The 72089-nt window shown below is 42.8% G+C and overlaps 2 protein-coding genes and 1 long non-coding RNA gene across 3 annotated transcripts; all 3 read right to left on the minus strand.

Moving 5' to 3' along the window:
- Positions 1-3744: 3744 nt before the first annotated feature.
- LOC101160880 (uncharacterized) lies at positions 3745-13329 on the minus strand. Its single transcript, XM_011481864.4, has 2 exons — positions 12409-13329; positions 3745-7610 (listed from the first exon to the last, which is right to left on the minus strand). Exons 1-2 carry the CDS (start codon positions 12551-12553, stop codon positions 6196-6198), a joined length of 1560 nt encoding a protein of 519 aa, XP_011480166.2. The 5' UTR covers positions 12554-13329; the 3' UTR covers positions 3745-6195.
- Positions 13330-23458: 10129 nt separating this feature from the next.
- On the minus strand, positions 23459-52314 carry LOC111946434 (NACHT, LRR and PYD domains-containing protein 12-like). The gene is made up of 12 exons (XM_023949676.2): positions 52257-52314; positions 48283-48423; positions 48159-48200; positions 47788-47904; positions 47605-47715; positions 45922-46532; positions 44052-45843; positions 35396-35569; positions 27398-27571; positions 26081-26254; positions 24873-25046; positions 23459-24746 (listed from the first exon to the last, which is right to left on the minus strand). The coding sequence occupies exons 6-12, from the start codon at positions 46043-46045 to the stop codon at positions 24725-24727; spliced, it is 2634 nt and encodes an 877-aa protein (XP_023805444.2). The 5' UTR covers positions 46046-46532; positions 47605-47715; positions 47788-47904; positions 48159-48200; positions 48283-48423; positions 52257-52314; the 3' UTR covers positions 23459-24724.
- A 4323-nt stretch (positions 52315-56637) lies between these two features.
- Positions 56638-57999, minus strand: LOC144988353 (uncharacterized). The gene is made up of 3 exons (XR_013652227.1): positions 57593-57999; positions 57388-57518; positions 56638-57214 (listed from the first exon to the last, which is right to left on the minus strand). It is a non-coding gene; the product is annotated as an uncharacterized LOC144988353 (long non-coding RNA).
- Positions 58000-72089: the final 14090 nt, after the last annotated feature.

Raw genomic sequence — 72089 nt, forward strand, 5'->3', positions numbered from 1 at the left:
ACGATACCACCATAGACGAAAATATTATGACGTCTGTTGTAAACAAACAGAGCCCCGTTATAGAGCGACATTGTCTTTTAAACATGCTTTTATTATTGTTATGTTTATTATTGAATGCATGTTTGCTTATAGTTTTTATAATCCCTGCGTCCAGTACTTTATTATTGGCAGATCGGACCCGGAAGCACAACACTTAGCCGTGCTAACAACATTTTCAGCCATAATGGCTGAACTAACACTGAAATAACAATGGATTGTGGCAAAATCTTTTTATAAAAATTACAAAGAATATTGTCAGACACAATTTATGAAGGAAAATAACTTTAGGTTACAAAAGGGAACGTGAAATTAAAATATGTAGAGCCAGAGCAGATCTCCACTCTACGTAGTTTGTCCAAGTGGGGTTGCCGTAGTGTGACGTTTCCTTCAGTCAATAGGACCCCGAACGGTTATTGTACCTACAGCGATCTAACAGCAGCACGAAAGTTACACCTACTTAATTTAATTAATTTGAATGAAAGTAAAATTACTGTCTGAAAACTACATGTTATTTTTAAGCTGACTTCACTAAAAAATGATTTATCTTAACTGAAGCAAATTATTATGTTAGATCAAAGTAAAAAAGTTTATCTTTCCAACATCCATATGTGGTCTTAACACCCTCTCGTGGTGGAAAAAGTATTATCTGAGCTTTTTCATGCACTAAATCATCTTCAAATGGACACGCCATGCTGCTTCACCTCTCTGAAAACAAACTAAGCTTCAACTAAACCTGCTCCAGACCAGGTTATGTTCAGAGCATGAGTTGCCATGGTAACTTGACCTACCCTAAAACATACCTCCATTTCTGGAACTGAAAGCTGAGGTTATCAACTTCCTTAGCTTCAAACTTACCGTGGTAACTAGCATAACGTGCTTTCTGGAATACCCCCCCAGTAGGTTCTTCATGGACAACATGTTGCTCTGCCGATGTGCCTTTGGGCCAACTTGATTGGGCTGTTTGGAAGAATAATGAGGATTGAAGGAATTTATTTTTTGTGGTCATCATTTCTCATAGGCTTTTATCTTATCTTTATTTCATTGAAGGTTTTCTTACAGGTTTACTGTGTGAGGTTCCCACACTTAGAATTTCAAAGGGGCTTCCTGAACATTGCATATGTAAAGAGGTTGTGATGCTGGAGCTGCAAACAGGATACATGAGAGCCTCCATCAGATCATGTTTCTGCTGTTTTTCAGAACTGCATCTTTTTGGAAAATATAATCTTTCGCTTTGAGATTACTTTCCTTGTTGCATGTTCAAAAAGGTCGAGAAGAAGAAAACCACGGGATTCGGCCGGATTAAATTTAACAAATTTATTCCCTAACAATATTTCTAAAAACAGAGTAAAACAAATAAAACAGATCATCTGGGTTCCCAAAGTTTCAGAGCTTACACAGCGCCGAATTACAAATGTCTTAACGTGTCAGCCTGTTGGGAACAACGAAAGTTCCTCCGTCCAGCTGTTTTATCATGTCGGTTTCAGCCTCCTCCTTCGTAAAACAGCATGGCGTCCAGACTCCTCCTCTGGACGCTCGGATTGGCTGGCAGGGAGCCTGCCTACCTCCGTCAGTCCATATTTGGAATTGCAGCATTTGGTTCTGGCTTCCTGCTTCAAATGTCCAGGGGGGTTATTTCACAGACGGACCTCTGTCCGACCACCAACTGTGTCCCCATGGGGGTCCAGCACAGCCGCCCGGATCCTTCTCCACAGGCAGTCAGTCCCAACTGTTTGTCCCTCTCATGAGAGTTGGCACCTTCAGGGTTTCCCATGATTAGAATTGAATCCTGGAGATAATTTAATTCTGGTCCATGGCTACGTTCACACTGCAGGCTGAAACGACCCAATTCCGAATTTTTTGCCCCTAAGCAGCCCAATTCCGATCTTTTCATGACAGTCTGAATGACACAGATCCGATCTTTTCAATTGCGACCCAGGCCCCGTGGGTTTGCCGTCCTGATTCCGAATTGTAGCCGTTCTTTTCAATTGCGACCGCCGTCTGACCGGCCAGGCGACTTGATTCCGAACTGTACGTCATCGACACGCAACAAACGTCATCATTTTGCGTTGAAGTAGGCGGGAACGAGAACGTAAACATTAACCATGGTGGACGATGCTGCTGAGATCAGTCAGTTGAAAGGAAGCGAGGTCACTGATTGGATTAATATTTGGGCTGATCGCTCTTTTCAGGCCAAACTCCAGGGCTCTTATCGCAACTGGGCGGTTTTTGAAAAAAATTCCAGATAAATGGCAGAGCGTGGTGTTGAACCTTTACCGCGATAACTTTTTTTTTCTTTCTCCCCTTTCCACCGTGCTCAGAAGCGCGGGGGACCCGAGGCGATCCTCCTCCTCCTCCCTGTTCTGATCCTTAGATTCTCCAGAACGGGTTAATAAAGAGTCCATAGCATTTATTCTGGGGGAAACCTTCTTTTATTACCGTCCTCCGTAACACACAACATGAATGCGCGCCCACACTGCCCCCCCACCTATTCTCTATCGCGGCACGCGCTTGCACACACGGGGGGGCGCGGCCCCAACACATACACATTCCTCTTCCACTACAGTGGGTACAGACGATCCCGACTCCAATGCCTTCTTAAAATGAGAAGATTGTAATTGTGCTGCTCCTTTGTGAAAATAAATTTAATATTACAAAAAGAGCTCCGCTTTTGACAAAACTGTTGTTGACATCCATTGTTAACGTTTGCTCCGCAAACAACGAGTGACGTCGTTCACCGTTGAGTATTCTTCTGGCTTTTGCGCATGCGGGTCTCGTTTGGGTCGTGTCACGGTCACACTGGAGATCACAAAAGTTCGAATTTACTTGGAAATGTGAACGGTCTAGCAAATAATTCGGATTTTTTGAAAAAATCCGAATTGAGCATTAAGCCCTGCAGTGTGAACGTAGCCCATGTCAGATCTCCGTGGAGAGATTTATTAATTATTAATTCATTTAAAACCTTAAAACACAGCTGGGACTTTAAGTAAACAAGTGTAGAATAACAAAATAAGACAAAATTATATAAACAGCACAAGTCCAAAAGGCAGTGAGAAGAAGAAAAATCCTATACTTAACTTTGATTCCAAGAGTGTGTTCATTTCTTTTTTATCCATCCCAGAAATGGTGGTTACATTTGTCTTGTGTTTGATTAAATAAAAGCAAAATAACGGCAGCAGGGGGGAAGAAAAAAAAACGGGGAAAAAAATCGGAAATCGAATTAAAAAAAATAAAATCGGAGATTTTATTTTTAGGCTATATCGCCCATTCCTGACTCGTGAAGTAATCATTTCAGTTTAAGTTTAGATATTCTGGTTAATCAGACCTGCAGATGGTGAAAATGATTAAATAAAAACTGGAATACTAGTTGTTCTAAATAGATAAATGTGACATTTTTCACAGATATTAAAATAGAAAATGCTTTAGTCTCCACTCTCCAAAAGTTTAAACAAGATTTAATTGTCCTTAAAAGTCATTTTATGCACACGCCTTTGAATAAATACGTGTTTCACAGTTAATGCAGTTCTTCATATTTAAAGTTCAAAGCAGATTTGGAATTAAAAGTAAAGAACATCAACTAATTTACCTCTGAACAAACCCGGGTACGTCACATACTCTGCTTTTTTGAACAGAGTTCAGCTTTGGGACCAGCAGAGAAGCAACAAACAGCAGAAACCCACACTGTGGGAAAGACTCCACACTTCTGACTGATGTTCACGTCCACTTTATTCTTCACAGATAAGATTGGAACAGAACAGAACTAAAAAGAACAGAGGAACAGTTCTAATGTCTACTAGAAAACATGAATCACAAGAACACCAGACAGAAATGATTCTTGCTTTTTACTATATTATGTGTGTACACAGTTCATATAGGTATGCCTTTTCTCTGGAATGGTATGAATTATAGGTATTAAATCACCATCATTTGAAACAGGAGATCAAAATCCCAAATTTTCCCAAATTGCCTTTTTACTACACTGTTAGGGTTACGAAATTATCATTTGCTTACACGTTATTATCACCATAATATGAATGTCTCAGTTCTACCAGTCTGCAGTAAGAACATAGACATGAAAAGTTCTGACTATACAAGATATGATGTTCCTGTACTGCCTGATTGAATGACCCACTTTTATGTTATCAACCCCGGCCTCCAATAATATAGACTGGATGCACTGTGAAGGCAGAACTCCTCTGTGACAGCTTTGCGCTGTGACAGACGGGCTTCTCCTTCTGCAGAAGTCTAACAAAAATTCTCCTCTCCTGTGTGGTTCTTTTATTTGTTAGGGAAAAGTCAAAACCCTGACATACAATCTGCTATATTTATAAAGATCACGGGTCAGCGACCTTGGACGTCAAGAATAAAAAAGGAGAGTAAATGAATACGACTACCAGCACTGTAAAAAACGATGATCATTTAATATGAATAGGCTAACAGATCATATTGTCTCTTAATAATAATAACTTACCCAGCACATGATGTAAAATTAATTAAAATACAACATTGTGCATTTTTATTTTCACAGATATTATTTGCAATGAGGACACCATTTGATATCTATGATTCTTTACTGCACTGTTTATCTAAGTTGTTACCTTAATGTGTATGTAATAACTAAGAAGATTTAATTTCAGTGTTGCAAAAAACGAAACATTAATAAATTATATTTTACATTGTTCTAAAATAAAGAGCTTTCATGTACAAAGTTTGTTGTTTGTCTTCCCCACCCTTGCTTTGACACAGAAAAGTTTTGTACAACCCAGCCCGAAGCAAATGTCAAGCTGCTAACAAAGTGGCTTCCTTGGAGACCTGTCCATGCCCCATACAGCGCATGACCCCAGACAAACTCAGAGAGGAAAAACAAACAGGCAGAGATCCAGAGCTTCCTTTTTGACATCAAGCCTGATTATTCAAGCACACAGAAACAGCCCAAACAGCATGGACGTCACTTCTGCTTCCAGCCCTCTCACTCAAGGTTTTCACACCAAGACTCCCCACTTCCCATGAGTCTTAGGGGCTGAAGGCGGGGCTAACCCCCAGGTCGCTACAGTATCAATAAGAATACAGATAAGAATACAGGATTGAAAAGCAGGAGATCGATAGGAGGAGTTTCATAGATAAAATCTTAACAATACCCATAAATGGTTACTTGACCTAACAAAGTTTAGACTGCAGTCAATACATTGTTTTAAATATTACTGAAATGTTCATTGATCACATAAAAAGTGTTTGATTTAAAGATGTAAAGAACATATTTCAAATATTGTCATGGTAACACACACATAGACAACATGTACATCGTATTAGCATGGATTACAACCATGATAAAGCCATTCTATGTTTAGCTCTAATAATTAAAAAAAACTCTTTTCTATTTATAGGTACATCTAAAATAATTGCTTTTGTGAAAAAGTCTTACTTTTTTTCCAAACTATAATTGGTTTATGTAGAAATTGTACAAAATCTCCACCAAATCACAAATATCAGTTGAAATAAAGGTACTTTTGCACAAACTCATTTCTTTAAATAAATAAATAAAAGAGCTGAAAACAACGACAACAAAAAAAACCAGAACAAAATAATAATAATAATAAAAAGACAAAAAACTGCACCAACCCTCTCTATTAAAGGAAATCTAATAGGTTTCAAAAATTGTAGCATAACACATGTCCAGATTTCTCAGAGGAGTAAAATAAATTACGGCAAGCAAAAAGTATCCATTTGCATGAAATAAAACCAGAGAAAGGGTAGCCCCCAGAACAAGTGATTTAGTCTGGAAAAGAATAAAATTGTACCTGCTGTACCATTTGGAATAATGGACGGCACCTTTCTTCAAATCGACCACTGTCATTCTTATCTTTTCCAACTTGAGGAAGAACAGAAGATCCTTGAGCTACTGCGAAGATGATGGAGAGTGTAGTGATTTCCACTTGAACAAAATTACTGTCCTTGCAAGAAGAGTCATTAAGGCGAGGGAGTCTTTACAGAACCCACCCCCCACCCGTAAAATAAAGTCTTCAACCTCTTATCAGAAGTTTAGATGGAGAAGTTTAGAATTAAGAGTTTACACTAAATAATTTCTTACATTGTCAAGAAAAAGTTTGGGAGTTCTCCTGTTTCCGTTGAGACCAGATACTGACTAAAACTTGAATTACATCACTTACAAGAAAAATTCTTCTCTCCTGTGTGACTTCTCATGTGTGCTTGGAGATTAGATAATTGACGAAAACGTTTTTTACATTCTTTACAAGAAAAAGGCTTTTCTCCAGTGTGAGTTCTCATGTGTGTTTTGAGGCTAGATACAGTACTAAAACGTTTGTCACATTCTTCACAAGTAAAAGGCTTCTCTCCTGTATGAATTCTCATGTGTGTTTTGAGACTAGATATTTGAGCAAAACTTTTCTGACATTCTTTACAAGGAAAAGGCTTTTCGCCTGTGTGACTTCTCATGTGTGTTTGGAGATTAGATATATCACCAAAATCTTTATCACATTCTTTACAAGAAAAAGGTTTTTCTCCTGTGTGACTTCTAATGTGTCTCTCGAGATGTGATATTTGATTAAAACATCTTTTACATTCTTTACAAGAAAAAGGCTTCTCTCCTGTGTGAGTTCTCATGTGTGTTTTGAGATGAGATATTTGATTAAAACGTTTTTTACATTGTTTACAAGAAAAAGGCTTTTCTCCTGTGTGAGTTCTCATATGTTTTTTGAGGTTAGATGTGTAATTAAAACTTTTATCACATTCTTTGCAAGAAAATCGCTTATTTTCTGCATGGATTCTCACGTGAATTCTGAACAGAGATTTGTTACAAAAGCGTTTACCACATTCTTTACAGATACAACATCTTTCATCAGACCCAGTTTCCATGTTGTCAGAGATCTTACTAATTATTCTTGAGCTCTCAACAGATTTGAAAGACGAAAGTCTCTCTTCTTTTGTAGATTGCTTGCGTTTCTTAACCAAAGCTGCCTTCTTGGGATTTTTTCTAATATCAGAGTCACACTCACTTTCTGACATGCGAGAGCTGTCCACACTTTGGACATGACTTCTGTCTCTTCTCTTCCTCTGATCTCTGTTCGGTGGGTCTTTTTCTTCATCTGTAGTTGATGTTGATTCTGTCTCTTTATCTGTAGTTGATGTTGATTCTTCATGTTGGTTTCCTTCTTCATCCTGACTATCAGTTACATTAAAGCTCTGCTGAATATTTAGATCTGCTTCACTGTTCTCATCTTCCTCATAAGTAGGAATCTCCGTCAAGGTATCAGTCTCCTGCTTCAGATCAAGCTGATCTTCATACTGACTGATGTAGAGCTCATCTTGCTCCTCTTTTGTCAGTAGAGGTTTTGGTTCTTCTAGTTTCTCTTCTTTAATCAGTGTAGGTTTTTGTTCCTCTTGCTCTTCTTTAACATGTGGAGGCTCTGATTCCTCCTGTTCCTCTTTAATGTGTCGAGGTTCTGGTTCTCCATGTTCCTCTTTAATATGAAGAGGCTGCGTTTCCTCCTGTTCCACTCTCAAATTGCTCTGCTGGTTGCAGAAATCCCCTTCACTCGCATGATGCTGAGGCAGGACTACAGGGACAAAAAGACAAAAAAGCAACCATTGTCATTAGACAAAAATAAAAGATCAATATTTGATGACAGCGCATTGAGAATCAATAGCAGGATTAAATATCGTGACATATCTCCATATCGATATTTTTGCGCACCCCTAATAGAATCCCACGTTATGATTGACATTAACATATAATTGACAGGTAAGGTAGATTATGACCCCCATCCGCCCTCCACCCCCATCCGTCCACTTCATTTGGAAGAGACCCCCAGTTGAACTGGTTCCCTCCTCATTTTGATTTGATTTGAAATGGTTTATTTCAAACAATCAAATAAAAATAATACACAAAAACAATACAATCAGCAGTTATACACTCATACAATGATGTATCAAACTTAGGATAATTAGACATATTAATAAATATTGCTTGAAAGGGAGTGGAAGGGAGCGAACTCGTAATTCAATAAAGTTCATAGTGTCTGTATGTGTTACCTGGCTTCTTAGGCTCTATTATTATCAGACATGGTTGTGTTTTTTCAAATACCTTATAGGGCTGCAGCCCTATAAGCCGATTCTTTTTGTAATCGATTAATCTAGCACTTAATCAATCGATTAATCGAGTAATCGAGTTTTTGAACAACCACAACAAATAATGGATAACAAAAATGATGTGGTTGTAAAATGAACAAGCATTTGATTTTAAAGATCCGCTCTGATGCAAATGTTACTTTTGGTGTTTTTAAGTTGGTCTTGAGAAGTGGCGGAGCTTGAACATTTTGTATGGGGGGGCGGGGGACAGGAGACTTTGAAAGGGTGGCACAACACCAAAGTGGAAGGCCATTAAAAATAAAAGAATCAGAAAAAACATATTTGATCATTATCATTGTTTATATTTCGTGTAAAAATACTGTTTTTGTTATTTTTGCAATGCTTAAAGAAGCCTCGCGGTCCGCCGAAAGGCGAGCTACCGCCTGTCCCAGCCCCTGCCTCTCGGTGCCCCCTCGGTGCCGCCGTGGAGGGGGCGCGGAGCGGCTGACGCCGCCCCTCGCTCGCTGCCAACGGCACGCGCAGGTCCCGCTCCTAAGGCGTCGGGGTTCCAGCGGTCGCGCAGATGTCTTCTGTTCAGATGCTGAATCATGGAAGATGTGCTGTTGTGGTATGCCAGCTCTATTTTGCAGTAGAGACACTGCACCTTGTTCTCTTCTTTATTAAGTGTGTAATGATCCCACACTTTAGACAATTTCTGCCGTTTATTTATAGATCTATTCTCTGCCATCGCGCCAACTAAATTCAAAAGGTCTGTGTGAATAAACGGTCCGTGTGACACAATCAAATCCCTGCGCCGCGCGTATAGTGCACGTCATAGGAATTTAACGAGGCTTCGAGGCAGAGTTTTTGCCTCGAGGAATTTTTGTAATCGAGTAAATCGAGGAATCGTTTCAGCCCTAATACCTTATATGTTTCGACGGATGTCTGCCCTCTTCATCAGAGTCGTCATCAGGTGGTAGTGATGTGATGTATTTAAAAACAAATGATTGTGACTGAGGCGGAGTCTCCGCCCCTTGATGTCCGTTGGTCACATTGCCATACATCAAAGGAGTAACAGAACGCATCCAAAGGGCCATGAAAAAACATCACGTTATCATCCCAGTTAAACCATATAAAAAACTCAGGAAACTACTGGTTCATCTAAAAGACAGGCAGCTCAAGAAAACATGAAATCAGCCATAACGGACCGCTGCAAACTAGAAAACCACATCATGGACTGGGAAAAGGCCAAAGTCCTCCACACTGTAGACAACAGACACCGCAGATGGATCATGGAGGCGGTTGAGATCCGAAACCGAACCCACATGAACCGGTTGAGGGGCCTTCATGCTCTCTCATACCTGGCCTGGAGTAACATCCTCCAGAAGAAAACGGCCATCAAGGGGCGGAGTCACCTATCAAAGTTTGACAGGTGATTCCGCCTCATTCACAACCATCTGTTTTTTAAATACGCCACATCATCACCACCTGATGACGACTCCGACAAAGGCGGAAGTACATCTGTCGAAACATGTCAGGTATGTGAGAAACACAGCCGTGCCTGATATAGGAAAACCTGAGAAGTCAGTTGGATCCCTCCTCCACTCCCATTTTTCTTTACACATCTTTCCAGTGCCTTCTCAGCTGACGGGAGCACGTAGAGCTGCAGGGGGCGCCATGGTGCTGCTTTTAGTAGGCCGTTCCAATCACAGTGAAATAACAGATAATAGACAACCATAACTGATTTTTTCTTTTCTCCAAGCGCTGAACCGGCGCGCCCTTTGAATTGGCGCCCCGGGCAATTACCCATACCTAAAACCACTACAGCCTTGTGTGTCAGAAGATTCATAAACCCAAGTTTTGCCAGTAAAATATGTCCAACACAAGAAGTCTTCAGCTTTATCTCTTTGCTCAGCTGCTGCACAACACAACTAAAAGAAATATTGATAATGGTGAGTTAACAAACACTAGATTGTGTGCTTTTAGTGTGAGGTAGAAATATTCTAACCTGGCTTTTGAAATGCAATAAATGTCAATTATTGATAATGACTCGAAAACAATCCCAACTGAATCATTTGTAAAATGCAAAATGACAGGATGTGCAAACCTACACTGTTACCTACACTGTTGTATTTTACAGGCTCAGTTCCAGGGAGGTTCTGCAGAGCAGGATCTGCCCAAGTGTAATGTAACACTGAGCTTCAGAGCATTTTGCTGGAGCCGGAGGTAAGGCGTCGTTTGTCGGTGACGTCACACTCGCTTCGTCCATCTTTATTTACAGTCTATGGCAGTGTTTTTCAACAAGTGTGCCGCAGAACACTAGTGTGTCTTGGGAGATGGTCAAGTGTGCCGTGGGAAATTGCCCTCATTAACTGATCTAAAAACATTTCCCCATCTCCAGGAAATCAGCTCTTTGTTGATCCAAACAGGCCCTGATAAAACACTGAGTAGTTAGGAATATGAAAGATCATAAAATTATTTTTTCTTTGTGTTTATTTGATTCTATTAAAGACATTTTGATAAGAATGACGGTACCGCGATTTGGCTGCAGCTAAAGCCGTTTGCGGCAAAGTCCCGCCCCTTTAACTGTCTCCGCCAATCATTCTTGAAGGCTTAATCACATGTCATCAGTCTGACCAATCAGAAGTGGTTAAAGTCTTCACTTCCTTGTTCCAATTTAGCTCATAAAGTCTCTCCGTTCTAAAAAAAATACCAGCCAAAGCTCGTCTTTAGCGGTGTAGCTTTCCACAGAATCCAGTATCAGACCGTGGAACAAGTGAAAAAAGCAATGGAGCTCAGAGCAGCTAGTCTTTCTGCCTCTTTGCGGCAGTTTTCACACTACATCTCCCATGATGCATTGGGTTAAAGGGACAGCGTCTTAGCGTACAATGAATCGTCCTTAAACGTTTTGAAACCACAACAAACACACATCAAACCGTTTTTGAATTTTCTAACTTAACTTTTATTTCATCTTTTAGAAAAAACAGCTGCAACTTCCTGCCTTTTCTGCCACAATTGTCACAAAAATGCACGTGGGGGGGGGGGGGGGGGGGGGGGCTGTCGATCAGCTGAGACTGAGTTTTTTTTTTTTTGGATGCTGGTGTGCTGCGGGGTCTTTGTCAAGGTTAAAGTGTGCCGTGGCTCAAAAAAGGTTGAAAAACACTGGTCTATGGTAGCGACAGACCCCCACAACCCCAAGCTAACATTAGCGGTGAAACTAAATAAGCAAACAACATAGGAGCTATAATTAGGGATGGGTATTGTTAAGGTTTTAACAATACTACTACTCTTATCGATACTGCTTATCGATCCGGTATTTTAACAATACTCATCAATAATTTGTGAGGACGAAAAATAAATAAATAAATAAATAACAAATTAAGAACATAAAGTGTTTTATTTCCTCATTTTGCAACATTGTTTTTTTAAAAACATTTTACTTTATACATGAGAATGTTCCAGACAGGATATTTATTTAATTATTTAAACTAATTTTTGTTTCTTTATAAGCGTGATGTTTCCTTTGATCTTTTGTCCATTTTCCACAATCTTGAATAGACTTTTCTGTCTTTCAAACACCCAAAGTTAAGTTAAGTTAAGGAAACAAATTCACTTTGATGCAGATTCCTTTCTGTTTGTTTGTTTTTCTTTAAATCCAGTGAACCTATAAATTTTGTTAATTTTATGGATGAAGAAAATAACTAGCTATTAATTATTATTAATTTTTAGGAAGCAGCTGTTTGTTGTTTGTTGTGAGTTTGTTGCGGGTCTTGAACCATTAGCGGTGAGTCTAAGCCCCGCCTTTCTACCTGTTTGTTGTTTGCTCCGCGTGCACCCCCCCCCCCCCCCCCCCCCCCCCCCGCGTGCGCAGCGTGTTTACAGACAGCGCAACATACGGTCATCGTAGCAGCAAGGTGAGAGGATGGAAGGGACTCCTTGACGTAAACTTCATTAATTTCACGCGGAAATGGGTGTTCTTAGTGGTTTAGGGGGATAAAAGAATTTTTTTTTATTAATTAAAGGAAAATTGAATGACTTGATGAGTTAAATATGACAGATAACATTTATATTTTGTGGGACACAAAAAAAGCGACTTCTCCAGTACCGATAGCAGAACCGTTCAGGTCAGTTCTTAACGATACTGCGGTCTTGAAGAATGTGGCCCCGGGGCTCTGTACCCAACCCTAGCTATAATCCACCCACAGTTTTGGACCGATACCATCCCAGACAAGAAAAACAAAGACGTTCATGGATCTATTTAGTCTGCAGGTGGATCAGTGAACGTACCAACTATGTGTAGCTGAAGCTGCGGGTTCCAGCTGCTATCCAGCAGTCTGCGCTGACGACAGAGCTCCTCCTCGTTCTGGACGATGGTTCCTTCAGCAGCAGAAAGTTGTTCTCTGACAGAACCTTCCTGAGGTTCTGAAGACATGGTTCCTGCTCCGATCTTCAGCTCCAACTCCCACAAACACCGCCGTCCTCTTCACTGCAGCTCCGATCGATCGATCATCTGCTAGTCTCACAATAATCACAGCAATTCACGTTGTCTTTCCGTTCAACACTTCTTCACTCATTTACGACACTTTGGAAAATGCTGAGAGTTCCCACACGAACCACGTATCGTCCTTTCTGTCCAAAAACCTCACAAACCTCCCAACAAAACACAGCCGTCCTCTCAACACAAGCTAACGCTGCTAGCCTGCTAACAAGCTAACGCTGATACCAATTAGTTATATCACTAGAGGAGACATCACGTGGTTCCTCATGGGAGGAGAGCACCGCCATCTTGGTGAGGTCAAGTTACTACTGCAGTGCATGCATGTGAACACATTTTTTGCATAATACCAGTTCATTGTTTGGGTTTCAACTGCCAAAATCAGAGAAATGAGTCCAATAAGGAGGAAGGTATATCATTTCACAGGTAAGTACTATAATTTTTTTCTTTTAATGCTGCAGGGGCTTCATTAATAGAACACATGTTGACATGCATGATGCTGCAGGGCTACTATCAACATGCTACATGATGTACGGATAATTTGCTGTCGACATAAATGTACATTTTATTTAGCTAAACCTGTATACAGCATATTAGGCTATTATAGTATTATAGATTTATACATTTCTGACTCAGTGACTGAAATTTTTTTGCAGGTTTCCAATGGATTAAGACTTAAGGAAAAAGTGGATCTTAGCAATAAAAAGAGCTGACCCAGATGGATCACTGTGGTTACCAACTAGCAATACAGTCTGGATATGTTCAGAACATTTTGTGGAAACACATTTTGATAAGAGGCCAGACTGTTTGCTTGAAACCCGACACCATAACATCTGTGTTACACAAACTGGGGCCTGTTTCAGAAAGGAGGTTAAGTGTAAACTCTGAGTGCGTTAACCCTGAAATCAGGGAAACCCTGGGTTTTCCGTTTCAGAATGGGAGGTTTGTTAAACCAGAGAAAGCAGAGTAAGTCAAACCCGTTTCTGAAAGAGAGGTAACTTATACTCGGAGTCAGTGTCCATGGTTACTTACGCTGTGAACCTAACCTGGTCGGGAGCAGGTTTTATTCTCTAAACTCAAGGTTTCTGCCGGTCCCCTCCCCTTTTTAAAGACGAAGCGGTATTTTTCGCTTTAACCTTCATTGCCCAAATTTCCGTCACACAGAGACGGTCTAAGTGACAAGAATGGCTTGTCCTTTTTTGGAAGACCCAATAGACGAGGAGGCTGCATTAATTCGTAGAGAATTACATTTACGTCGTGCGAGGATTTTGAGACCTAGACTCGATTTTTTGTCATTTCCCCATACGTTTTTGTTTGAGCGTTACCGTTTTTCATTGCAGTCAATTACATATATATAATGAAAACAACATTAGATATTGCTATGTAGATGTTTCATATGTCAAATATTGTCAACAAAGCCTACATCCATGACATGCTCAAATTGGACCTGATTGAATTATGTTTTTATACTTCATTTTTAGCTGCTGCCATGTTCTTTTAATTCCTGCAGGATTGCATCTACATGAAAATGAAATCAGGGACATTGAATTAGATTAATGTAACAATTACTTTTTGGAGACACAATTTTGCTAGTACTGCTTACTTTCTTAATCCCATATAAACCTATACCACTTGATCAATACAAGGGTAGACATAAGTTCACTTTTAAAAACACAATTGCATGTATTAATATTAAACTGACCAACGTTTGCAAGAGGTTAACAAAAAAGTCCTCTAAACATTACCGACGTGAAATGCATTTTTCCCCCAGATTGGTTCTGTACACTGTGCAGCATTTCATGCAATTACACCAGGAATAACACTTTCAAAAGTACACCTAAATATCGCCATTTTTTATTTCACACCTTACGCTATTTAAAAAGTTATTTATTACAGCCAATATTTTATAACAATGATTTAAATGCAAACTTAGGCATTAACTTGAGCAGCTATGTTTTCCCACGCTAACTGTCTCTGTTTTGCAGATGCAGCGGTGTTGCTTTTCTTCCGGAATATGTGCTCATATTCACTGTAACTCTGTAGCAGCAGCAAGTTCAGCTGGCGAAAAATACGCAGACCTCTTTTTTTCCACGGTTGCCATGGTGACTCGTAATATCTGCGCTCCATTGATAATGGCTTCTTATAGTCGCGGTGCGCATGCTTACCTCCGAATCAGTCCACTCAGAATTGATTGACCTAACTCCGATCAGCTTCTCTGAAACAGAAAACTCAGAGTTGTTAATCTCTCGATTGACCAACTCAGAGTTCAAGTTTAACCTCAGAGTTGGTTGAACCTCCTTTCTGAAACAGGCCCCTGATCACTCACATGAATCAGTATAAATCTATTGTTTTTATTTGTTGTAGGATAAATCTATCTTGCTTACTTTGGTACTATGATATGATATGATATGATATGATATGATATGATATGATATGATCATTAATAATAGACTTGTTTTTATTATTTATTATTGACTTATTTATTTATTGTTATTATTTATTGTTTGTATTGATTCACTATTGATTTATTATTATTTGTATATTATTGACTTATTGTTGGGTTTTTCTAAATAATTTAAATTACATGTCAAAGGTCTAGAACTTCTAAATGTTTAGATATTATTTTTTAAAATTTTTTGTAATAATTTTTTTATTTGTAAGAAGTCCTGCAACAATGCATTTTCATTAAAGTTTGAGCTTTTAAGGCTGACTGTTTCTCTTTAACAACAACAAATGATGTATCTATATATATTATATATAAATATAATGTATTTACATATATGTATAAATATATATATAACTGTAAAAATATATATAGTATATAAAAGCTACTTAGACACCACTAAAAGCAATAGAAATCATTGTCATGTGGGCGTCGTCGACCTCACCAAGATGGGGTCGCGCTCTGCCACCGTCGGCCAGGCTTCTAAAACCGGCGTGTCTCCTCTAGTGATATAACTCATTGGCTGATATTATCACATCGCACATGACGCTTTCAGTGATAGCGTCATGTGCGGTGTACTTCCGGGTCACGTGCAGAAACTTTCTTGAAAAAGAAACGAATAAACTACTTAACTGGATCTCAAAATGATTCAAAACGCTTTCAGTATTTTTAGAACAGTTTTAATTCACGAACTAATAAAGAAAAGAAAATCTACAAAAAAACTGTTCTGATCAAACAAATTGAGAGCGTGTGTGACGTCATCAAACTGTAAATAATTATAGTCTTCAGATTTGACTCTAAAACGCATCTCAGACTAACTACACTCAAACACATGTGTTTAATCTTTTTCTAAACTATAGTAATGGATAAATGAATCTTTAAAGTGAACAAAGATGTCTATACGAAAGAAAAGCAATAATAATGAAATAATGAATAAAGTGGAAAAAACAAGAGAAGTTTCCTCGATTTTACTATTAAATAAATTCACATAAAAAGCATAAAAACGTTTTTCCCTGTTTGTTTTTACTGTTTATTCTATAAAGACTTTTTCAATAAAAAAAGTTTGGACAAGAAAAAATATCAGTTTATTTAATGTTGCAAAGAAATCTTAATTTATTATTTTTGTTTTTCTGCATTAACTGTGTGATGAATTTTATATTACATCCAGTTTACATAAAAAGATAAACGATATGTGTTTTCATTGGAATAATGTCTTCTGGTTTTGTAGATTTTAGAGTTGTAATGTTTAATATTATGTAATATTAAATTTAATTTAATACTAAAACAATATTCATTTGTTCTTTTGTCCTTCCAGGGATGACTGTAATGTTGGAGCCACAAAAATGCTCTCATAGGTTCATTATATATTAAGGTTGAAAATACAGAGTTATTAGTTATGTGAAAAATATAATAAAGTTAAAACAAATCGCAAATGCTTTTATGAGTGTGGTGTTTGTTCAACTGAACCAAGAAAGTGTCTGGAGTTTTCTTTCATTTGTTTTTACTTTATGTTTCTATTGAGTCCATTTATCTAGAAAGAAAACCTTCAAAAACTTGACCACTTTATTGAATAAACTGTGGTTTAGAATCTATGGAGTCCTATACTGTTCATAATTAAATAAATAAATATTTAATTAAATAAATAAATATGGCCTCATGCAAAAACACAATGAACCAATAAATCTCTCATAAATATATAAAAAGATCATGAAATTGTGAAAAACCTGCACACTGATTTTAAATTAGCCATTGTATCATTCATTATATTTCATTTTGCTTTAAAAACCTGTTAATTATTTTACAACAGCATTTTAAAATATTCATTTTTATTCATGTGGAATATTATTAGAATTCTTTTTTTTTATTTTTATTTTTAAACTTGTCCTGTCCAACAGCTAGGCAAACAGATGAGAGCTGAGGGCCTCTTGTGTTGGACATATTTTATTTTAACAAGAGGGGTTATTAATCTTCAGACAGACCAAAGGTATGTCTGAATAAACCCCTTTTGTAATTGAGGCCAAACTTTATTAATTTCAATCATGTTTGAAAATCTTTGGTGTTGGACCGGACGGAAAAGCGGAAAAGGAAAGAGGGGAAGAAGAGAGAGGGACGTTAGAGAGAGGGGGGGGGGGTAGGAGGGTGATAATAGGAGGGGAAGGGGGGTAAGACCATGAAGCACCATAGAGCAGACAGGTTTACTGGTTGTTTATCATTACGGTACGGTTCAAATGTAGTACAAAAAGGGCGGGGCCTGTTCACACACACTCAAATATTATGAACACACCTGCTAGCTGCAAAAATGTCCACATGTCAACATGTACACAAAACAGATAGTGTTCACGAACGCATACCTATGCCTTTAAACCAACTAGTGTGAAATCTTTCATTCATTCAATCATGCAAACTATTAGTGCAAAGGTGAGCTAACACCTGTGCTCAAGTGAGTGTTTATGTTCTTCTAAAATGGATGGTGGAATGTGAAAAGAAGGAGGAGGAGCGCCCAGCCACACCCAGACCCCCGCCGCAGCAGCAGCGGCAGCCGGAATTCCCCCAACGCCATACGGGAACAGGCAGGGAACAACCGCCCCCCGGGCGACCAAGCCGCCACCCAGGCCAGGGCCAGGAGGACCGCCGCGAGGCCCCCAGAGCCAGAGAGCAGGGAGGCGCGGAGGGAAAGAGAGCGCCGCCCCAGCCCAGCCAGGAAAGCAGCCCCCCCGCCGCGCTGGAAGAGCCCAACGCAGGGCCCCACCGGAGAGGGACGCCCACAGCCCGAGACAAGCACCCCACCACCACCCAGGAGTTCCGGGCATCCCCCCGCCCCGACCCCAGGTACGAGCCAGGACCCCCCAAGGGAGACCCGCTCCGCACTCCAGGCAGCCACCCACCCGGCCCACGGTTGGTCCAGGGAGGAGCGAGGCAGGGGCCCGCCGCCCTCGACCAGGAGGGGGGAACCCCGGGGAAAAAAGGGTGGCCCACAAGGGGTGTTATAAATATGGCCCGACCAGGCTTGGCCATGTTGGAAGTTTGGCGGGGCCCAGCGCCCAGGGGCAAGGACCAGGACCCACCCCCCAGGGACACGAACACCCCCGGCTCAGGTGTTATATAAACCCCCCCACCGTGCGGAGAGAGCACCGCCGGGCCCAGGGAGCCGGCACCCAAGGGAACACGGCCGGCATCGCCAAGGGGCCCGCACCCCCCACCAGGGAAGGGGTAGGGGACAGATGGACCCAGGTCCCACCTTCCTTGTAAAATGTGTGTGCGTGTATGGGTGTTTGAGAGGGTGTTTGTGTGCATGTGTGTGTGTTTATGTTTGAGTGTATATATTGAAGGGGGAGGGGTGTGTGTACTAAGGGGGGTGCAGTTAAAATTGGCGAGTAGGGCACTAAGGGGACATCTCCTGATTACTCACAGTGATGTCCCCTCACCCTCCACACCAAGAGGCCCTAAATGTCTAAGGTGCGGTTAAAATTGGCGGGTAGGGTGCCAGGAGGACATCTGCTGCTTGCTTGCAGTGATGTCCAAGCACCACCCCTACCGAGGACCCTACATGTCTAAGGTGCAAATAAAACCGAAAGAGGGGGGGCCCACTCCATACGGCAACCATAGGAGGGGGGCCACTGCCAAGTAGCCCCCCCCCCCCAAGGCGCATCGCAGGCTAGACCCCCCACCCCCTCACCCTAATATGAGGTTATATAAGGAAGGGGGTAAGTTGGGGACAGCTGGTAGACTGTCCCCTGGTGGTCAAACAGCCGTGCCCCAGCCCCCCCCCAGCAAAGGGGCCAGGGCCACCCAGCCCAGGGGCCCCACCCCCGGAGGCGCCGACACCCCAGGCCCGGCACCACCCACCCCACACAGAGAGAGAGGAGCCAGAAAGCGCCGCCCCCCCTGAGCAAGCCCAGGCCCCCACCCCCAGACGCCGGCCCTAGAGGAGCTCTGATCAGGCCTCGACGGGACCGAGGAGGCCAACCGGCCGAGGCAACCACCGATTGCCTCAGCGGAGTCCCCGACCCGCTAGCCCCCCCGACCCGTACCAATATTGGGCCCCCCCTCCCCCCCAGAACGCCCCCCCCACAGGACAGGGCCGACAAGCCCCCCACCCCACCCCAGACCCCGCAGCCAAAGCGGGTGACACCCAGAGCGACCGGGGGCCCCGAGAGGGTTGTCCCGTCCCGTCCCAGAGCCAGGGAAGGGCCGATCCCAGCCCCAGGTGCAGATGGGCAGCCCATCCGGCGCCGCTGGGCCCCCCCCCCCGAGCAGGGCCCCCCGCCAACCCCCCCCCAGCACAGGCAAAGGGACCACCCCCCCAAGCCAAGCCAGACCACTACCCCACCCCCCCACCACGCACCCCCACACCGAAGCCCAGAGGACCACGCAGCGCCCCAGCCCGCCCCACCCAGGCACCGGACCCGACCCCCTGACCAACGGAGCCCCCCACCGCCCCCGCCAGGCACCGGAAGCCCCGACCCCCACCCCAAACCACAGCAGAGGGGCAAGGAGCAGCGACGACCAAGCCCCCCACCCCCTAAGTCATGGAGTCAACCACAGGAGACCAGAGAGACTGAATTCTTTCAAAGTTACTTGAGCTTTGGGCTGACATTTTTTCCAAGCTGATATGATCAAACAGCAGATTTCTGTGTTGACTTATGTTTATATTTTTCTTTTTTTTCCAATTTATTAAAATAGTTTTTTTGGCAATACAAAGAGTTATGAAAATGATAGATGCTAATCCTTCTTCTATATCGATGGCACTCATGTCACCAAGCACACAAAGTGACGGTGAGGCAGTGATTGAAACCTTAAGCCAGACTGATAAATCGGCACATACCTGCTGCCAGAGAGCCTGGACAGGAGTGCAGAACCACAGTGCGTGCATGTAGCTGTCGGGTAGATTATTATCACAGTGCTCGCAAATGTCTGAGTTACTGAGACCCATCTTGAACATCCTCTGTCCAGTGTAGTAAATTCTGTGAAGAGTTTTGAGATGGATTAGCTGCAGATTTGGACTTTTTGTCAGTTTAAAGGTGTTTAGACAGAGTTCTGACCAGAAGCTTTCATCTGTGCTGATGCTCAAATCTGCATCCCATTTTTTTGTTGGAAGGGCAATATTGTTATCTAAATTACATAAAAGTTTGTATATTTTGGAGAGAGTTCTATTCATTGAAAAATTAATCAGAGTGGTAACTACATCTGGTAGCTTTAAATCGTCGTCTTTAAATTTATACTTTTTAGTAATACTTGATTTAAGTTGCTGATATTCCAAGAAGTTATTTATTCCATATTTGTCTTGAAGTTCCTTGGGAGTTATGAATCTTCTATCAGTAATTACGTGCTCTAGTTGTTTTATGCCCCCTGCTTGCCAAGCTGGGAAGTGAATCATTTTTTTGTTAATAAGGATGTCCGGGTTGTTCCAGATGGGTGTCGTTTTGCACGTTATCTATTTATATTATTAGAATTCTCTCTTTTTTCAGAGCCTTGGATTTCAAAATCAATATTTTCCAAAGTAGATTTGTTTTTATTTCATGTTGCTGTTTTTCACAATGGCTGATTTATTTCATGAAGAGCTTTTTCAGGAGAATGGGTCTGTCTGTCAATCAGTGAAAGTGGGCGGGATCTAAACGCTCATTGGCTCATCCATGGAAATCATCTCTTATTCCTCGATACCCGCTCAGTGGTGTGCCAGTCAGAGAGGTGACATATTTCAGCGATATCCACACGGCTTTGCTGACATTAGAGATCAAATAGAGTCAAACAATCTGTCTGCTGCAGAAGATGCAAACATGAACGACTCTGTTTTTGTAGTTTGAGGGTTTGTGTGGACCAAACCACAGAGGAGCTCCGGTCGTCCACGTCTTTCAGTCCCCGGTTGAAACACTTCTCATTCTCACGCCATTCACTCACAGCTCACATCGTGCCTTCTTTCGGCTCGCAGGAGACGAGCTGGCGGACCGACAGAGAGACAGACCAGGCAGCTGCGCAAAGCGGGACAAGCCTGCTTGTGCCTCCTGAACCTTATGATATTTTTCTATTTTCAATGAGACAATGATTATAATCAGGTCCTCTGGTTTTATTTTTCCCTCTCAGGGAAAATGTTGAACCTTTCCTGCGATGACGTTTCTGACATCTTAACACTCTCCATGTACATTGTGCATCCATGCATTGTTACTGAGATGAGCACAAGCAACCGCTCCATGTGGCTATCAGGCTAAAAACATTAGCTGATAGCTCCTCCCACACGCGGCATGGTGCATTCATGGAAACTCCAGTTCATGGAAGCTTAGTGGAACTCCAACAACCACACAGCCTAACTTAGACCACTACTAGATGTTCATGAGAAGATGAAAATTGCCGAACCGACCACAAAACCACCCAAATCATGCACACTCGCCCAAAGCCACTTTTATCCGCAAATTTAGAACCAAAACTGCCCAATTTCTGGTAACACTGTGGATATGTTTAGGTGCATACTCTCCCTAGTGTTGAGGAGTGGGCATTGCGCCGTCACGTTTGCTGAAGCATCTTCGATCGATGTAGTCAGGGTGCTGCTGCTCATGTCTGAGTAAAGGAGTAGCCAATCACAAAAGTGTCTTCGCCTTGTCTAGTTTGATTGACAGACAGAGACATTCTCCTGAAAAAGCTCTTCATGAAATAAATAAACCATTGTGAAAAACAGCAACATGAAATAAAAACAAAGCTACTTTGGAAAATATTGATTTTGAAATCCAAGGTTCTGAAAAAAGACGTAGAATTATAATAATATTCCACATGATTAAAATGAATATTTTAAAATGCTGTTTTAAAATAATGAACATGTTTTTAAAGCAAAATGAAATATATTGAATAATATAATGGCTAAATTAAAATCCGTGTGCAGGTTTTACACAATTTCATGATCTTTTTATATATTTATAAGAGATTTATTGGTTGATTGTGTTTTTGCATGAGGTCATATTTATTTATTTAATAAAATATTTATTTATTTAATTATGAACAGTATAGGACTCCATATGAATCAGAGACATAAAGGTTTTTCATTTTCAGTCAACAACAATCTTTAAATGTTCTCATGTTCAAAGTTATGACTGAGCTCTTTCTTTTTCATGTAGCTGCTATATTTTTGATCTTGAACCTGTCTTAAACACCAAATGTCCTCATTCTTCATGCTGATCAGGCAGAAATGCAGAAATGTGTGCTGCAGATGCCATGTTTGCCACTAGAGGGCAGCACAGCAGCTTCAGTCTTTGTCATTGATGCTGTGTGAGCCTGAAGGAGCTTCAAAGTGAGCTGCAGCTTGGTTCAGACAAACCTCCACATTCACACACAGATGTGATCCTGAAGAAGTCTGAACAGAACATTTCAGGAGAACTCTTCAGTCCAGAACATGAGCCTGCATTGTTCCTGAAACTGGGATCAGAGTTCTGCTCTCTGCTCCAACAGAACCACCTTCATGAGCTCCTGGTTTCTTCTGGATCCTCCAACATTCAGACGCTCTCTGACTGAGTTCATGTCTGCACAGAAACCTTCAGGATTCTCTTCTTCCACACGTCTTTCACTCTGAAACTCTCTTCTGAATGTGGATTATCTCAGTCAGACGTTCAGCAGCATCAGAGCCGTGCATGTGCTCCTCCTCATGAGTCCTGAAGCTGCACCGTCAGCTGCAGAGCTTCAGAGCTGCTTCCTTCTCAGACTTTCCACTTTCTTTGGCTCTCTGGCTCTGATGCTGCTGCTGCTGCAGAAAAACCAGCAGCTGCAGAAAAACTCTGCAGAGACTCACAGAGAGAGGATGGAGGCAGCAGATGAACCTGCTGCAGACTGGGGGCGGAGCCTGGAGATGACTGATGAAAGTCAGAGGGCGGAGCTTCATCAGGATGAAGGAGCTGCTTGGATTCTGGCTTGATGATCCTAAAATCAAGAGACTCAGTTCATGATGTTTACTTCTCTGCTGGATTTTCATTTTCCAGCGTTTCCACAACTGATGATGTCATCAATCTGACCTTTAAAAACACTTTACTTCCTGATTTCATTGACAGCAAATGATCCTGAAGATCTGACCCCCTAAAAGCTCCAATAGCAGCTCAGCAGAAACTCTGATCTTTCTTGATGTGGAGGGGCGGAGCCTGAAGAGGAAGCATCTTTCTGCAGGTGGTGCTGCAGCTTTGGGCATGTTTTCCAACTCTTTAGCTTCAGCTGTTCATGGAGTCGTGTCCCTCTGTTCTTGGAAAGGAGAAACGTGCAGAGAACTTTTCCCATTTCCACTCCCTCCTTTCAGCTGCTGCCCACTGTTCCCCTCTGAATCAGGAGGGAGGAGCTCTCATCTGTTCTGCCCACCCCCATCTAGAAAGACATCAGCACCACCTGAACATTCCAAAGCTCTTTTCCAACCAACAAATAGAAAACACAGAGTTGATTCAAAAGAGCATTTATTAGATCCAAACAGGCTGCAGGAATTTTACAGACAGCTTTCAGTTTGAAGAAGACTTTTGACACTAAGATGCAGTTAGCATGAAAAAGAACAGTTTCACCCAAAAAACACCAAAGAAAAAGGAAGTTCAATCAGAAATCTGTGGAAAACAATAAAATAATGAAATATGCACCGACAAAAATTTAAAATGGCAGATACACACATTTGTTATGGAAATATATTTATGAAGAAAACTGGTTTGTAAAATTTCAATCTTAAAGTTCTTCTTCCTCTTTCGGCTTCTCCCATCAGGGGTCGCCACAGCGAACAAGTCGCATGGTAAACTTGGCAATGTTTTACGCCGGATGCCCTTCCTGACGCAACCTTCTCAAACCGGGCTTGGAACCGGCACAGAGGTAGAGAAGGGAACAGGGAGCAGCCCGAATTCGAACCCTGGTTTCACGGACAGAAGGCGCCGCAAACCAGGACGAGCTAAACCGGCTCCCAAAATTTCAATCTTAAAGTTGAATTTGTAAAAAGGTTTCCACAGTAGATGAAGGCTGTGGAAAAGACATGTGGACGTTTCTGGCGTCTTCTCTGTTTGAAAATTCAATTTATTTAATCTGTTCAGTGCATCAGTAAAGTTATCCAAACTGCTGACTCATTAGTGGAAATTTCTTATGAAGACTAAATCCTAATTTCAAAGAGTAGAAAAGCTGAAATGATGAAAATGACACTAAACAATGTGAGAATCTACTGATCAAAAAAATAACAATCAAATCATCTACAAGTAGAAGAACGTGTCAAAATAACGAGGCCCTCAGCTCTCATCTGTTTGTTCAGCTTTTGGACAGAAGTTAAAAAAAAAACATCTTTATGCACAAGAAAACACAGACATCAGCTGATAGGGATGAAATTACGGCAACTACGGCAAGAGTGTGTGGACAGAGTTAAGAGAAGCTCCCAATACAAGAGAGAAGAGAGGCAGAAAACGTCCTTACACTAAGTTAGAATGAGAAGATGAAGTGCAGTTCTCCATCAGTCCACAGGGGGAGCTGCAGCACAATAACTGTCCACTTGATGCTGAGAAAAACAGTGGAGCTGATCTCAGATCAGTTCATGCTGCAGCTCTGACACTCATCTCCACTTCCTCTGATTCCTCCATCACTCTGCTCTCCACCTCCCAGGAACACCGTCCAGTCACAACATCTCTGGAGACCAGCTGCTGCTGCTGCTCCTCTCTGCTCCTCCAGGAGGAACATCAGACTCACCAGCCTACCCCCTTCCATCTATAAAGAGAAGGCAGAAAGACAGAGAAGCTGCAGCTTCACAGGAAACTCTGCATATTTGCTCTCAGACTAACTTTAGGACCAAACATCTGGAAGCAGCTGGACTGACTCCAACCATCTACTGACCTCAGAGTCTGCAGTTTGGAGTTTGGACTCTCCACCAGATCCTGGAGCTGCTGAACATCTGAAGAAAGAAGGTTGTTATTCCTCAGGTCCAGTTCTGTCAGGTGGGACGTGTTGGACTTTAGAGCTGAGACCAGAGCAGCACAGCTGGTCTTTGACAACCTGCAGCCCATCAACCTGAATCCAGAACAAAGAGTTGAGTTTAGAGACAAAGTTCATGTTTTTCATCCTTCTCTTCTTCTAAAGAGTTCAGAGCTGAAGAAGATCAGAAAGTCCAAGAAAAGTCCAAAGATGTGAAGCAACAGCAGCAGATCAGAAAAGTCCAGCAGAAGCAGAGAAGAAGAACATTCAGGAACATTCAGGACAACATGCAGCTGCTTCAGGAAAGAAGTCCAGATGTGTGAAAGTCAAACATCAGCCTGTGGCTGCATCCAAACCAACTGATGTTTCTGCAGCAACAGCAGAAAAAGTCCACTTCCTCTTTCTGCTCAGCTCTTCAAACAGCACTGAATCATGGGAGAATTTCAGCAGATGATGCTGGAAAGTCTTCATCCCAGTTTTCAGGAGATGATCTTCCAGTCCTTTTCTGCTGCAGCCCTTCAAGCAAAGACTTTCAGCTCCAACAGATCAAAGCAGAGAGAAGAAGGAAGTGATGAGGAAGAGTCAGCAGCAAATGTTGGACATTGATCCCTGATCCATGACTTCAGCTCTGAATGAAGAGTCAGAAGCTGCTGGGAGCTTTGATGGATGATGTGATGATGTTTGTGGATGAAAAGGTGAGGATGTTTGTGGAGGATGTGTCTGTCAGAGCAGCATCCAGCTGCAGCATGACTCTGTCACTGTCTGCTCACAAACATCAGCCGCTGGACTCTCAGCTGCATCTGCTGAAACACAGCAGCAGGACTCAGAGTGCATGTGAGCGTGCACGGCTGCTTCTTCTGCACGCGCTTTAAAGGAGTCTGTTGGAGCAAAGACACAAAGAAGAGCTGATGGCTGCAAGCAGAACTTTGTGGAGCACAAATGTCAGCAGACAGCTTTGAAACAAGCAGCTGCAGGAAGAAAAGAAGAAGTTCTTCTGCAGATCTTTGAAGAGAACAAGCAGCTGCAGGAAGATGCTGCTGCAGATCAGAATCTGGACATTTCTGCTCACTGTGGGTCAACACAACTTTGTCATCATTTTGATCTGAACACAACTGAACATGGAGTCTGACCTCAGAGTCTGCAGTCTGCAGTCTGGACTCTGCAGAAAACCACACAGAGGAAGAAATCCCGAATCCTGCAGGTTGTTCCCGCTCAGGTCCAGTTCTGTCAGATTAGACGGGTTTTTCTTCAGAGCTGAGCCCAGAGCTTCACAGCTGATCTCTGGCATACTGCAGTCTTTCAACCTGCAATCATACAGAAAAGTGCGTTCAGGAGCAGTGATGCAGCTGGAGGTCCAGGAACTTGGTAAATTCCGTCAGGAAAAACATGATGCAATAGATTAGAAATGACGTTAAAACAGACGAGGAATTGAAATGGCATTTATCTTCGTTCTTACTTTTTTTTTCCATTTCCTACCGTTTTTTCCCTTTCGGGGTCACAGGGCTGCTGGAGCCTATCCCAGCCACTTGTGGGCGAAGGCAGGGGACACCCTGAACATATCACTAGTCTGTTGCAGGGCCACAATTACACACACATTCACACCTAGGGACAATTTAGAGTTGCCATCTAACCTATGAAGCATGTTTTTGGATGGTGGGAGGAAGCCACCATGCACGGAGAGAAGACAGGTCCCCTCTATAATTTAAATCCTGAATAATTAGAACCTCAATGTTCCCATGATGCAGGCCTGTTGTCTGGAGTTTGGATATTTATGTTAGGTCTTTTCTTAAGTTCACTTCGAGAGCAGGTCACGAGGTCCAGATCCAAACTGGTTGCAGCCCGACAATAAACTCTGACAGTCCTGTTAGAGTCAAAATGAAACCCTTTATCGAGCGTGTGTTTGCACTCACTAGACTCCCATCTTCTTCGTGCTGTCCCGGTGTTTTCAGCCACTGTGTTAGTAACTCCAACTCCACAGTCCCATGCAGGCTATGCTAAACTAGCTAAGTCCAACTGACTAGCATGCTCACATCCTTAAAGTCCAGAACAACTTTCATAACCATAAACAGGTTATTCTGGACTCACTTTTCGTTAGTTTTTACACCCAGGATTTCCTCGGACTTCTTAACATATTTTCTTAACGTTCCATCTCTGCTGGACTGCCGCGAGTATACCACCTTCTCCTCATGACTTCATCATTTCTCCTCTCTGTCACTCTTCCTTATGTATCATCCAATCAATTTAATAGCAACAAAAATATATTCTACCTTCTTTATTGCTTGCATAGCAACAAAAATACTATGGCACTTTAGCAATATTTTAAAAAAAAATCACCAAAGTAAAATTAGGAGAACAAAAAATCACATTAATGTAAAATTGTTGTTTTGTAGTCATGTCATCATCTGTACTCATAATGATCTGAACACAACTGAAACATGGAGTCTGACCTCAGAGTCTGCAGTCTGCAGTCTGGACTCTCCAGAAAACCACACAAATGAAGAAATCCTGAATACTGCAGTTCGTTCCAGCTCAGGTCCAGTTCTGTCAGATTGGACGGGTTTTTCTTCAGAGCTGAGACCATAGATTTACAGCTGATCTCTGACAAACTGCAATACATCAATCTGAAATCAGACAAAACAGTGTGTTCAGGAGCAGTGATGCAGCTGGAAGTCCAGAAATGTGGTCGATTCAGTCCGGTGGAAACCGCCCTGATGACAGACTGACAGATTACATTTTGAATTTACAGACTGAAAATTTTTGATGACCAGGTTCAACACAGATTCGGATGAAGACTGAAGAGGACAGAAAAGAATAACAGCATTCAGTTGTTCCATGGAAAATTCTGCAGACACTAAACACTCTGGTTCCTCTCAAAACAGAGGAACAAAAAGCACACCCTAGGCACTTTAGCATTGGGAGTTGGGTCATCTAGACCCACTAGACAGTGCGCTGAACCTTTTTTCTTCAAAGATTTGTGAACCTCTCTGGTTTCCATGGATTATAGGAAATCTTTCCACCTTTGTCATGGTAGGGAGAACACGTCAATGCAAGGGTGGCGTCATCTTAAACGTTGGATTTCATGTTGGAAAGTTCCAATAGAACTTTCCAACAAATTATTGGAAGTGTAGAAAGATACAGGTATGACTGCAAGCATTTTTACTGTTTAGCTATTTCTTTTGGATTTTTACCCAAAATATTATGGTAAATTAAATACAATAGATTTGAAATACCTTAAAATGAAGTAAAAACAGACAAGGAATTTAAATGTAATTTATCATCCTGAATTATTAATTACTAAATACATTCACAAAATGTATGGCAGAAATGCAGATTGAACTGAAAGTTGGAAAAAAATGTCATTTGAATTATGGAACAAAAAAAACCAGACAATTTAATGTCCAATAGATTTTGCTTTGATTTAAACATTGGATTTCAAAACTGTCAGATTAAATTGTATTTCTTCATCTTGAATCCTAAATTCCTGACCTGACTCTTGCACCACACACATTTCAAGGGATGATCTGATCCCCTTGCAAACACAAATAATTTCAAGGGATCTCCAGATCCTGCCTGAAGTACAATCTATTTTTCACGACCAAACCCACAGACTGCTGACAAGACTCCACTCTATGCCCCCACCCCTTTTCGAAAGCCTAGCCCTGACCTGAACCCTAGGCTTAACCTTTACCAAAAGCTAGGGAAAGTATGGTGTACTGAGGTTCTGTCCTCTACTCTGATCTACGTCTTCTCTCTTCCTGGGCAGCAGTTGTAGGGCTGTCGACCTCTGATCGGAAGGTTGCGGGTTCGCCTTGCCCGCCCATGTGTCGAAGTGTCCTTGGGCAAGACACTGAACCCCACCTTGCCTCTGCTGGAAGGTTGGCGCTAGTGTTCAGCAGTGGAGCCGCCAACAGTTTGTGAAATTGTGTGGTAATGGGTGAATGGGTCTGTGACTGTAAAGCACTTTGGGCCTTTGAAGAAGGTAGAATGACTCTGTAACAGATATTTGAGTGTAGGGCTGTGACGATAACCGCATCACCGCACGTTTTTTTTTTTATTTTGTTAAGTTTTGCATATGGCGCGTGAATGGAGCTATAATAAACACATTAAACACATTCATCTTTCCTGATAATTGACTTTTTCTGCTAGTCCTGTGTTCAGACTTTCCTTCTTTCTTTCAGACTGTTTTCTCCTTCTCTCCCACCGCTCTCTCTCAAAGGCGCGCGCTCTCAGTGCCTCCGCGCTGCACGTGCCACGCGGCTCCCTTTACACACAGGAGCGCGCTTTCAGAAGCACACAAACTCATTCTACAACAGACCTTTCGTCTCGCGAGGAAATATGACAAATTTACTGCGTTCTAATTGTTAATTTACATTGTATTCATTTCCGTTTCAAGCTGCGTGCGTTCTTAAGGGCGCGCGACACGGCCGCCCGCCGGAGGATTTTGTGTGTGTAGGGAGGAGGGGGGGGGTTATTAGGGTTCACCTTCACTCCAAACATGAACGCGCACTGTTAGATTTCCATGAATATCACTACATGTTTTGTTTGGGAACTATTTTTTGCAGCGTAACGTTACGTGTCTGTATAAACAAAGGCGGAACCTCCTGCCCCGTGTTCTTCATGGCTACCGGAAAAATGACAAAGTGTCTGCAGTCTGTTTATTACTGGGCAATATTTAATATTCTGAGAAGATGTGTGTACCAAAGAGCACAGGTGACGGCTCGCGTGCAGCTAGAGAACGGTCCGCTGCAGAGGGATCAACACGCACCCCCAACACACGTGTGCGCACCTTCCTCCTACGTACATGCAGCGCTGACCCACACAGTCACAGTCAATCCACAACACCTATATGGGCTTTATATATAGTGAAGGAATTTATATTTTTTGGTAAATTCATTAGGGTTTTCAGTCTTACATTTTATTACATTAAGATAAGTCATTTGCTGAAGTGTGTGCTTTTACATCCTTAAAACCTTGAAGAAGCTTCTTTAAGTTGCATATGTGAGAGGTTTCAGGAATGCAGCTCCAACCTCCAACCCCCTTCAGGAGAAAACAGTCTTTGATCTTCTAAGACCATCTGGAAGCCTTAACTGTAGATCTGACATGGACCAGAATTAAATTGTCTCCAGGATTCAATTCAATTCATGGGAACCCCTGAAGGTGTCAACTCACATGAGAAGGACAAAGAGTTGGGACTGATTGCCTGCGGAGAAGGATCCGGGCGACTGTGCTGGACCCCCATGGGGACACAGTTGGTGGTCGGACAGATGTCCGTCTTTGAAATAACCCCCCTGGACGTTTGAAGCAGGAAGCTAGGACCAAAATGCTGTAATTCCAAATATGGACTGACGGAGGTAGGCAGGCTCCCTGCCAGCCAATCCGAGCGTCCAGAGGAGGAGTCTGGACGCCATGCTGTTTTACGGAGGAGGAGGCTGAAACCGAGATGTTAAAACAGCTGGACAGAGGAACTTTCGGTGTTCCCAACAGGCTGACACGTTAAGACGTTTGTAATTCGGCGCTGTGTAAGCTCTGAAACTTTGGGAACCCAGATGATCTGTTTTATTTTGTTTTACTCTGTTTTTAGAAATATTGTTAGGGAATAAATTTGTTAAACTTAATCCGGCCGAATCCCGTGGTTTTCTTCTTCTCGACTTTTTTGAACATGCAACAAGGAAAGTAATCTCAAAGCGAAAGATTATATTTTCCAACAATAGTTAGTTCATTAGTTAGGTAGTAGTTAGTTGTTACTGTTATTTTATGATAAAGACTACTACGTTGTAATTGTATTTATTTATGATGCGGCCGCCGGGGGATTTTTTTATTTGGGGGGGGGGGGGGGGGGCCTGCGGTTAACCGCGACACCGCGCCCCCTGGTGGTTCATCACCGCGGTGATGAAAAATCCGACACCGTCACAGCTCTATTTGAGTGCACTGTCCTTCCTCTGCAACAGCTGTGGAGATAATTTTTAGCAGAGCCTCGGGTGAAAAGGGTATTCCAATTTTGTAAAACCACTAGCATTAGCGTTAGAACATTAAATTGACAAAAAATACAACATCCTGTGAATTAGCTGGCCTACAAGCAAGTTGTCAGAATTTCTCTGGTAGTTTAAAATGTTGCTGTTGTGCAGGTCTGACCTTTGTTGTTCTTGCTGGAGAATCATTGTTCATTTCAGTCTAAGATTGAACATGCTTGCTGGCTCAGCTTCAGGTGAGAAAAAAGGTTGGTGGTATTTCCAGTTTTAGAAGTTTTACGAACCTTGTCGTATTTGTGCAAATGTTTTTCATTTTATTTTTTGTTTTGTATATTAAGTGTTTGTGTAGGGGTGAAAGTTATTTTTGTATGTGTGTTGGTTTGCTGCACTAAGGCGTTGTGGCTGTACTGGATTGGAGGAAGAGAGACTGGTGCATACTCAGGAATAGGAGGGAGGAAGATTGGTGGATGCATGTAATTGCAGGATAGGACTTTAAATACCTGGCATCTCCACTGCCCCATGGGGGAAGACGTTCTTGGCTGTAGTTTTGTCTTTCCTTCCCTGGATTCTCGGATGGCCTGGGATCTGACCCTCAGCTCCTGCGCCCCCCTGATAGGGGTCTCTGGCAACAAGAGTCGGGCTACCGCCCTTCTGAGCATGGCACTCTTCAATGCCCGATCCAAGGCCAACAAATTGTTCTTGTTAAATGAACTTAGAGACTCCAGGAACTTAGATCTTATGTCTCTGACTAAATCCTGGCGGCAGGACTCCGATCACTCATCTCTCATCGAACTCTGCCCGGCTGGTTACTCCTTCATTGGATGGCCTGGGCCATCCGGTCGTGGTTGCTGCGGTCTTTCAGGGTCGTCTCCTGTGCCGCTCGGTGAGCGTCATTCAGTTTTCATCTTTCAAGCTTCAGGTGATCAAAGTCAGGGACAAGAACCCTTTGTACTGTGCTGTTGCCTAGCATCCACCTAGACCAAACAGCTTATTTTTAAAGGAGTTCAGCGATTTATTTTTAAATCTTCCAATATGAAGCTGTCTAACCTGATGGTTAGTGATTGATTGGTGATTTTAACATTCATATTAATGACTGTGACCTCTGTGCCAGTAGTTTTAGCAGTGTCATGGACTCTTTAATTTTATGCAACATGTGTCTGGGTTCACACATGTTAAATGTAGTATACTCGACCTTGTTTTTACTTTAAGTGTAAATATTAAATATTTTTTCTGAAGACATTTTTATTTTAAATTCCTCCTCAGCTGAGGCCTTTTCTAAAGTTTTTCATCTGGTCCTCTGTCCGTGTACCGATGTTAATACTTTACTATGTATTTTTAACAGTAGTAATAGTTTTTCCATCATAGATGAAGCCTGTCCCATTAAAACTAAAGAACTCACCTACATTTTCATCTCCTTCATCATAAGGATCCCGGACTATCTTTTAGTTTCTTTTGACAGTGCTGTTAGAGATGCGAGGGCTGCTTATTTCACCAATCTCATTTCCAAAAGCAGAGGTAAGTATAAGGTGCTATTCAACACCATTAATGATATCGTTGTGCCCGGCCCACCTGCCTTGCCCATCCATTCAAATGATGATTGTGAAAAATTGATATGATTTTTTATTGAAAAAGTCAGATCTGTGAGAAGCTCTCTGTGTGAGACAGATTTGTTTCTGTTTCTAGTTCACTTCGGCCTGTGATTCTAGACACATTCTCACCCTTTTCTCTCAATGAGCTTGTCAGGTTAGTTGGCACAATGAAGTCCTTCTCTTGCTCTCTTGATGTGCTTCCAACATCTCTGCTCAAACATGTCTTCACCCCTACCTCTTGAGCAGTTATAGACCTATTTCTAATCTTCCATTGCTAAACAACTTACAACTGCTTTAGACATTTTTTATCAGTTTCAGTCAGGTTTTTGCAGAGCATATTCCACTGAAACAGCCCTTCTCACGGTCAATAATGACATCCTGCAAAGTGCAAGCTGTCGTAAGTGACTGCAGAGTGATTCAGGAAAATGCTTTGTGCTATTCTTACTGGACTTGACCGCAGCCTGTGAAACTGTTGACCAATACATCCTCTTGGACAGGCTGAAAACTTTGTTGGGGTATCCAGATCCACTATAAACTGGTTCTCCTCTTATCTGACTGTTAGATAATTTTATGTTGTATTTTCCAAGTTTAAGTTCTTTTCTGAGTCCCTCACTTCTGGTGTGCCACAAGGCTCAGTTTTGGGACCTTTATTGTTTATTTTATATCTGCTGCCTTTGCAGCATATTTTAAGTTCTCTTAATGATAATTCTTATCATTTTTAAGTTGATGAAATTCAGCTTTATGTGTCTTTTATAACCCAGGATGTTTTCTTTTAAATACAGATTTTACGCAGGTGTCTGGATTCAGTCAAGGGAGTTGATAAACAATAACTTTCTCCAACAAAATGAAGCCAAAACTGAGGTCCTTGTCTGTGCTCCTGACAGTTGACTCCCTCACATAGTCCCCTGGCTCAGTCCACTTGCTTCCTTTTTCACACCCTTTGTCAGGAACCTCGGGGTAACAACTAGACCCAGTTTTATTCCTTGACTCTCATGTCGTGTCACTTTTTTGCTCTTGTCTATATCATCTGAGAAGCAAAACTGAGTCCAATTGTGTCGCGTTCTGAGATGGAGATGCCAATCCACGCTTATGTATTTTCTCATCTTGATTATTGTAACTCCATCTTGACATGTTTAAGCAAAAAGCCTTTAAAGGTGCTCCAGGTTGTCCAGAACGCTGCTGCAAGGCTTTTAACCAATTCATCCAAGTTTTCACGCATTACCCCGTTATTAATTTTAATCCCTATCCGCTATCGAGTGCATTTTAAAATCCTGGTTTGAACACACACTGCTCTTATTAACAAAGCACCGGTCTACATAAAAGACTTTTTGCAGCCGTACACTCCCAGCAGGTCCCGGAGATCATGTGACCAGGGTCTGCTGGTTGTTAAGAGAACCCAGTTAAGAACTAAAGGTGACAGAGTTTTAGCAGCAGTGGCTCCATCCATCTGGAACTCCCTTCCTTTCAGCCTCAGATATGCTGACTCAGTGTTTTATTTAAAAAGCAGCTAAAGAACCTATCTTTTTTAAAATAGCTTTTTCGTAATTCTTTTTATTCTGTGTTTTACCGCGTTTTAGTGTGAAGCACTTTATGATTTTTATGCCATACAAACAAAGTTTTTTGTTATAATTACTATGTGCATAATATGACATGGTAAAATGTATTTGGATTTGTTCAAAACAAAAAGCTTATAGGCTACTTTAGTTTTTACATAAAGTAAAATTTTAAATTCAGACACATGTTCTTTAGTCATGTTGTCAATGGTTTTTCTTTTTTATTTAATACCATAAACTGTGTTTTTGTTTGTCAGAGATAATTTATTGTATCCAAACTAAATTTTAAGTTTTATCATTTCCTTTTCAATACTATTAGAAAAGGTTTTCAGATATTCACCATACCAGAAAAGGTTAGTGTCATCTGCAAATAAAACTGTAACAACTTAGAAATATCACAAGTATAATTTATGTATTTAAAAACGAATTTAGGTCCTATATTTGAGCCTTATGGAAGTCCACAAACATATTCATGTGATCAGACTTATTACCTCCAAACTGCACATATTGCTGTCCCTCTTGTAAATAACTGGTGAGCCAGTTTAGGGCAATTCCCCTAACCCAATTTGCATATAACCTAGAAATCAAGATATAATGATCTATGGATCAAAAGCCTTCTTTAAACTAATGAAAACTCCTATTGTATATTTCTTTTGTTAACTGCTTTGGAAATTTCTTCAACTAATGTCATTATAGCCAAACCTGTAGACCTATTAGAAATTTTTCCCAATGGGCGGAGGCTCCGTGGAAGACCCAGGACAAGTTGGAGAGACTATGTCTCTCGGATGGCTTGGGAACGCCTTGGGGTTTTTCATAGAGGACCTGAAGGAAGTGGCCAGGGCGAGGGAAGTCTGGGCATCTTTGCTTTGACTTCTGCTCCTCTTATCGGTCCCGGATAAGAGGAGGAAGATGGATAGATGTATTATGCCATTATTAATTACATGTTCTACATTCTATATATGTTTAATTGGGATTGTTATAACTACTTAATAAACATGTTTATTTGCTGAAAGTATCTGTCCTGTGTTTTATTATATACTAAATTGATTTTTGACCTTGGTCAGCTTTCTGGCAGGTTTCGTCAGGATGACTAGTCTGTCATTAGTTTGATTTCGAGTTTGTTTTCTGATTCTTTAAACTCATAAATCTAGCAAATGTTTCTACAGCGGAATCTTTTATTGGCATGGAAACATCTTTATTCTAAGACTCTTAAAAAGGAATCAAAGATGTTCAATTTCTGGAAAATATAGGAAATCTTTAAATCCAAACCTTTCAGCTTCAGTGAAGAACTACAAGTATGGAAATGAACCAACCAGCAGCTTCAATGTTCTGACCTCAAAGTCTGCAGTCTGCAGCTTGGACTCTCCAGTCCAGAACACAGAACCTCCAGGGATGAATCCTCCAGGCTGTTTCTGTACAGGTCCAGTTCTGTCAGATGGGATGGGTTGGACTTCAGAGAGGAGGCCACAATTTCACATTCAGTCTCTGAGATTCCACATCGTGGAATTCTGGAAAGAGAAACAAAGACAGAAACAGGTGATCTTATGATAAATTCAGGCTGTGATGAAGTTCCAGTTGGACATTTCTCTCTTCAACAGAGCTTCATCTTCATTATGAACCACAAAGTTAACAGTAGAATCTGGATCACAAAGACTGACTGCTGTCACTCTGACCATGACGATGATGATGATTGAATGTAGACAGTTTTTAAATTTTTGATATGATCCAGTTTCATGAGAGTTTTTGGTTTTCATTTCCAAAATGATATTTCCATGTTTTCAGCTCTGAAGCTGTAAACAACAACAGTTCATCTTTCTGTTCTGTTGCAGAACTTTGAATCCAGTTTCCTCCTCAGGTCCACGTCTCCTGTCATAAACAGAACCACAGCAGCACCAACCTTCAGGCAGAACTTTTTAGAAGGTCTTCTTGACAGAATGATGCAAAGGTGACTGTTTCTATTCTCAAAGAGCTTTCTAAATCTGTACTTGATGCTTTCTTGAAGCTGTTTATGTTGTCATGGAAACACCACATTCTGGGGGCAGGGTCTGTTACCAGCTGACTGACAAAGTGTTTCTTGTCTATGAATACTCTCGTTCATCCAGGTTGATTCCATCATAGTAGTAAGTTTAGGGGTTGTCATCTGGCTTTCTTTTTTAAAGTTAGAAGATGTTTCACCTCTTATCCAAGAGGCTTTGTCAATTTTGAATTAGCTGGTAAAAGAGCTGGTATATGCCCTCATGGGGGAGAAGTCAGACCTGAAACTGGATGGTGTTGTCCACTTAGCCTTCATGGTTTCGGGTCGTTAAGAGTCCAATGACTACCTCCCCAAACTGGTCATCTCTTTCAGTTGTTAAGACCCAGGTGGAACTGATTTGTTTGTTTGGGTTTCAGAACACTGCCGTAGATGGTTGGAAGGATAAACCTGAGACCACCATTCTTATTGGTTGAATGCTGTAAGCATTCAACCCTTTGTTTTCCTCTTCTGCTATCTTGCGCCGTTTTTCGGCACTTAACTCCTTCTACAATTTTTAACCTATTTTAACCATTCAACTTTTAAAATGTTCAGCTCTTTCAGCTGATTCCTGCTATGACTTCAGGTTTTTCAAATCCTTCAAATTTTTAAGATATTCCAGTTTTTCAGGGATTTTTTGCCCTATTAAAATACATATGGAAGTTATGGTGCAAGAGGTTCCTGGTTCGAGACCCGGTTCGGACACTTCAAATTTTTCAATCATTGAACTATTAAAATTTTCAACAATTTCAGCTTTCATGCTTAACTCCTTCTACAAAATTTGACCTATTTTGGCCATTCTACTATTACTATATTCAACTTTTTGAGCGTATTCCTGCTATAACTGTTGTTTTTTTTATCTTCAAATCTTTGAACTTTTGGAGATATTCCAGAATTTTTCAGGATTTTTGCTCCATTAAAATACATAGGGAATCTTATGGCAAAACTCCTTTTACAGGTTACCTACTTTAACCATTCTACTATTAAACAGTTGTGCTCTTTCAGCTCATTCCTTTCCACTAATACATTTGTTCATTCAAATCGTCAAATTCTTCAAACAGTTCAGCCATTTCCTCAACAATTTCAGCTTTCATGTTTAACTCCTTCTACAATTTTTGACCTATTTTAATCATTCTACTATTACAATGTTCAGCTTTTCCAGCTTATTCCTACTATTACTTTTGATCATTAAACATTTCAAGTTCAGCCATTTCTTCAGCAAATTCAGCTTTCATTCAGGAATACAGCATTCAACCCTGCATTTTCTTCTGGAAATGCAGCTCCTTCTAGTTTATTCTTTACGCCTATCTTACGCCGTTTTTTGACTTAACTACTTCTACAATTTTTAACCTATTTTAACCATTCAACTTTTAAAATGTTCAGCTCTTTCAACTTATGGGTGCTATGACTTCAGGTTTTTCAAATCCTTGTACTTTTTAAGATATTCCAGTTTTTCCGGAAATTTTTGCCCTATTAATATACATTGGGAAGTTATGGTGCATGAGGTTCCCAGTTCGAGACCCGGTTCGGACACTTTAAATTTTTCTACCATTCAACTTTTAAAATGTTCAACCCTTTCAACTTATTACAGTTATTACTTTTGGTCATTCAAATCATTGAACTTTTTAAGATATTCCAGGATTTTTGCTCCATTAAAATACATAGGAAATCCTTGTGCTTAACTTCTTTTACAGTTTTTCACCTATTTTAACCATTTTACTTTTAAAATGTTGACCTCTTTCAGCTCAGTTCAGCGATTTCTTTAACAAATTAAGCTTTCTTTCAGCAATACAGCATTCAACCCTGCATTTTCTTCTGGAAATGCAGCTCCTTCTAGTTAAGAGAAGGTTTCTCTTTTTTGACAAAGATTGCTTCTTTCACTCCTCGTTCAAACCATCCTTTCTCTCTGGCTAGAATTCGGACTTCACTGTCCTCGAACGAGTGGTTTGTGGCCTTCAGGTGGAGGTGTACTGCAGACTCAGGTCCACTTGGGTTGGCTCTGAGGAGGTTTTTTGGTTTGTCCTATATACTGCCCATTGCAGTTCTCTTTGCAGTGGATAGAGTGCACAAAATTACCCTGTTTATAGCTAGGAATTTTGTCCTTTGGATGAAGCAGTTTTTGTCTGAGAGTTTGTTGTCTGAGAGTTTTAACTGGTTTGAGATGAACTGGGATGTTATGTTGTCGGAAAATCCTTTTTAGCTTTTCAGACAAGCCTGAGATATATGGAATTGAAATACTATTCCCTTTAGGCTCTTGTTCCTGCTTGTCTTGTTCTCTTGTATGTTGGGATCCGGTGAATGCCCAGTTGGGATATCCACAGGTTTGTAGGGCTTGACAGATATGTTGCTCTTCTTTCTTCTTACCGTCAGATCTTGTGGGCACCTCCTGGGGTCTGTGTTGTACTGTCTGAATAATGCCTAGTTTGTGCTCTAAAGGGTGGTTTGAATCAAATAAAAGGTACTGATCTGTGTGAGCAGGCTTCATGTATACTTCAACCTGGAACTCTCTGTGGAATGAGGACTCAGCATTGTTGTTCTGTTGGGCTTGAAGGTGAAATACAATCAAACTCTACAGATGGCTGCTAACTTCATCTTTCTATTTTATTTTCAGGAACAACTTCTACATCTTCTCCTGTCTGATCCTGAAGATGAGCTTCTTCCAGCTATGAGAAACCTGTTTCCATGACAACATCTCCTTCAAGATCAGCTGGAGCATGGGTGTGAACATGAGTGCAGTCACTGACTAACATGCAGCTTTCTGTGCTGACAGATCCATGAACAACTTTCTGCATCCACAGCTGCTGCTGACACCTGCTCCTCTCCCTTTCTCTGCAGCTGCATGCGGAGGAAGTATCATGGTCTGCCTCTCATGGTGACCTTCAGAAACAGCCACAGCTTCAGTACCGGTACCAAATGACCTCCGGACCGGGGCCGCACAGAAAGAATAAATAACTTACATAACCTCCGTTTTATTTATTTCAGAATTTGAAAGATGCTTCATCCTGAAAATTTGCCAGATTCTCTGTAAAATCCGTCTACGTCACTCTTGACGCAGGCCAAGGTGCTCTTCTCGGTCACGTGATAGCTTACCACTCAAATAAAAACCCAGGCGCTAGCAAAATTAGTAAAAAAAACAAACCTCTTTGGAATGTTTCTTTGCCAAAGGGAAAACACCCTGCCAGGATACAGAAGATGAGCCTTCGCTTCCATAAAAAAAGAATGCTACATTTAATAGACAGTACTTCTTTGTTGCACCATGAGGATGGGAAGTGGAGAGGATGATGATTACTGTGCGATGTACAATGTTATGCGAGTCAAAAGAGAAGCTCAAGTTTGAGTTTCTGTTCCTCCTTCACTGAAGCAATGCTACAACAATTGCCTGCCATATATTAAAGACCGGTCAGTGAAAACTTTTTCTGATGTCATACCAGTCCCTGGCAATAAAAAGGTTGGGGACCATTGGTCTAAACAATAAGGACTTTCACAATAAAACCTCATAAACAACATAAACAGCATTTTCAGATTCCAGAAGCCTGGATTGATCCAATAGATTTTCTGCTTAATTTGATCTCAAACTTTAGGATTTTTCTAGAAGCAGCAGAGAAATATGAATCCATTCATTCATCTTCTTAACCGTTTTATTCCCTTTCGGGGTCACGGGGTTGCCGGAGCCTATCCCGGCCACTTGGGCGTAGGCAAGGGATGCCCTGGACTGGTCGCCAGTCTGTCGCAGGGTGGAATATCCTCAATCACACATCCATTCACTCTCACACTCACACCTAGGGACAATTTAGAGTTGCCAATTAACCTATGAAGCATGTTTTTGGATGGTGGGAGGAAGCCGGAGATCCCGGAGAAAACCCACGCCATAGGAAAATCCAATCCAATCCAGAAAAATAGAAAAAAGATGTCTAAAAGAATCATTTCAATGTAACTTGGTAAACAAATCAATACAATCTCATGAAAAGCAGATGTCAGACAGATTTCCCTGATTTTCTGTCTGCACTGCTGTATGTTGGACTCAGATCTTTAACAGAAGAATAAGAGAGTAAGAACTGACAATGTCATTTCTGAGTGAGCCTAATTCAATGCCGGATTGTTGTTTGACTGTTTTCTTCTGTTTGGCATCAGCCTGCCTAATATTTCCTGACATAAGTTTCTTCTGGTTAATATTCACATCCACATCCTTTTTAGAAAAATCTTTGGTATACTAATGAATGCACTACTGTGTTGTTCACTTTACTCAAAGCTTGCAACTGCTTCTACTTAGCTAAACACTGCTAGCATTAGTTTAGCACTTAGCATGACTCCTACCTCCACTGGTTCCCTACATCTTTTCTGCCCCATTTGCCATATGTTTAGTGAGGATCCTGCCTCCTATAGTTAGGATAGTGGTAGGTGTGTTAAGTGTAGTTAAGTGTAGTAGATCTCTCTACTGTCCCTTCCTGTTATCATGATCTCAAAGCTGTTTTTAGCAAATGTAAAGCTAATGCTTTACCGTTCCACCCACCCTATGATTGCGCTATTGAGCTCCTTCAGGGGGTCACTTTGCCTAAAGGTCATCTTTATAACTTGTCAGGTCTCGAAAAGTCCGCAATGGAAACTTATATCCATGAGGCCCTCTCTTCTGGTCACATCTGTCCTTCCTCTTCACCTGTTGGTGCAGGTTTTTTCTTTGTGGAGAAGAAGGATAAAACCCTGCGACCTTGTACTGATTACCGTGAACTAAACGCCATTACCATCAAAGATAAATACGCTCTCCCTCTCATCAGCTCGGTTTTTGATTCGGTCCATGGCGCTCAGATCTTTTCCAAACTCGATCTACGCAATGCTTACCATCTAGTTCGCATTAAAGAAGGGGATGAATGGAAGACCGCATTTAATACACCTCTGGGCCACTATGAGTACCTGGTCATGCCTTTTGGTTTAAACAACGCACCAGCCGTCTTTCAGAGGCTGGTGAACGACGTCCTTAGATATTTCATTAGTCGTTTCATTTTTGTATATCTCGATGATATTCTGATTTTCTCTAGTGATCTCGTCCAACACGAGAACCATGTACGTCAAGTCCTAGCCCGTCTGCTCGAGAACCAATTATTTGTTTAGGCTGAAAAGTGTCAATTTCACGCTTCCTCCGTCCAGTTTCTCGGGTACATCCACGAGTCAGGGAGCATTCGCCCCGACCCAGCTAAAATCGAAGCCGTTACCCAGTGGGAACCGCCTGCCTCTCACAAAAAGCTACAGCAGTTCCTTGGCTTTGCAAATTTTTATAGAAGGTTTATTAGGAACTACAGTAGCATCGCCGCTCCATTAACTCAGCTGACCTCCACCACCAAACCTTTCCGGTGGAACCCTGACACCCTCAAGTCCTTGTTTAGTTCTGCGGCCATACTCACTCAACCCGATACTACCCGGCAGTTCATTGTGGAGGTCGACGCCTCAGATACCGGGGTCGGCGCCGTTTTCTCACAAAAGGAACTTTCCTCTGGAAAACTCAAACCCTGTGCATTCTTTTCACGGAAACTGTCTCCTGCGGAAAGAAACTACGACGTGAGTAATCGTGAGCTGCTGGCCATCAAGCTCGCTCTGGAGGAGTGGCGGCATTGGCTAGACGGAGACGATCTACCGTTCATAGTCTGGACGATCATAAAAACCTGGCCAACTTACATTCTGCCTAACGCCTTAACTCACGTCAAGCTCAGTGGTGTTTATTTTTTGACAGATTCAAATTTACCATTACTTACAGACCTGGCTGTCGGTACACCAAACCTGATGCCCTCTCAAGCCAATTCAGTCCGGACGACTCCTCGGCTCCTACCACCATCCTTCCATCCACCTGTATTGTTGGAAATCTAACCTGGGATGTCGAAAACCGGGTGATCAATGCCCAAGGTGAGGAACCTAAACCCGACTCCTGTCCTGATGGTGTCCTCTTCACTCCTTCCTCACTTAGATCTGACATCCTTGACGTCCTCCCTCCTCACTTAGATCTGACGTCCTCGCCTTTCCGGACTCTTAACCTCCTACGAAAAAGATTTTTCTGGTCTAAAATGGGCAAGAATGTTCGTGAATACGTCGCCGCCTGTACAACTTGCGCTCGGCCTCCTACATCCTCTGCCCACGCCTCATAGACCCTGGTCACATATTGCAGTGGATGTTGAAACTAGGTTACCCGCGTCCAAGGGTAACTGTTATTTTCACGGTCATTGATCGTTTTTCCAAAGCCGCCCAATTTATTCCATTACCACAGTTACCATCTGCCACTGAAACTGCTGATCTTTTGGTTCACCATGTTTTCCGTTATAATAGCCTCCCAGCAGATATCGTTTCTGACAGAGGCCCTCAATTTTTTTCCCACGTCTGGAAAGCCTTTTGTTCTGCTCTGGGGGCCATGGTCAGTTTGTCCTCCGGTTACCATTCCCAGACCAATGGTCAAGCTGAGCGAGCGAATGCAGAGCTAGAGGCTGTTCTTCGTTGCCTAGCAGCCCAGAATCCATCTGATTGGGCTAACTTCTTAGTCTGGATAGAATATTCCCACAATTCCCACGTTTGCTCTGCTACTGGGGTCTCTCCCTTCGAAGCTTTGTTGGGTTATTCTCTTCTTTTTTCCCCGCTCAGGAGCTAGACCTAGCCGTTCCGTCTGTTCAGCACCATCACCAGCGCTGCCAGCGTGTCTGGAACCAGACTAGAGAGGCTCTGCTACGCACTAAGGAGGACAACTGCAGAATCGCCAACCAACACAGGGTGGCGGGCCCCTCGTACCAGGTCAGTCAAAAGGTGTGGCTCTCGTCTAAAAACATCCCTCTGCAGGCCTCATCTCCTAAACTGGCACCTAGATTCATCGGCCCCTACGTCATTGACCGCATTCTCAACCTCTCCTGTGTCCGTCTACGTCTGCCTGCCGCACTCAAGGTACACCCCACGTTCCACATCTCTCACATTAAACCTGTTCAGGACAGCCCGTTGTGCCCACCTTCCACTTCCCCTCCTCCCGCCCGTATCATTGATTGGGCTCCGGTGTTCACTGTCTCTCGGATCCTGGATGTCCGTCGCCGTGGCCGTGGTCATCAGTACCTGGTGGATTGGGAAGGGTACGGTCCTGAGGAACGTTCATGGGTTTCCCGTTCCCTCATCCTCGACCCTTCCCTCATCCGCGACTTTTTCCGTGATCATCTGGATCATTGCCCTGGTCCACCATGAGGCGGTCGTTGAAGGGGGGTACTGTCATGGTGGCCTGTCAGACTCCTCCCCCTCCAGCTCTGCTGCTCATCTCCCTCAGCTGTGACTACTCAACTCATCAAACAACCTGCTACTTAAGGAGACCCAGCTTCATCAGTCTTCGCCAGTCTGTTAACCCTGATGGTTACATTCTCACGCCACGAGAGTCACCTGAGTTCACCATCTCGAGCAGCAGCAGCCTCAGCCTTCCACCGCTGACGTTTTCTGCCACTGTGAGCCACAGCTTCTGTTCTCACCTAGACCACAGCCACGCCACGCGTCCACTGAGCGTCCACGCTCCTCAAGATCGCCATGCCACGACAAGGTTCAAGAATCCTGCCCACGAACTTTGTCTCCCTCAAACTCGTATTCGAAAGCCCACACTTCCATGAACCAGGATGAGGGGGGCCTTCTTGCTTTTTCACAAACAAACAACACTGGGCGAAGTCGCCTGTCAACGTTTGACAGATGACTCCGCCTCAGTAACGATCAACTTATTTATGTCAAATCACTACCATCTGATGACGACTCTGACAAAAATGGAAGACATCTGTCGAGAAATGTCAGATATGTGAAAAACATAGCCGTGTCTGACAATAGAAAAACCTGAGATGTCAGTTATCAATACAGACACTATGAACATTATTGAACGGATTTTCTTATTTCATGTTTTTATTTCTAATCATTTTCAAACCTTTTATTCTTTTTAAATCAATCCGAACACTGATCTGATTTATCATCACAATCACTTCTGGACTTACCTGAACTTTCTGCAGTTCCTCACAGCTGGGATCAGTCTCCGTTTACCCTCATTTGATGTGTTGTACTGCTTTAGGTCAAGCTCCTCCAGAACCTCCTCTGACATCAGCAGAGTGTAGGCCAGAGCTGAGCAGTGGATCTCTAAGAGTTCCTTCTCTGATTTGTTCTCTGACTTTAGGAACTCTTGGATCTCCTGATGAACTGAGAGGTCCTTCATCTCCATCAGACAGTGATAGATGTTGATGCTTCTGTCAGGAGAGACTCCTTTACTGTTGATCTCCTTCAGGTTGTTGATGGCTCTCTGGATGGTTTCTGGATTCTTCTCTGTCTGACCCAGCAGGCCTCCTAAGAGTCTCTGGTTGGACTCCACAGAGAGACCATGAAGGAAGCGAACCAGCAGGTCCAGGTGTCCAGTTTGACTCTGCAGGGATTTCTCCATGACTCTACTCAGAAACACTTCCATGGATGGGTTCTCCATGTCATTCTTCAGGAAGTCCTCAATGACCTTTACCTTCCGGTTGGAGTAACAGTGGAACATGTAGACTGCAGCCAGAAACTCCTGAACGCTCAGATGAACAAAGCTGTAGACCGGTTTCTGGAAGATCCCACACTCTCTTCTGAAGATCTCAGTACAAACTCCAGAGTACACTGAGGCCTCTGTGACATCCAAACCACACTGCTGCAGGTCTTCTTGGTAGAACATGATGTTTCCTTTCTCCAGATGTTCAAATGCCAGCCTCCCCAGCTTCAGAAGAACTTCCCTGTCAGTCTCTGTCAGCTCTTGTGGACTTGTCTGATGTTCCTGCTGGTACTTGTTCTTCTTCCTCTTTGTCTGGACCATCAGGAAGTGGGAGTACATGTCAGTCAGGGTGGTGGGCAGCTCTCCTCTCTGCTCTGTGGTCAGCAGGTTCTCCAGAACCACAGCAGTGATCCAGCAGAAGACTGGAACTTCACACATGATGTAGAGGGACATGGAGCCCTTGATGTGGGAGATGATTCTGCTGGACAGCTCTTCATCTGGGAACCTCCTCCTGAAGTACTCCTCCTTCTGAGCATCATTGAAGCCTCGGACTTCTGTCAGTCTGTCCACACATGAAGGAGGGATCTGATTGGCTGCTGCAGGTCTGGAAGTGATCCAGACTAGAGCTGAGGGCAGCAGACGTCCCTGGATGAGGTTAGTGAGCAGCACGTTGACTGAGGACTTGTGTGTGACATCAGACACCAGCGGACTGTTGTTGAAGTCCAGAGAAAGTCTGCTTTCATCCAGACCATCAAAGATGAACAGAAGTTTGCAGACAGACAGCTGTTCTGCTGGGATCTTCTGGAGTGTTGGATGGAACAGCTGGATCAGAGAGAGAAGACTGTGCTGCTCATCTCTGATCAAGTTCATCTCCCTGAAGGACAGAGGAACCACAGCACTGATGTCTTGGTTCTCCAAGCCCTCGGCCCAGTCTAGAGTGAACTTCTGCACTGAGAAGCTTTTTCCAGCTCCAGCAACTCCGCTGGTCAGAACCACTCTGATGGATCTGTGTTGGTCAGGGAGGACTTTGAAGATGTCTGGGTTCTTGATTGCAGTGTCATGGAGCTGGTTGGTCTTGGTGGTGGTCTCCAGCTGCATCACCTCATGTTGGGTGTGACCCTCTGGTCTCAGTCCCTCTGTGATGTAGAGCTCAGTGTAGACCCTGTTGAGGAGCGTCTCTCTTCCTGCTTCTTCAGTTCCTTCAGCCACATGTTCACTTCTGCTCCTCAGACTGATCTGATGTTCTCCAAACATCTCCTGCAGACCAACATCTGCTGAAAGAGCAGAGAAGAAAGCTCCTTCATGAGTGTTTCCAGAAGAATCCATCAGCAGATGATCAGGCTCTGACTCACCAGCTCTGGGTCTTTCTGCAGACTGGGGTCCGCTCCTCTTCTTCTGTCTGTGGACACGAAGGAGAAACGTTAGTGAACAACAATCAAAGCAGTCAGTGGGAAGTTCCAGACTAACTCTGATCATGGAGCAGATCCTCTCTGATCTTCAGACTCAGATATTGTGATCCAGACTGTGCTGAATGTGAGCAAATGTGTTTCCAGGTGAAACCAGAGCAGATCTAGTCCATCTGAAGGTCTAAATGATGCCTTAGCTGTGTTTGGAGCTCATGTCTGGACTGAGCTCAGAGAAAAGTTCAGCTGTTTGCTTCATCCTCACAGACTGAGCTGTGTGTCCTCAAGAGTTGTCCAACTCTTTTCTTTCCTCTCAGACCTAAAGCGCTCACAGCAGATGGTTGACCTTCCTGGATGGATCAGCTGATGTTCTTGATGAGAACATTGTTGTTCCTGCTGAGAGCTGAACTCTGCTTTGTTCACTAGAAACTGCTTCTTACTGTGAGTCTGAAGATCCTGGTTCTGTTCTGAAGGCTAGAGGATGACTTTTGGACCGGTCACTCTTCATGGAGCCACAGCTGGAGGCTGCAGACTGGACTCTGTGTGTGACCTGTTGACCTCTGCAAACACAAAACCATCAGAGTGTTGGAGGATCTGCTTCTTCATGAACAGCTGATGGACTTTGACATGAACACAGACTGAGCTGTTTAGTCTGGAATAACATGACATGTTTGGATCAACAGTTTCCAGTTGGAGGGAAAATATTTCAGCATTTTCTGTCAGTCAATCCAGACTTTTTTCTAGAAAAGCTGATTCCAATTCTCCATGTAGAAATGTAGAAATTCTGAGAGCAGAAAGTCAAACTAGAACAATGTGATTGTCATAGCTAGCAAGGCTAGGCAGACCCAGATGCTGAAACCCGGAAGGAAGACAGAAGGTGAGTTTGGATAATTAAGAGTTTATTTTGCTCCGCTGATGAGGACATTCCGGTGCGGCAGGGAGGTGGCGTGGCTGGAGAGGGTCTGTGGGTCCGGGGCGAGACTTCAGGATCGGCGATGGCTCATGAGGCGGCTTGGCGTTCTGGGAGGTCCATCAGAGAGGTAAGTAAATCCAGATGAACTTCTGGTTGGCGTGTCCAGCTTTGGACGTCCACTCGTGGGTATGAGATTCCTGGAAACAGGACAAAGTGTTTGTGAGGCAAAGGCGAGAGGTACATAACCAGAGACTGTGAGTAGACCAGGCTAGCACCATTAGAGGCAACGAACTGGCGATGAATCCTGGTCTTGGAGCTCCTGGAACAAGTAGGACTGGCTGGCAGATGACTTGAGTGGACGCAGCTGGGATGAATCAGAGGCCGAGGAGAGGGGGAGGAAAGCTGACAGAGGCACCATGACAGTGACGTTTGTAAAGCCATGAAAATCTGAATCCTAGGAGTCTGCAGTGATTCTTCTCATTAGACTGGAGCTGCTGTCAGTCAGAGTCAGCAGTCAACATGTTTTCTTCTCCAACATCTCTGATGTCTCTCAGAGACTCTCAGAAGACTCAACAGAAAAGATCTCATCACACACATGATGCTCCAAGTGAGTCTGATCAGAGAGATCCAGAACTGAACCAGACCTCAAGTCCTTCATCTGAAAACTGTTGATCATCTGAACTAGAATCCAGCCTCCTTTAACTCTGTCAAACACTCACTGTTCCACTCCTGAATGGATGGCTTTGAAGTCAGAAGGTGAATCCATTGACGTGTCACTCCTGTTGGACCCCCAGCTGGATCCAGATCCAGATCCAGGTCCAGGTTGGTTCCTGTGAAGAATCAAGGTTGCTGGTGTGAGTCCTGAGCTCTGACATGCTCCTTAAACTCTGACAAATACTTACTGTTCCTCTTCTAAATGGATGTCTTTGAAGTCTGGATTAGAAGCCGATGATTTTCTAGTCTTGGAGAAAACACTGCTGGGTTTAGATCCACAGTCAGTTTGAAATATCTGTTGGATCCTGATGGAAAAACATTTGTTATATCAAAAACTAATTTATTTTGTTATTGAGGTTGATCAGATTATCTTCCACGTTTGACTATTGAACTAAGACCATGAAGAGACTAATCTGCAGTGAGACACTGAGACAAATTGTTTGACACTAAATGCAGACATTTTCACTGTGAAAAAAAAACTTCCAATCAATCAATTAATTAATCCATTACATTATTGAACGACTGTTTTTTAATCTATTTAAATAATCCTCTGTTAGACCTCCAGCTGGATTTAGATCCAGATCCAGGTCCAGGTTGGTTCCTGTGAAGAATGAAGGTTGCTGGTGTGAGTCCTGAGCTCTGACATGGAGAAGATCATGGACAGTTGGAGATGTTCATCTCACCTCTGAGCTTTGCTCTGGTTGTCATGGTTACCATCTCTGCTTTTTTTAGAGGGAGGGGCTCCCTCCTGTGGTTCCTCCCACTGATTCATGCTGCTGGATTCACTGGATCCACATCAGCTCACACACACCTTCCTCCTTCACCTGCAGAGGAAACCCTCCTCATCATCAGCTGTGATCCTCCTTCACCAACAGATCAGCTGCTCCTCCACTGATTGGCTCTTCTCTTGTGTTTCCTTTCTGGTTCAGGTGAATGCAGTCAGACAGCAGTGGGAGGCAGAGGAAGCTGTCATCAGCTGCTGCACTTCTGCTCTCCCTCCACCAGGTGGAGACATGGAGCTGCAGCAGCAACACTTCCATTCAGTCACTTTGGCCGCCTTTACACTGCATGGTTCAAGTGACCCGATTCAGATTTTTTCCTCTCACGTGGCACAGATTGGATATGATCGGTGAATGTGTAAGCAGGACAAAAGCGCATGGATTCCGTTTTTCTCAGATCGGATACAGGCCTCTCTCATATGTGGAAATAAATCGGAAACGAATCGGATATTTCCGTGTGCCAAGTAAGCAGACAAATCGGATATTCCCCAGTAAATGCGAGTCGTACATCAGTGACGTCAATTCAGAACACCACCAACTGAGATCACATGACTTATTAAGGTGCTTTTTGTGCGATGATTTTGCTGTCAGCGTGTTACCTTTCAGCCTCAGGCTTCAGACCGTAGTTGGAAACCGCTGTTATATCCGGTCCGGACACAAACAGTAACTAATGAAGCGGGACACCGTTGCTGTGGAACAGGCTAGAAGCTGTTTATTTCTTTGGGGGGCGTGTATGATGGGGACCGTGTGTGTGAGCGCGCGTGCGTGCTTGCGTGTGTGTGTGTGTGTGTGTAAGGAGAGGGGGGGGGGGTGTGAGCGCGGATCGGGGGACTGTCGGAGAACCGTAAATTAAAAACAAGGTGTCTCGCCCAAAAGTTTTGGAGTCTTTCTTAACCCACTCTGGAGGCTGAGGGTTCAGAACGGAAAAGTGAACCCCGAGGAAATCTCCCGTGTGTTTCTGACTACGGTCAGAAAAGAGAAGTCATCGCACAGGAAAGGTTCAACACTTGGATCAAACTGTTAGTACAGCACGTCTGCAAACACTTCCTCATTCAAAACTCAGAGAGAGCCGACCAGTCCTCCTTCTTTTCCTCTCCCGTGGATCCCCTCAGGAGCGCCCAAGGCAACGCCTCCTTCCGTCGCCGCCTTGCCTCCATGACAACCGCAATCACAAAAGTCCGAAAGAGGTCCGCAGAATGCGGAAATACTGCTACGTAGTCCTCAGAACGTCTACGTTTGATAGTTCCAGCATTGTATAGTGTAAATGCAAAAATCAGATACGGGTCACTTTTAAAAGATGATGTAAGCGGTCTTCAAAGAAATCGGATATAGTCAGAAAATCGGATATGAGCATCAAGACCTGCAGTGTAAATGCGGCCTTAGACAAAGAAAGAATCTTCCTGTTTCTACTCTAACATCCGGTGTGATTCCACGCACCGACATAGGTTGATGACATATGTGACGGATGTGAATAAAAAGAAGAGAGTCGTCTGCCGAAACGCCTCTTGTCGTTTCTGTAAATATTATTTAATAAGTTAAATGATCAGAAACATGAAGCATCAAGAAAAACAGACAGAAATCAAAGAATAAGGAGAAGACAAAGAAAGACATGAATTTTCCACGTTTTGTATTGTGAGGTGATTTGTCATTTGTGACATATTGTGGAAAAAATAAACTAAACTAAGCTTCTTCTCAAAGCTCCAACAGAGACTTTGATTCCCACTGTTCAACCTCTAAACTGGAAAGCATTACAGGTTACTTTTTCAAAAGCTGCAGAAGAAAAACTTCTGAAGAGACAAATTTACCAAAGTTTTTCTCATTTCTTTGAAGGATGAATTGCTTTTTATGAAGATTTTTTATTAGTAAAGTTCATTTCTGAAAACGATGTAAACACAATCGGAGGATCAGAATTCCTCTTAAGTGGGTTCAGACTGGACACATTTGGTTTAAAGTGAACCAGAGTTCATTTCCCGTGATAATTTGGAATGAATATTCAGTCTGAATATATCCAAGCAGTTCCTGGTCCCTGACCCATTTTGGAGGTGGTCTCGGTTCCAATCAGACTAAGCTTCAGTTCACTCTAAGATTCCTCAGTCTGAATACAATCCGGCGTCGGAGCGTAACATCTGGACCAAAACGGCCATGGTAGCCGATTTTATTTGAACACTTATCCAGAGTGAACACATGCTTAGAAAAAAGAACAAACAGAGAACTACAGGCCTGTGAGCCTGTAGTTTTTTTTCTTCTTTTAACTTGTCCTGTCCAACAGCTGGGCAGACAGATGAGAGCTGAGGGCCTCTTGTGTTGGACATATTTTACTTTAACAAGAGGGGTTATTAATCTTCAGACAAACCAAAGGTATGTCTGGATAAACCCCTTTTGTAATTGAGGCCAAACTTTATTAATTTCAATCATGTCTGAAAATCTTTGGTGTTGGACCGGACGGAAAAGGAAAGAAGGGAAGAAGAGAGAGAGATGTTAGAGAGAGGGGGGGGTAGGAGGGTGATAATAGGAGGGGGGGGGATAAGACCATGAAGCAGCATAAAGCAAAGAGTTTACTGGCTGTTTATCATTACTGTAAGGTTCAAATGTAGTACAAAAAGGGCGGGGCCTGTCCACACACACTCAAATATTATCAACACCCCTGCTAGCTGCAAAAATGTCCACATGTCGACATGTACACAAAACAGTGTTCACACGCATACTTATGCCTTAAAACCAACTAGTGTGAAATATTTCAGTCATTCAGTCATGCAAACTGTTAGTGCAAAGGTGAGCTAACACCTGTGCTCAGGTGAGTGTTTATGTTCTTCTAAAATGGATGGTGGAACGTGAAAAGAAGGAGGAGCGCCCAGCCATCCCCACCCCAAGACCCCCACCGCAGCAGCAGCGGCAGCCGGAATCCCCCCAACGCCACACGGGAACCGGCAGGGAACAACCGCCCACCTCTGCAGCTACACTGCAGACGGCATAAAAGGTGCTGCCAATAATCCACTTCCTGTGGGTCAAGAATCTTCTTCTGAAGATGTCCAGTGTCCTGAAATTTTCTACAATGTCCTTACACTTACAATAAAACAATGTAGACTCACTAAATGACGTAGTATTTCCTTATTAGGTAAACTAATTCTGAATGAAAGACGATGTTCTCTCCATCTTAGGTAACAAAGACCTTTTTGTTACCTAAACCTTTCTTAGTAAGCAGACTATTGCTTTATAAATGGAAAACTTTCATTCTCAACAACTATTTTTTTTATTTTGATGGTGGCTCCAATACCAGTTCAAATGACTGAACTAGAAAAACTAGACAGACAACTCTGTGCAAAAACAGACTAAACATCCACGAGGAACACAACAACTAAAGTTTAGAGTCAATAAAGACTAACAGAAGATTTAAAACAATAACTTAAGATGATGTGAAAAAATAGAATTTATAGTTGGTGAAGAAAAGCTTTTATCCACTAACGCCTCATGGTCGCTCTGCTATAAACATTTCTATTCTAGGTTGATTGTCTGATGGAATAAAAGAATTTCTGTACATGGAATGAGGAAATATGACTCTACTGTATTCCAGCACACAGTCACCTGGAACTGTAATCTATTACTTTAGTAATGAGTTCCTCCCAACACTGTTCAAACACAGACGTGGATGGAGGAGAAAAGGAAGGTTTGGAGTCAGAAATGAAAAACCCAACAATCATCAGTTGATTGTTGTTGACTTGATGAAGAAGAGTCCTCCACGTTGTTGATCAGTACTAAACAATGATGAAGCTTTGGAAACAGCAGTGATGAGAGTTTGCAGAGAAAGAAGAAGATCTTCTCCAAACATTCAGAAACAAACAGTCAAGTTAGTGAAGACAAAGTTCCAGAAACAAACTCACTTCAGTTTCTGCGAAGAGATGAAGAGGAAGAAGAAGAAGAGTCTCCCTCACCGTGTCAACGCAGCTGCAGCACCGCTCACTGATTCACAACCAGGAAGAGTCCACCTGGATGGAGGCGGGCCAGCACAGGTGGGCGGGGCAGCACAGGTGGGTGGGGCAGCATTACTCTCGGGTCGCGGTGGGCGGGGCTTATCTCCGCGATATGAAGCCTTCTGTTTACATCGATGATTCAAATTATTATTTGACAGTACAGTACAGAAGTTATTTGTTGAAAAATGAAACGTTTTTAAAGTACTTTGATTTGTGAAACAAGTGCTTGAGCCTGTAAAATGGTTTGTTCTTTCTTTTCAATGTATAATAGAGTATTTAATTGTATAATAATTGTTAAAAAAGAGGTTTCTACTTCACGGATTTTGCCTATCACGGGTTCTTTCTGGAACGTAACCCCCGCGAAAAACAAGGGTTTACTGTATATTAACTTCTCAGTATGAGTCTTGAATAAACTCATTATCCTCTCCCTCACTCTCACTCATGGTTCAGAGAAAAGAAGGACAAAATAACTCAACAAAACACAGTAAAACAGCTAAACAACTAAACACATTTGGTCAAAGTCCAGACAGGCAAAGGGAATGGTTTCCCACAATCCCTTGGTGATCTAACGGCAGCACCAAAGTTACACCTACTTAATTTAATGAATTTGAATGAAAGTAAAATAACTGTCTGAAAACTGCGTGTTATATTTAAGGTAACCTAACAAAAAAATGATTTATCTTAACTGAAGCAAATAATTAAGTTACCGTAAATTCCAGGTTATAAAGCGCACCCGATTACAAGCCGCACCCACCTATCTTAACGTGCTTAAATATTTTTGTACATACACAAGCCGCATCAGTATACAAGCCGCTGCCTCACCAAAGCGCGTCCTGATTACCAGAGTGTGCATGGCTCATTACCACACTGTGGGCAGGTACTGGCCTTGTCTCAAACTCATGTATCTAATTACACCCACATCTGAAACAGCATGGACCTCTATTCTGTTCACAAGTTCCTCAGTTATGGGTTTTTTTATTTGATTTTTTTTTTTATTTTTTTTAACTTATTGACAATCTAGGTATCATACATAAAATTACTAACAGTAACCATATAATCAACATTACATCCCTCAGTTATGATGAGGAAATTTACATCCGCGATCCCCCATTTCCCATGAGTCTTAGGGGCTAAAGGCGGGGCCAACGCCCGGCTCGCCACACTGTTGTTCGTGTTTAAGAATGAGCAAGGAGCAGCAGTGCATGGAGGGGTGAAAAGGAACAGCTCTCCTTCCACTTGTGTCGCGGCAGCATTATGGTACTAACGGGGCTGGTTAAAAAACATCAGTAAAATAGCGCGCGCCTCAGCGCGATACGCGCGCCTCAGCGCGGCGCGTTCGTCAGAAGCTTCCTTTCACAACAAACACTTGCTGCTCCCCGGACGCCTCTGCGCTCCGCGCTCGCCAAGCGGGCTCCTTGTCTCCCCTTCCTATCCGAAAAGCTCACATGGTGGCTGTGAGCTTTTCAATGCAAAATTCCGCTCAGTCAGAAACCGTAAAAACGACCAAATGGATTTGTGTTTCCAGTCGTGTCCCGACAAAATAAAGGCTGATGTTATTCACACATATTTACGTGCAGCCAGCCGAGTCACTATGACTCAGAGGTAAATACACTTCTGAGCATGCGCTGTTCTCTCCGTCACGCAGCTGACCGGCATTTCCATTTACTGATGGGGGATTTTTTCACGCTGCTTTTAACGATTGCTTTTAACTTGAAAGCTTTATCATATTGTAGCGGCGATCAAGTGCACGTTGGGTCTAATGTCACCAAAGGATTCTGGGATGCGGCCGGGCATGCGTGTTTCTTTTTGTTGAACCATGACTGAAGTGTCTAAGACCTGAAGTGACCTCCATGCTGTTTGGCTGCTCAGAGGTGTGTTAAAAAAATGACTTGTGCTTGGTGGTGGATGGCGCATACAAAACCATTCACCGAGCCCGAGTGTACGTACATGGCGGCCGCCAATCAAATCCATAAATTAGCCACGTCACAGAATAAGCCGCAGGGCTGTGAGCACAGGAAAAAAGTAGCGGCTTGTAGTCCGGAAATTACGGTAAATCAAAGTAAAAAAGTTTATCTTTCCAACATCCATATATGGTTTTATCACCCTCTCATGGTGGAAAAAGTATTATCTGAGCTTATTCATCCACTAAATCATCTTCAAATGGACACGCCATGCTGCTTCACCACTCTTTAAACAAACTAACCTTCAACTAAATCTACTCCAGACCAGGTTATGTTCAGAGCATGAGTTGCTATGGCAACTTGACATACCCTGAAACATACCTTCATTTCTGGATCTGAAAGCCGAGGATACCTGGAATACCCCAGGTTCAAGAGGAAACCTAACTACAGTTTAGAGGAGGGGTGGAGCTTCAAGCTGATTGACAGATCGTTGATCTGAGTGACTGTAGAAGAGCTAGAGAACGGTTAGGTCATGTGACCTTCTGCTTTCTGTTCTCCTCCTTCCAGACGTGCATGATCCCCCCTCATCTGTCATCTATTGAAACTGAAGCAGAAACTCCTGATGGAGCTGAAGGGAGGGGCCTGACTATTTCCTGGAAATCCACAAGATCCTAAAACTGAAGCCGAAGCTAAGAAAGTCAGAGTGGCAACAAGCAGAGATTTGATCATTTATTTATTTTCCTTACCGTTTTCCGGGTCACGGGGCTGCCGGAGCCTATCCCAGCCACTTGTGGGTGAAGGCAGGGGACACCCTGGACAGGCCACCAGTCTGTCGCAGGGTAGAATGTCCACAATCACACACCCATTCACTCTCACACCTAGGGACAATTTACAGTAACCAATTAACCTATGAAGCATGTTTTTGGATGGTGGGAGGAAACCGGAGATCCCATACATGCACGGGAAAGGTACCCCATTGATGTAGTGTTGCCGGGACTTGAACCAGGGGCTTTCTTGCTGTGAGGCAAGTGCACTAACCACTGCGCCACCGTGCAGCCTTCTGTTGAGATTTGATCAGGAAAGCTAATAGTAAACTGAAAGAATGTGGATCTTCCAGATGATCTGTGGGACTTTTTCTCTGCTTTAGTCTGGAAGAATGTTCTGCAGCAGAACCACATTCCTGGACGTCTGTGTTCCTCAGTAACAGGTTGTGTCTGAACGGCTGCAGATTCTGCAGAACATCAAGGTTTCCTGCAGCTGCATTGAAGGAGTGCTGCCCCCTGGTGGACAGGAACTCAGCAGTGCAGCTTCAGGATGGAGTGGCTTCCAACAGATCAGATCATCTCCTTCTAAGAATCCAGAGTTACTGATCACAAACATCAACTGAAGCCCAAATCAGAGCTGATCAGACTGCATGGAGCCCAAGCTCCAGAAAAGAGGAGAGAAGAAGTCGTCGTCCACAGGCAGGCTGAGGCTGTGTCCGAATTACCACCCTAACCCCTAACTACTAAAACCCTATATAGTGCGGCACTATATAGTTCTCTATATAGTTCTCTGAATTTTCAAAGCAATTCGGACACCCGTGCTCACTAGTTTTCTCTTTCGGGTGTTTTCAAATGGCGCTTGGCACGAAAACAAAGAGGCGCATTACCGCCACCACCTGGTCTGGAGGGGAACTACTTCTATTTAACGCGGAGAATGACACCCATTTGTCAAAGTAAAAATATAATAAATATGAACATTTTATGAAGACTATTTATGAATCTGCCGTGTTCTGATCATGGAAAATGTGGCTGATTTATAAATAATAAAATTACAAACACATTGGTGGTGATTTTATGTATTTGTTGATAAATAAACCCCCATGTTATTACTCCATGGCAATATTTATTTTTGTGCCGCTGAACGATGTACGGGCTCTTGCGAGGAGGCATTTTTTTTCTGTAGTTTTCTCTTCTACCTTACTGAAAATAGCTTTATATAGGAATCTGTCCGTGTTCCTGGCAATAATTCAACCGTTTTTCATGGGATCAAACCAAAAACGAGCAGATATGCACCATCACAGGGCGGCAAGGAGAAGCAGACGTCTCAGAAGATTTCCTCTGGATGCCCTCGCCAGACATGAACAACTTGTGAGTTAAACTTAAAGTTTTTTTTATTAGTTCAATTTAAGCATTTGTTACTAATTATGCTCAAGGTTACACAGTCTGCTGGGTAAGAGTTTAACATTCTTTTTCAACACTGGACTATGAACTGTATAGTCTACATGAAACACTTGTGAGATCAAAGTTTAGTATTTTTTATTCAGAGTCAAACCATATCACTTGTTTTAAACAACAATACTTTAATTTTTAAATATTTATATAAAAATCCAAAAACCCAGCAAAAAAAAAACCACGAGATTTTCCAGCATTTATAAATACGTCATAAACTAAAATGTACGACATCAGAATAAAATGAAACACTCAAAAAAATCAGATTTAATTTTCTCAATGAAATAATTATTTTTCTATTTTACAGGGTCTTCCACGTCTCTACTGCTTTGCCAACATAAAGGTGTCTGTCGTGGACCTTCACGCTGACGGTCAGTCCGACACAAGACCAGACCGGCAGACCTGCAAATCGGTTGACCCGCAGGACCATTGAGCATCTGGTGGAGCAGCTTCGGGTTCCTCACACTCTGGGGGGGGCACACAGGAGACTGAGGTCCTGGTGTTTCTTTTCTGGCTGGCGTGTGGCACATCATACAGTGTGGTAGCCAGGGCCTTTGACATGCCACGGTCCACTGTGAGGGACGTTGTCCACAGGACGGCAGACCGCATCCTCCAGCTGATGAGCAGGGTCACCCAGCATCCAGTGGGAATGAACTGCCATTAGTCACCTCTGGTTTTATAGCAGCTCGCTGAGTCTTCCACCTTCCAAAAGGTCGTGAGGAGCATTGATGGCTGCCACTGAAGAATAAAGGCCCTAAAAGAAAATGCAGCTTGTTATTTTAACAGGAAGCTTTTTTATTCCATTCAACTGCAGGCTGTATGTGACTAATGCCAAATTTAGAGATATTTTTGTTGGGAATCAAGGATCAGTCCACAGTTCACAGGTTCTACGTAAAAGCCCAATTTATGTAAATCAAACATACCCACCTGAAGGATCATTTTGGGTGATGGTGGGTATCCCTGCATTGCTCATCCCATCACGCTGCTGACACCCTACAGGGAACCCATGAGGAATGTGGTTCAGGCCCGTTACAACCAGCACCACGCCAAGGCACGCTCTGTGGTGGAGAGAGAGCATTTGGCAGATGAGGAGGACAGCAATATTTCTGGGGGCACTGGAAGTAAAACCAACCTTTGCAATGAAAATCATTGCCTGCAGTTCAGTTCTGCACAATCTGTGCATCAGCGAAGGGGACTGCTTGGAGCCACAGATGTTGAGCCACAGCAGGAACCAGTAGGACGGGTAAAGTGGCATCCGTCTGCGAGGACAAATATCTGCTTTCCTTTCAGCTCCAACTGTGACACACATGACTCTAGAAGACAAGGATTATTGTTAAGATGTATAAAAATAAATGTTAACATATAAAACGAAAACGTAAATATGTACATTTGATATTTATATGAAAATCCTTTTGAGATTGTTAAAAATGGCTCAGATTTAAATAATACATGTAAATAATTCATTTTTGTTCCTGCATTTATTAAACAAATTGCAAAAACAACGACGACGTTACATTTTGTGAACAACATTTTAAACTCAGGTAAGCTTAACAGACTCTCCTGTCACTCTTTGTCCCTTCTTGCTCTCTCCTCTTCTCTTTCAACAACAACCTTTACCCCAACATGACAACGATTACAGTTTAATGATAAATAAAAACAAATCTGATCAAGTGTCTCTTATCCCATCCGGCACGAGCTTGCCTGATAACAAACAGGCTATCTTTCTCCATCCACAGATGGATCAGATTTTCCTCATCCTCGTCTGTCCTTACATATATAAACACATTTTAAAAATGTGTTAATAACCTATGACTACGGTTAGAACTCACTGCTTTTTGATGTACTATCAACAGCGTTTGTTTTTAGCCTTCAATGCTAATTCGCGCTAGCGTTAGCTTTAGCATTACCGAAATTGATGAGCTTCAAAACAATGTAGATAGTCGATTGAGGAATATAACATATTAAACACATCATCTTACGTATTTACAAATATATTTTACAACATATACAAGATACTTTTAAATATACTTACATTTCTAAGTCCTCTTTCTAGCGCAACCGTCCGCCATCTTTGAATAATTCAAACGCAGTGTATTGTGGGTCACATGCAATGCATTCTGGTATGAACGCAGTGCATTCTGGGCAATATTCGCCGATCGAGTGAGCATCGATCCACACTGGTTTTTCGTAGAGAATTCTGGGAAATTTCTAGTGCACATGATTTTTGAACTGTAGATTCGGACAGTACTACAAAATAGCGACCGCACTATAGAGTGCACTATATAGAGGTTAGGGCGGTAACCCTAGCAGGGAGGCATTGGTCCCATCTTTGGTATGACAGGCCATGATTTCAACTCACAACCTCCGAGTCACAGGACACACATTTTTAATCTTTTGCATTTTAGCATATACACAAATAAAGTTTCTTATCATTTAGACAATGGAGACACAGCAAAGCATTACAAAAAAACAGTATACAATATTATAGCAATGATTCAAGTCACAAATCTGTGTTCGATTGAATTTCTGAAAAAGAGAAAAACTGGGAAGTTTCTGATTAACTTTTAAGTAAGAGATTTACTCCATGTAGCCGGTTCCTCCGCAGGTGCGTGCCACGACGGCAGAAACAAAGGCGAAGACAATAGAAAGGTTCAAGCCCTTTTATTTTTATATTGTCATACCAATACAATGCAACCAAAAGATGATGACATACAATAATGTGATATACACAAATATATTTAAAGAAACAAGTGAAACATTAAACACACTAAATATATGAATGTGAAAACAAACACATACCATAAACACCAACCCCACGACACGACACACCGCAAAACCGGAAACGGCCAAGTGTTACATCCAACTCACACACACCTGTTCTCCTTATATACTGTATCACGTCTCCGAACCAAATCCCCATTGGTCACACCCCAGAACAGCTGGTCAAAGCGTCAAAGCGTCACTTTTTAAATAACGCCTCGGGTTCGTTTTTTCAGTTTGACGCGCTGCGTCGAAAACTATACGACCAATGAGAACGGCGCTTTTGCACACGTGTCTGGAGCTTCTGAAGTTACAGTAAAACACAACTTGGGGGCGCTCAAACACAAAACTGCCTTGCTGAGCATACATAACAGCGAAGAAGATAAACGCCAAGTAGCGTCTACACTGCCGCGAAGAAATAATGACGGACATTCTAAAATATCCCCGAACCAAGCAATAAACCACCAAGAAATCTTCATGTTTTCTTTGTATGATTCTGACAAGCGCATAAATACTTGCTCTCTTCTTCTGAGTGAAAAGCGACTTTAAGAAGCGTAAAGTTGCGCGGCGCCACCTTGTGTACAGGAGTATTTCTGTTTTACATTAAGCGCCATCTAACGTCAGGGAATGAAATTGCATGTTCACTCGGCTCATCGTCAGCGAAAATCGCCTGGGTGTGAATACAAAAAAGGTGGCGAATAACGCCTGGCGAATATTCGTCCCGGTGTGTACAGGCCTTTAGCTTGTGTTGAGAGGTCGGTGGTGTTTTGTTGTGACATTTGTGAGGTTTTTGGACAGAAAGGACGATACGTGGTTCGTGTGGGAACTCTCAGCATTTTCCAAAGTGTCGTAAATGAGTGAAGAAGTGTTGAACGGAAAGACAACGTGGATTGCTGTGATTGTGAGACTAGCAGATGATCGATCGGAGCTGCAGTGAAGAGGACGGCGGTGTTTGTCAGAGTTGGAGCTGAAGATCGGAGCAGGAACCATGTCTTCAGAACCTCAGGAAGGTTCTGTCAGAGAACAACTTTCTGCTGCTGAAGGAACCATCGTCCAGTATGAGGAGGAGCTCTGTCGTCAGCGCAGACTGCTGGATATCAGCTGGAATCCGCAGCTTCAGCTACACATAGCAGGTTTGTTCACTGCATCCAGGAACGTTTTTGTTTTCCTCGTCTGAGCTGCTCTGGATCCAAGCTGTGCGGCTGGATAGCTTCAATGTTGCTGCCGTTGTTGTTTAACCGCTTATGTTATTTTCGGTTTGTTAGCTAGTGTAGTCAGTTCAATGCTGGAGACAGAGGGGCGTGGCTACACCTGAGTCAAAATAACCACTTCAATATTGGATCTTGTTGTTGTGCTAGAATTACATTCCCCTGTCGGGACACGACTTCAGGCATTGTTGATTTGTTTGGTAGTAATCATATTTTTTTTATTTTTTTTTTAGAGCACACTCTTTTTTTTAGAGTAATGTTATCAACATACCTGCTAGCTGCAAAAATGTCCACATGTCAACATGTACACAAAACAGATAGTGTTCACAAACGCATACCTAAGCATTTAAACCAACTAGTGTGAAATCTTTCATTCATTTAATCAAGAAGTTCCTTATTGCTGCCCTCCATAAGTTTGGTTTTGGAGAAGCATTCATCAATTGGATCAAAATATTATATCACAACCCCAATGCATCAGTCAGAACTAATAAACAGACTTCAAACAGGTTTTTTCTTGGAAGAGGAGCCAGACAGGGTTGCCCACTCTCTCCTTCTCTTTTTGCTATATTCATTGAGCCTTTAGCTGCAGCAATAAGACAGAATGAGAGCATTATAGGAATAAAAACCAAACACAGCCATCATAAAATTAGTCTTTATGCAGATGACATATTACTGTTTTTAAGGAATTTACATTCTGTAAATGAAACAGCAATGATCATAAACGAATTCTCCTCCATATCAGACTATTCCATTAATTGGAATAAGTCTGTTTTATTACCACTCAACAGGAATATGGAACAAAGACTCACAATTCCAGTTAAAACAGGAAATATCAAATATCTGGGTATCTACTTTTCCCCCAAACTTTCAGAACTGGTGCAGCTAAACCACACCCCATTACTGAAAAGCATACAGGACGACCTAACACGCTGGACCAACCTGCCTCTGTCCCTTATGGGCAAGGTAGCCACGGTTAAAATGAAAATCTTACCCAAAGTTAATTATCTCTTCTCAATGATTCCCACACAACCGCCATTAAAATGGTTCAAAACATTAGACTCATCCATATCAAGCTTTCTATGGAACAATAAACCTGCAAGAATTAGTCTAAAAACTTTAAAATCTGCAAAAAGCTGTGGAGGATTAGAATTACCTAATTTCCACAAATACTTTCCGGTTCCGGGTTATACAGCAGGACGCGTGGCGTGCCTCTCTGCGAATACAACTATCTTCAAATTACTTAAAAAGTTGATTTTTCTCCAAAAAAGAGAGCTGACCATGCCCCCGAAGAAACCCCAGGAATACGAAGATCTCAAAAAGTCTCTTGACATTATTCAAGAAACGCTGAAAAGTTTTATGGATCAAGTGTCGGCTAAGCTAACACCACTCTGGGAGATGATGGAAGAGTTCCGAAGATTTCGGGCTCAAAACGAGCAGCGAGAAAACCGGGTCGAGATTCTGGAGAAAAGACTGGACGATGTGGAACAGCAAGTAAGGATGAATAATGTCATTCTCACTGGAGTACCAATCAAGCCTCGAGCGAAGCTGAATGCAGCTGGAGCTAGCACTGCTGATGCTAGCGCTAGCGTAGCTAGCAGTTCTAATACGGAGATCGGTGCAGCGTCGCTGGAACAGCAAATACATTCATTTCTCACATCTAAAGGGATTTTCCTGGATCTCAATACCATCGAGACCTGCCACCTGCTCCCCAGGAGAAAGGAGACGGATAAACCAGCGATCCTCATCAGGTTTGTGAATCTCAAACACAAGCTAGCTCTGATGAATCAACGCAAAAATCTCAGAGGATCTGCTGTTTATCTGAACGACCATCTGACCAGAAGGAATGCTGAAATCTCAAAACATGCACGGCTTCTCAGGAAGCGTAAGCAGATTGAGAACACTTGGGTTAAAGGCTGCAGGATTTACGTCGAACCACTCGGTCCAGAGGACCGGGCCAAGGTTCTGGTCGTGAACACCATGAAGGACTTTGAGAAGTGCTTGATTACGGTTGTCTGAAACAACGTGGAGTAATAAATCAAAGAGCTAAATAATTTCAAGAAATATGACACCTGGAATCATCACTTTCTCTGTATGTCTGACGTCACCTGAATAACAGCAGAGTTCTGACCTGCAGACAACTTGACCTCAACTTTCACCGCAGCTGATATCAGCTGAAGAAGGATATGGACCTGAATCTAATGTCTGCAGACATAACATGGAAGAAAACTATTAACTGTTTAAACAAAGAAAATCGGCTGTTATCAGTAAAAGAAGAAATGCCAACCTTGGACAATTCGACAGTTTATGGACCCTTTTTATTTTTCCCCTACAGCATTACTTTATTATATAAAAAAATAAAATAAAAATAAAAAAAAATATATATATAAAAACAGTAAAACAAATGATTAATCACTTTTGAAAATTGTTAAATTGATTGACTTTTGATGATATTACTTCACTAGTTCCTAAAATTGATAAATTGATTCAAAAATCTTTCCTAATGTAGCATAACTTTGCACATGTTTTTAACTTTTGATACTTGATGAAATTTTGCTATGAAAATTCCTGAAACAGTGTTGTGTCTATTTTACTGATATAGTATTATGTTTTAAAGCATATGAATGACTTTTAAAAGTAACATAATTTGCATATATTTCAGATGCTGCATTTGCCATGTTGATTTCTAAAATAGTTATTTTTGACGTAGTACTTAAGTAATTCATCTTTGGCATGTGCTTTATTGATACCTAATGATTGTTAATTCTGTCTGATAAAACCTAGGAACCGGATATTGATAAATCATGAAATAAAATGGTTATAGTATAACGGGGTGGGATTATATAAGTTCGCTTCCTTCCACTCCCTTTCAAGCAATATAGGGTTGGGCGATGTCCCTTAAATTGGCCGTTGACGATGTTTGCCGGTGGACCGGCGGAGTGCGGACTTACAGCTTTGTGTTCGATGGGAGGGGGGGGGGGGGTACATGAGCAGTATGTGTGGGAGATTTAAGACTGCGATCCGTCCCGCAGCTCTAGGGGTACAAGCAACCGAACTCAGAACCGGGTCTAAAAGTGTGTGTCTGAGCACAGCTCGGATCGTCAGCACACACAGGGGTTTGAGCTTCAAAGCAGAAATGTCGCTCAGTCCTTAGAAAACATTCAAAAAATCACGCGGATTTGTGTTTCCAGTCGTGTCCCGACTAAATAAAGGCTGATGTTATTCTTACATGTTTACGTGCAGCCAGCAAGCAGCACCACCCAAAGCTGATGTTGTTAGCCCGTGTTAGCATACTGCTAATCCTGGTTTCGTTCAGAAAAAGCACTGACCACACGGATTAAAATTCAAATGATGAGCGAACAGGTGTTTCATAATAACCGTAAGATTATTAAAGGCACGTTTAGAAGATCGTCTCGTATATTACCGAGCTGACATGTCAATGTATATAGCCGCTCGGCGCTGTTTAACATTGTTTTGTATTGAATTGTTACATTCAATAAAGTTTGAAAAAAAAAAGCCGCTCGGCTTATCCTTCCGGTTTTCAAACCCTACTGCGCATGTGCGGATGATTTATTCCGACGGAAAGTGTGACCTTAGTGAACGTTTGTTATATTCTGAAAACATTTTTCTGGGCCCATGTACACGCTTGAATTCTAATCCGACCATTGATCCCATCAAGATATTTTGTACATGTAACCGCGGCTTATGGTGTCGACGCGCAACGTGGCGGGGGCGTGGCATCACGATGGTGGTCTCTCCATCGGGATGTCAGTCACCCATCACGATGGACGATGATATCGTCCATCGGCACAACCCTAAAGCAATATTTATTAATTATGTCTAATTATCCTAAGTTTGATTAGTTACTGTATGAATGTATAACTGATGATTATATTGTTTTTGTGTATTATTTCTATTTGATTGCTTGAAATAAACCATTTCAAATAAAAAAAATCAAAACTTTCTTGCAAATAGATTACAATACATCTTAAAATGGTTAAAAAAATAATCCAGAAACCAACTCATGGTTAGACTTGGAACAGGCGTTATGTGGAAAGATCAACCTGTCAGAGCTACCATTTATTAGCCAAACAGTTAAAAAACAGGATTGTTTCAAAACTATTAATATAAATGCCACTTTAACAGCCTGGTGGGAATTTCTCAAAATATCAAAATCATCAATTCAACCGTGCAAAATGACACCCATCTGGAACAACCCTGACATCCTTATAAACAAAAAAATGATTCACTTCCCAGCTTGGCAAGCAGGGGGCATAAAACAACTAGAGCATGTGTAACCCCTACGGTGCTGCTGTGTGTAACAGCTCTAAATCTCTTCAAATGGAGTTACTCTAAGTCTAGGTTCAATGAGGAGATTGTTTACTGTCATGTATTCCAGTATTTAGCCAGGAATATTCCACCCCATAGAAATGTATGATTTACAGTTGAACCAGAAAAGAATACTTATGTTTAGGCAATAAAATAACACAAAATAACAGTCTGCAGAACTGAGTGAATTTCTTATATTTAACACTTCACAACAAAAAACAAGTGGCCACTGACATGAAAAGGAGGTTCAAATAAAATTGAGATCTCAAAAAGAAAACTTAAATCTGAGTCCAACTTTCTCTTTTCTTTAGAATAAAATAAATAACCCTTTCAGTGCACTCAAAAAATAAATAAAGGTAACCCACTTAATGTCCAACCAGTAGATGAAATGAGATGAACCAAGGATGTAAGATGACGGAATGATGATGGAGTAGATGAGTTGAACGAAGGAAGGTCTGGGATCCAGATGTACACCAAGGAAAAAACCAGTCTACACAAATGTGCAGAAAATCATTAAATATTGTCCATATATATTGTCCTTTTAACATTACTTTGCGGTCATTTTCTTTTTTTCAAGAATTTAACTCAATATACACACCAAAATTATATAACTCAACATGTATGCAAAAAAAATCAAACTAGCTTACTGTGCAGCTAGCCTGCAACACGTGGCCAACTGAGGAGATTCTGTGCATTAAACTTAACAAAACATTACAATACTGATCACATATTTCCATAGTTACCTCAACTGTTTTTTTCTATAATATTTGGTTTGCAAATCACTGTTTTTTCAAATCAATCAATACACATCACCAGTGAATATAGCAGGTTTATCCGACATCAAATGCGATATATTACCACTCACCGTGGTAACGTATTTCTCCACAAAGTTAACAAAGTCCAACGTCGCTCTTTAACCAGATTTCTCTTCCTGGGTACACTCTAACTGTTGGAAGTGAGTTTTTCCAAAACTTAGAACAAATACAGTTTTAACAAACACAATTAATTTCAGTCTGTTTTTTTCCTCTTTACCTCGCTCAAGTCTTTTTTCCTCTGACGCTATGCTTTGAGAAAAGTTGAAAAGACGTCAAAGATAAAAAAACAATGACAGGATGATCACTCCTGGCAAATCCAAAAAAAACAACAAATGTTGACTGCCACCGGTGGTGAAACTGAAAATTACACTAAATGAAAGAGATAGAATAACTAAGTAACTTAAGCAGGGTTACACACGTAATTATTGATAGAAGATTCATAACTCCCCAGGAACTTCAAGACAAACATGGAATAAATAACTTCTTGGAATATCAGCAACTTAAATCAAGTATTACTAAAAAGTATAAATATAAAGACGACGATTTAAAGCTACCAGATGTAGTTACCACTCTGATTAATTTTTCAATGAATAGAACTCTCTCCAAAATATACAAACTTTTATGTAATTTAGATAACAATATTGCCCTTCCAACAACAAAATGGGATGCAGATTTGAGCATCAGCACAGATGAAAGCTTCTAGTCAGAACTCTGTCTAAACACCTTTAAACTGACAAAAAGTCCAAATCTGCAGTTAATCCAATTCAAAACTCTTCACAGAATTTACTACACTGGACAGAGGATGTTCAAGATGGGTCTCAGTAACTCAGACATTTACGAGCACTGTGATAGTAATCTACCCGACAATTACATGCACGCACTATGGTTCTGCACGCCTGTCCAGGCTCTCTGGCAGCAGGTATGTGCCGATTTATCAGTCTGGCTTAAGGTTTCAATCACGGCCTCACCGTCACTTTGTGTGCTTGGTGACATGAGTGCCATCGATATAGAAGAAGGATTAGCATCTATCATTTTCATAACTCTCTGTATTGCCAAAAAAACTATTTTAATAAATTGGAAAAACAAGAAAAATATAAACATAAGTCAACACAGAAATCTGCTGTTTGATCATATCAGCTTGGAAAAAATGTCAGCCCAAGGTTCAAGTAACTTTGAAAGAATTCGGTCTCTCTGGCCTCCTGTGGCTGACTCCATGACTTAGGGGGTGGGGGGCTTGGTCGTCGCTGCTCCTTGCCCTTCTGCCGTGGTTTGGGGTGGGGGTCGGGGCCTCCGGTGCCTGGCGGGGGCGGTGGGGGCTCCGTTGGTCGGGGGGTCGGGTCCGGTGCCTGGGTGGGGCGGGCTGGGGCGCTGCGGGGTCCTCTGGGCTTGGGTGTGGGGGTGCGTGGTGGGGGGGTGGGGGGGTGGTCTGGCTTGGCTTGGGGGGATGGTCCATTTGCCTGTGCTGGGGGGGGGGTTGGCGGGGGGCCCTGCTCGGGGGGGGGGGGGGGGGCAGCGGCGCTGGGCGGGCTGCCCATCTGCACCTGGGGCTGGGATCGGCCCTTCCCTGGCTCTGGGACGGGACGGGATAACCCTCTCGGGGCCCCCGGTCGTTCTGGGTGTCATCCGCCTGGCTGCGGTGTCTGGGGTGGGGTGGGGTGGGAGAATTGTCGGCCCTGTCCTGTGGGGGGGCGTTCTGGGGGGGAGGGGGGGCCCACTATTGGTACGGGGGGGGGGGCTGACCGGTCGGGGTCTCAGCTGAGGCAATCGGTGGTTGCTCCGGCCGGTTGGCTGCCTCGGTCCCGTCGAGGCCTGACCAGAGCTCTTCTAGGGCCGGCGTTTGGGGGTGGGGGCCTGGGGTTGCCCCGGGGGGGGGGCGACGCTTTCTGGCTCCTCTCTCTCTGTGTGGGGTGGGTGGTGCCGGGCCTGGGGTGTCGGCGCCTCCGGGGGTGGGGCCCCTGGGCTGGGTGGGCCTGGCCCCTTTGCTGGGGGGGGCGGGGGGACAGCTGTTTGACCACCGGGGGACAGTCTATCAGCTGTCCCCAACTTACCCCCTTCCTCATATAACCTCATATTAGGGTGAGGGGGTGGGGGGTCTAGCCTGCGATGCGCCTTGGGGGGGAGCTACTTGGCAGTGGCCCCCCTCCTATGTTTGCCGTATGGAGTGGGCCCCCCCCCCTCTTGGTTTTATTTGCACCTTAGACATGTAGGGTCCTTGGTAGGGGGGGTGCTTGGACATCACTGCCAGCAAGCAGCAGATGTCCTCCTAGCACCCTACCCGCCAATTTTAACCGCACCTTAGACATTTAGGGCCCCTTGGTGGGGAGGGTGAGGGGACATCACTGTGAGTAATCAGGAGATGTCCCCTTAGTGCCCTACCTGCCAATTTTAACTGCACCCCCCTTAGTACACACCCCCCTCCCCCTTCAATATATACATTCCAACATAAACACACACACATGCACACACACACCCTCTCAAACACACATACACGCACACACATTTTGCAACGAAGGTAGGACCTGGGTCCATCTGTCTCCTACCCCTTCCCTGGTGGGGGGTGCGGGCCCCTTGGCGACAGCGGCCGTGCCCCCTGGGTGCCGGTCTCCTGGGCCCGGCGGTGCTCTCTCCGCGCGGTGGGGGGGTTCACATTACACCTGAGCCGGGGGTGTTCGTGTCCCTGGGGGGTGGGTCCTGGTCCTTGCCCCTGAGCGCTGGGTCCCGCCAAACTTCCAACAGTGGCCGAGCCTGGTCGGGCCATATTTACAACAACCCTTGTGGGCCCCTTTTTTTCCCCGGGGTTCCCCCCTCCTGGGCGGGGGCGGCGGGCCCCTGCCTAGCTCCTCCCTGGACCAACCGTGGGCCGGGTGGGTGGCTGCCTGGAGCGCGGAGCGGGTCTCCCTTGGGGGGTCCTGGCTCGTACCTGGGGTTGGGGCGGGGGGATGCCCGGAACTCCTGGGTGGTGGTGGGGTGCTCGTCTGGGGCTGTGGGCGTCCTTCTCCGGTGGGGCCCTGCGTTGGGCTCTCCCGGCGCGGCGGGGGGGCTGCTTTCCTGGTTGGGCTGGGGCGGCGCTTTCTTTCCCTTCGCACCTCCCTGCTCTCTGGCTCTGGGGGCCACGCAGCGTTCCTGCTGGCCCTGGCGGCGGTCTTTGTCGCCCGGGGGGCGGTTGTTCCCTGCCGTTCCCGTGTGGCGTTGGGGGGATTCCGGCTGCCGCTGCTGCTGCGGCGGGGGTCTGGGTGTGGGGGTGGCTGGGCGCTCCTCCTCCTTCTCTTCACATTCCACCATCCATTTTGGAAGAACATAAACACTCACCTGAGCACAGTTGTTAGCTGACCTTTGCACTAATAGTTTGCATGATTGAATGAATGAAAGATTTCACACTAGTTGGTTTAAAGGCTTAGGTATGCGTTTGTGAACACTATCTGTTTTGTGTACATGTTGACATGTGGACATTTTTGCAGCTAGCAGGTATGTTGATAACATTTCAGTGTGTGTGTGGACAGGCCCCGCCCTTTTTGTACTACATTTTAACCTTACCGTAATGATCAACAACCAGTAAACCTGTCTACTCTATGCTGGTTCATGGTCTTACCCCCCCCCCCCCCCCTTCTCACTATCACCCCCCCTTTCTCTAACATCCCTCTCTTCTTCCCTTCTTTCCTTTTCCGTCCGGTCCAACACCAGAAATTTTCAAACATGGTTGAAAATTAATTAAGTTTGGCCTCAATTACAAAAGGGGTTTATCCAGACATACCTTTGGTTTGTCTGAAGATTAACAACCCCTCTTGTTAAAGTAAAATATGTCCAACACAAGAGGCCTTCAGCTCTCATCTGCCTGCCTAGCTGTTGGACAGGACAAGTTAAAAAAAAAAAAGTAATCATATTTTTCCATAAAAAGAGGATGTATGTTTACTTCATTCTGAGACTTGTGGGAGTTTATTGTCATATTTAATACTTCCATAACGGTCACTTTTCTAAATTGATCCTATTCTAAATTAGCCAATCAGAAGTCTTTTTTATACAAAATCTGTCATTTTGTGTCGATTAAGTGGAAAGCAACAATTAAATTAATGATGGATTGGATTTATCTGCGCTTTTCCAGACGCTCAAATCATTTACAGTGTGTCCATTATTCATTCACTTCTCATTCATACTTGGTGATGGTAACTACTGATGTAGCCACTGCTCTTCTGGGGCAGACTGACAGGGGCGTGGCTGCCAGCTTGCGCCACTGACCATCACCAGGAGATTCATAGTAGGCCTGCGCAATATAAAATTTATCATTATCGAATTATGTAGCTCTGCAATATGCATATCGCAAAAGACGGTGAGAATCTTAATAAATCATAATTCTTAAATGTGTTAAAACAATCTTATGGCAGCTGGAAGTATTTAATGAATCAAATAAATCCTTTTATGCATTTGACCAATTGGATGGACAGCTTCACGTTGTTGACCAATCGGATGGAGACCTTTAATGTTAGATGTTTGTCACCTAGTCAACGAGGGTCATTTGGAGAATACTTTTTAAAATGTTGCATTCAAATTGGAACGGTAATTTTGGTTACTTTACAATATGTTTATTTATATACAGCAAATTGTATCGTTATCGCAATATTAATCTCTAGAATTGAGTTTTCCTCATATCGTGCAGCCCTAATTCATACACATTCACACACCAGAGGAGGCACTCTTGCCCATGGACACAATGACAGTTGACTGGGTGGAGTGGGGATTGAACCGCCAACCCTTCATTTAATGGCCAACCAGCTCAACCGCCTGAGCCACTGTCGCCCCAAATATGAGAATGAACTCCCAAAGCCACGAAATAAAGTACAGAGCTCAGCATAAATGAGTACACCCCCTTCAAAAAGTACTAATTTAATCAGTAGCTCAAAGAACAAAAAGAAACATTTCCAAACTTTCCACAATGTTTTATTGATCATTTCTTTAACCATAATATGAAGTTAAGGTCAATGATCTAACTTAGATCACATCAGTTTCAGTTTTACTTCAATTGGTTGAAGCAAAAATGAATACACCCTGCAACAAAACTACTACATCTAGTATTTTGTTTGAGCACCATGATTTTTAAGGACAGCACCATGTCTTTTTGGCAAAATATTGCAACAACTATATTTTGTTCCATTCTTCAAGAAGAACCTCTTTTAAAGCCTGGATGCTGGATGGAGAGGGATAATCTACTTGATCTTCAGAATTCCCCACGTGTTGGATTGGGTTCAGATCAGGAGACACACGTGGCCATTCAATCATCATCACCCTGTTCTTCTACAGATATGGAACATTAGTTTTAGAAGTGTGTTTTGGATCATTGTGTTGGAAAAAGGGTCCATGGCCAAATGCATGAAGTGATGGCAGCATCCTCTCCTTCAGTGAGAGCAGTACATTGTTGAGTTCATGATACCATCAATGTAATGCAGCCCCCCCCCACCAGCAGCACTCATGCAGGCCCACATCAGGACACTGCCACCACTGTGCTTCACTGCATGGGCCCTAGCAAATTCTAGGCGTCCTTTTTTGTCCATGGGCTAATCGTGGACGATAACCGCATGCCATTCCTCTGCAGTGTGCGCAGGTAACTGCAGTGATCCTGAATGGCGATTTTCTTAAACCCTTTTGATCAGAAGATGCTCCTGTCCAGATGTTAGCTTCCGCGGACGGCCTGGATGTCTCTGTAAGATGGTGACACTTCTTTCTTAAATTTTTGGATCACTTTTGCTTTAGTATTTTGACTCATATGCAAAGCTTTGCTGATCTTCTTGTAGTCCTCACCTTTTTTGTGCAAAGAAATGATTCTCTGTCTCAGATTTTGGGACATTTCTTTTCCACTGGGAGCCATTGCTGACAACATGAAATGGGACGGGCTGTTCTTGTTAAGAAATGCCCTTTTTTAGTCACCTGTGTGCTGGACACCTCTTAAATGAATCATTAGACTCACCTGTGGTTGAAATCCTGTTAATTAGAATTTTGTTGTCTTAAGTTTGGCTTTTTCTCTAAGACTATGACTAGGGTATACTCATTTTTGCAACATGGGTTTGAATTAACTTATTAGAAAGATCTCTTTTTTTGTGTGTACAAATTAACATCTTGTTTGTAATCAGTGGCCCACCTTGTAGATGTATTTTGTAGTCTAGTTTTTCACAGAAAATGTTGATTCTGAAAGGACACGAAAGGTTTTTTTTTTTTTTTTTTTTTTTTTTTTTTAAATGTAGTGGGGTATACTCATTTATGCTGAGCATTGTATTTATTTCAATCATACAATTTTAAATAATGAGTGACACATTTATTGAGTTTATTGGAGCTTGACAAAAATCTAGCCACAGGGGTTGCAAGCCAGTTGCCTCTGTGCCGGTCCCAAGCCCGGATAAATAGAGAGGGTTGCGGCAGGAAGGCCATCCGGCGTAAAAATTGCCAAAATAACCATGCGAATCATCCACAACACTTTAGACATACCGGATAGGTCGAGGCCCGGGTTAACAACGACCGCCACCGATGCTGTTAA

Source organism: Oryzias latipes, chromosome 2 (assembly GCF_053564925.1).
Source record: "Oryzias latipes strain Hd-rR chromosome 2, Olatipes_Hd-rR_3.1".
NCBI classification, from domain to species: domain Eukaryota; kingdom Metazoa; phylum Chordata; class Actinopteri; order Beloniformes; family Adrianichthyidae; genus Oryzias; species Oryzias latipes.

What these genes read in the sequence shown, in the direction of transcription:
- LOC101160880 (XM_011481864.4), bottom strand. Translation starts at nt 12,553, where the DNA reads ATGTCTTCAGAACCTCAGGAAGGTTCTGTCAGAGAACAACTTTCTGCT. An exon ending in GCTTCAGCTACACATAGTTG is followed by an intron (nt 7,611 to 12,408) that starts GTACGTTCACTG and finishes TTGTCCCTGTAG; the next exon opens with TCCTGCCTCAGCATCATGCG.
- LOC111946434 (XM_023949676.2), bottom strand. Translation starts at nt 46,045, where the DNA reads ATGATCAGAGTTAGTCTGGAACTTCCCACTGACTGCTTTGATTGTTGT. An exon ending in TGCAGAAAGACCCAGAGCTG is followed by an intron (nt 45,844 to 45,921) that starts GTGAGTCAGAGC and finishes CTGCTCTTTCAG; the next exon opens with CAGATGTTGGTCTGCAGGAG. An exon ending in TGCAGACTGCAGACTCTGAG is followed by an intron (nt 25,047 to 26,080) that starts GTCAGACTCCAT and finishes TTCTGGATTCAG; the next exon opens with GTTGATGGGCTGCAGGTTGT.